Source organism: Patagioenas fasciata, unplaced genomic scaffold (assembly GCF_037038585.1).
Source record: "Patagioenas fasciata isolate bPatFas1 unplaced genomic scaffold, bPatFas1.hap1 Unplaced_1, whole genome shotgun sequence".
Lineage (NCBI taxonomy): Eukaryota > Metazoa > Chordata > Aves > Columbiformes > Columbidae > Patagioenas > Patagioenas fasciata.
In genome coordinates this window covers 2,633,599-2,690,018 of record NW_027288510.1, presented here as the reverse complement: position 1 = coordinate 2,690,018, position 56,420 = coordinate 2,633,599, and the positions used below count along the sequence as shown (strand labels likewise).

Genomic DNA, 56,420 nt, shown 5'->3' with positions numbered 1-56,420 from the left:
GAACTGGCACACGAGTGGCACCCGGTTCCCAGAACAACACCGAGATGCTGTTCTGAAGAACCGTCTCCTTTCCCGTTTCTAGAGGATGCTGCCGGGAAGCGCCTCCTCCGTCGAGCCAGGCTTCCTCCACATCGGTTACCTGCCCTGACTGTGACGCCGGAGCAGGGTCAGAAAGCCGAGGGGAGTGAGCCTCGCGCCAGGTGAGACACTCGCATAAACGGGTGAGCGTGGCCCCCTGCTCCGGTCTCTGTGGGAGCGAGACGTTTCTCCCGGAAACACCCCACGTGCGCTTTGCCCACGTCCCACTGACTCACGGTTTCTTGCTCATGGCAGTGTCTGCAGCTTCTTGGCAGACTCTGCTGGCACCACCATTTCTTTCTTCCCTTCCGATGTGCAGATCTCTTGAGTAGCCAAGTGCAAAGGCTCGTTCCAGGAGCAGAAGGTCATTTTGGCGTTCCCTTCAGGTTGAAATGAGCCTGGCCTTTCTGTTTGCTGAGAACAGAGTTCTGCAGTTAGTTACTGCAGAGGATTGCCCTGAGTAACCAGGAGCCTCTTCTGCGCTGACGCCTGTCTTACGGAGAGCTCAGTGGCAGGATGGCTTTTCCGTGGGGTCGTGTCCTCCCCCCTTTGACACTGTGTCCCCAGCGCCCAACCTGCCCGTACAGGGCGTAGCGCTATCTCCGGGCACAGGACCCTGTTCCTCTGGGTGCTCCAGCAAGAGAGGGCCGAGACCTGGGCATCCTGGGTTGCAGGGGGGCTGTTGGGCACATCCGAGGCTGACAGCTTGGGGTCTTCTCTGTGCCTGGGGACTTGATCACAAGGCTGTGAGCAGAGCCCGTTCTGCTGCAGAAGCAGGGGCGCCACCTGGAAGCACAGGATGCAGAACCAGCTCCTCCTGCGCTCCTGCCAACACGCCCTGTTGTGTCTTTGCAGGCAGCTACCGGTCATCCAGAGGAGCTGCTTGAAGGAAAAGGAGGAGAAAGGAAAGCTACCGCCTCTGGTTGCCCCCAGAGAAGTGGACTTCATAGCCAGAGCCATTGAGAGGAGAGAAAAGGTACCCGACACCGGATGCTGCAGGAGCACATCCTACTGGACTGTAGAGCAGCGTTGCTCCACACATGCCGGTGCTCACAAGATTCTTCACTGGGTGTTCACGGGACCACTGACCGGTTGCTTTGGTGTTTGCTTGGAGAGAGGCGGGTCACTGTCAGTTGAGAATATACTTGTCACTTCCAGCAGCCTGGAAACACCCCCAGAGCCCTCACGCGGGGCTGTTTCTGTCGGCCCGGTGACTGCAGGGCTGGTCTGGGCTCGCCAGCTGCCGGCTGGTTTGTAGCCCGGTGGTGGCTGATCTCCCTGGTTATCCCAGACGGGCTCCTCGGCGGAGCCTGCGGGAACCTGGAGCAAACCAGCGTGGACAGCGAGGCAGAAGAGAAGGGAGGGAAGGGAGGGAACAGCTCAGCCGTGGCAGGACAGACTGATGCTGCCTGCTATTGCATTTCATTTGGCCTCCAGAATAAACGGCAGAAGAAGAAAGAGGAGAAGCTTCCACAGTATATCCAGAAATTCCTGGAAGGAGAGGAAAAGAAGAAAAAAGAGGCGGCGGTAGGGGAAAAAAGTAAACGGCTGTCAGCCGGAGCAATGAAAGCAAAGGCCGAGGCAGAAAAGGAGACACCCGGTGTGGAAGGAGAGGCAGAAAACCCAGAGGAGATGCAGAGGAGCCAGGTACTTGGGATTCCTGCAGAAGAAGAGCACTTTCTCCCGCGGGGCGGCTGAGACCGCAAAGCACCTCTGGCACCCAAGCCGTCACAGCAGCGTTGCTGCAGCAGAGCCGGGCGGGTGATGCTGCCCTTCCTGAGCAAGAAGGGGGACACAGAGTTGCAGTGAAACCCTGGTGACACTCAGAGGTCACCCCAGGGCCTGCTGAGCTCCTTCTCCCGGTTCTCCCCGTCCCCTGTGGTCCATTCAGAAGTGTTCTGGGGTCTGCGTGCTGGGAAGCAGCACCCTCCGGGTGCGGGGCTGTTGTGTGAGAGTCTCCTCCTGTGCAGGAATCCAGCTCCCCCGAGTGCTCCTCAGACAGCTCCCCGAGCAGCGTGGAGTCAGACGAGTCCAGCTGGGACCTGCTGGAGATCAGGACCATTATGGAGGACTGGGAAGAGGCCGGAGAAGAGCCCCCCACAGTCCCTGAGGACAACAGCGTCCCCCCGAAGCGGTACGAGTGTGCCCGCTCCAGCCGAGCCCTGGGGCGGTGGGGGTGAGCCAGAGGTGGTGGGTACAGGGAGCCAACCCCCGAGCCACGGGGCTGCACAGGGCGCCCGGGGATTTCTGCAGCCACGGGAACGGGCTGGGTTAGACCCCACGGCAGGGGCCAGAGCAGGGGCTTGAAACCCCTCCTGCCTCCAGGGGGCTGTGGGGCAGAACGGGGCCGCATAGCTGTGGGGCTGAGTGTGGGAAGAGGCAGGACGGTCCCAGCTGCAGAGTCAGGGAGACTTTGTCCTTGCTGTTGCAGGAGCCTTTCCCCACGGACAGACCGGGCCCTGCGGGAGGTGGTGACCTGCATCCTGGGGCAGGTGGCCCGCAAGAGGAGAGGGGAGAGGGATGAGCAGCTGGATCTGCAGGACAAGCTCCAGTGGTAAATCTCTCCGGACACGGGCAGCGCTTCCTCTCCCGCAGTCCCTTCCTCCTGCTCCCCGCAGCCCCACGGGAGAGAGCCGCTTCTCCTGGCACCGGCCTCTCGGCAGAGCCGCTCCTGCGGCCGCGGCTGGCGCCCAGCTGGGAGCCCGGCTGGAGCGCGCTCCTGTGCTCACACCACCTCCTCCCGCTGTGTGTCTGCAGCGAGCTGGCCGTGCTGCGCTGGGAACGGTCGGGGAAAGAGGCAGGCAGCAGCCAACACCTGCGGGAAGCTGCACCCCAGGCTGCACCCCCTGCCAAGGCGGGGGAGAGGAGGGCAGGACCGGTACGTCCCCAAGGCTCGATGTGGTGGCGTTTGTAATGGCGACGGCGCAACGGTGCGGCCAGGCTGGTCTGGGACAGCAAGCAGCCGGGTTGCTTTCAGCCCCGCGCTCCCTTGGCTCAGGGGTCGTTGCAGAAAGGCTCTGCAGTCGGGACCGTGAGCAAAGCAGGGCTGATGGAGAGGCTGAAAAGAAGGGGCAGGAGGGAGGGGGGCGCTGAAATCCCCCCAGCCCCTGCCAGGGACACCAACACTGCCTGCTGCTGCATTGCCGTGGTCCTGCAGGCGCAGCCCCGCGTGTGCACGGAGGAGGAAACACGCAAGCTCTGGGAGTCCTTGTGCAGCAAGATAGAGCAGAAGCGCAGCAGTGGCACCGCCAAAGGCCTGGAAAAAAGAGCCAGAGCAATGGGAGGCCCAGGTACCGCAGGCCGTGAAAAACAACTGGGGAAAGAGCATTCCCAGTTGAGTGTTTGCCTTTTGGAGTGCTCGCCTCTGAAAAAGGGGCTGTGGGCCAGCTTCAGGCCAGAGCTGGGCAAAGAGGGTGTTTTCCTGACAGCCCTGGGGGCACGGAGAGCAGCAGGGTGGGACTGCACCCCAGGGACCTGGACCTGCTCTCTCCAGACAGCAGCAGATCCCACCACAGGTGTCCTGACCAGACTTGTTGCTCTGCACCTCTGTGCATACAAGACTGCAGAGCTTTGTACTCAACTCCGCAGCTCTGGAGAGCGGATCTGCTCCACGTCGGCCAGTGCCAGGAGACTGTCTCAGGCGCTGAGGCTCGCGAGAGAGACGTCCAGCAAGAGCCTTCTCCGGCATGACGAGCGCCAGTGCCGGCCAGGCTGCTGGCACCAGCTCTTGCCCCCATCAGTAAAGCCCCCCCTGCAAACCGCTGGGTCTCACGCTGTGGGTGTTTCCTTGGTGGCTGTGAGGCTGCGCTGGGCAGTGGGTGAGCGCTGGGGGGTCAGGGAAAGGCCTGCAGGGAGAGGGCTGGAGCTCCGGCCCTGCTCCAAGGGCAGCCCTCCCCAAGGCTCTGCTGGACCCGCTCGGCTGCGGCCCCGCTCTTGGTGCCCCTGCACCTTGTGGCCCTGGCACTGAGCCTGCTGCAGCTGCACATCCCGGACAGGAGCGGGAGGAGGAGGAGGAGGAGGATGTGAAAAATGCAGTTGTGATTTGTGCTAATGTCAGCAATCAGGACACAGAACCACGGGCACAGTTCCATGCGGTGCTTTATTCCAGCGCTGGGAAACCAGGGGTTCGCACCCAAAGCTTCCAACAGCTGATTCAGACCATACCTTATTATACAAGTCGGTCACATACACATTCATTACACCCCTGACAACCATTAGAATATTCCACACCTATAATAACACAAACTTTCTATCTAAAAGATGCTACAATTATCAGTTATTTTCTACGGTACCAACTTTAAAAGAATATATCGTAAATCTATGTCCACCTTAAGAATAAGGCTCGGTTACAGTTACCTGCCTTGTAAGAATATACCATAAATCTATGTCAGCTTTAAGAACAGAGTTTGGTTACTGATTACAAGAGTTCTATGGCTACAGGGCTGGTTGCCATCCTAATATTAATCCAACTGTAAGAGATCCAGCGATATTCAGGGAAGACCCATCCTGTCCTGTTCCATGGAACAAAACCTCTTGTCAGGTTGATTCCTCTCAGCCGCAGGCCCTGCCGGCCGCCCTCACGCATCCCGGGGGCGCCGGGGGCTCCCGCCCCGCGTTGCCCCGCACGCAGCGCTCCCGCAAGGCCCCGCACACCGAGGGAGCGGGGGGAGGAGGCGGCTGCGGGGGGATTCGAACTCGGCACCCAGAGCACGGGGGGGCGGGGGGGGAGGAGAGGGACGGAGCCCGCTCGGCTCCGGGGAGGCCGCGCGGTGCAGGGGCGGAGGGGGCGGGGCCAAGGAGAGGGGGGCGGGGTGATGGGGAGGGGGCGTGGCCACGCAGCGGGATCGCCCGGACGCCTGGGTCCTCTCTCCCGAACTCCTGGGTCCCTTGGGGCACTCCTGGGTCACCCCCCAACTACTGGGTCCTTAGGGGTACCCCTGCGTCCCCTTTCCCGAACTCCTGGGTCCCCTCTCCAGGACTCCTGGGTCCCTTTCCCAAATTCCTGGGTCCCTCCCCAACTCCTGGGTCCCTCCTGAACTAAATCCCCACCTGAACTCCTGGGTCCTCTCTCCCGAACTCCTGGGTCCCTTTCCCGAACTCCTGGGTCCCTCCTGACCTGAATCCCCGCCTGAACTCCTGGGTCCCTTTCCCGGACTCCTGGGTCCTCTCTCCCAAACTCCTGGGTCAGCATTCCTGAAAACCTGGGTCCCTCCTGAACTGAATCCCCGCCACTGGAGTGCAGCCATCAGACTCACAGAACAGTTTGGGTTGGAAGGGACCTTCACAGTTCATGCAGTCCAACCTCTGCCATGAGCAGGGACATCTTCACCCAGATCAGGTTGCAGCTGGTAGAAATGATGACCTTTCAGAGCGTGCTGGTGGTACTTTGTCCCTTGTGCCCTGCCCTGATGTGCAGAGGAGACAGAAGGGACACTGGGAAGCTTTGGGGAAGACCCTCCGTATGCTGAGGTGTTGCGTCTCCTTCCTCTTCAGCCTCTAAAAGGTATGTGGTAAAGAGCAGAGCTGGAACCGGGGGTTCCCATCATTTGGGATAAACCCTAAAAACTCATTAATCATTTTGGTTGGAAAAGACCCTCAAGATCATGGAACCCAACCATAACCCACCCCTGGCACTGACCCATATCCCTGAGACCCTTGTCTAAGGCTTGACAGGAGCTCCAGCGCAGTTGTCTGCAGCCAGTGCCGGCGAGAAACCTAAAATAGGACATGGGAGAATTTGCATGGGAGCGTTCACCACGCGGAAATATCTCTGCCTTGGGAGGGCTGAGACTGAGTGGGTTGGAGGTTCTTTTTGTTTTCAAGGATGTGATCAAAATCACATGAAATGACACACAACGAAGGGTAGGCACAGGCTGGGACTGACACCGGAGCCTCAGCACCGGGTTTTATCCTTCATGGAGAAAGGGAACCAGGCTAAATCAGCCAGTTGGAGGCCAAAACAAGCGGCTCCTTTGGCTGTTCTGGGACGGGAGATGCAGGCAGGGCCACCAGTGTGGGGTCTGTCCTGGAGCTGCAAGGGTGGGATGCGGGACGAGGCAGCCAGAGCTGCATCCACACAAGGAGGCACAAACATCTGCCATTTCCATGTTGGTTTTAGGAGGGTTAATATATGTGATGATGATTTTTGACCCACACATCGCCTGGGTTGGCATCACCAGCCACAGGTTGGGTTTTAGCATCGTTCTAAAATGCTGGAGGGAGCAGGGTGGGACTGAGGCAGCACTGGTGACAGAGGGACAGATCCCCTGGGGTCCATGTCTGTCTTGTGCCAGACAACCCAGAGTTGGACTCGGTTCTCTGGGGAGCCCCAGGAGAGCAGAGCAGAGGGGGAGCATCCCCTCCCTCCACCTGCTGGTGATGTGGCCCAGGAGACACTTGGCTTTCTGGGTGCGAGTGCACATTGCCAGCTTATGTCCCTTTTGTCACCCACCAGCCCTTCTCCACAGGGTTGCTATCCATCCATCCATCCATCCATCCATCCATCCATCCATCCATCCATCCATCCATCCTCCCCCAGTCTGTGCTGGTACTGGGTATTGCCCTGACCCAGGTGCAGGACCTTGCACTTGGCCTGGTTGAATTTCATGAGGTTCACATGGACCCCCCAGCCTGTCCAGGTCCCTCTGGATGCCACCCCTTCCCTCCAGCGCATCGACAACACCACTCAGCTTGGTGGAAAAGCAGAACTGAAGTGTCTTGGGTGATGCAGAGGCCAGGGAAATGTGCCTGGCTTTAGCTCTCTGCCAAGAACACCTGGGGAAACCCTTTGAAATGCTTCAGCCACTTTAGCAGAGAAAAATAACACCCCCACACAGTTGCCCGGCTTTCACTGCTCACGCAGGGACAAAGGACAGCGCGGGGACAGCACAGCGCTCACTCTGGAGCTCGCCGGCTCTGACACCCGTGCCTGTTTGGGAGAAATCTCAATAGGAAAGATTTTGTGCTCTGGGATTCAGGTCATCTGAAGAACACCAGCAAGGAGAACGACTGCCAAAACCTGCACAACGATGTGACCAGCTCCAGCTCCCCTGGGGAAGGAGGCGGCTGGTGCTTGTCCCAGCCCAGCCACGCCATGGGCGACCCAGAGCGGATGACAGCAAAGCCTCTTTCCAGGCTCTATTCGCTGTGAGACCGTGGGGCAGGGTCCCATCCAGGGGGAACACGGGGAGCACATCCTGCCCGAGCTCTCACAGGCCGCTCTGCTGCACGGGGAGCAGAGGAAGGGACAGAGGGGTCTGGGTGGCCCCAGAGGAGCTTGGAGCAGAGCAGGGGGCACAGAAACCCAGGGAGGGTCTTGGAGACAGGTCCAGAGAGGATCCAAGTGTATATGGGGAGGGGGAAAGGGATGGGACGGTGCAGGGGGTGTCACACAGGGTGGGAGTGAGCATGCACGGACCAGAGCCAAGCTGAAGGTGCTCGGTGGGGATAGTGGTGATTGAGCAGGGGACAGGAGCAAAGTCCTGCGGAGGGCAACGGAGCTGGAGGGGATTTGGAGGGGTAAAGAGGAATGGGGGAGACCCAGGAAAGAATCTGGGGCATGGGGGGTGTGAGGGGGAAACACAGGAGCTGTGATATTTGGGATCAGAGGAACTGGAGAGAGGATGCAGAGGGGAAGAGGGATGGGGAGAACCTAGAGTGCACAGAGAGGGGGGCAGAATGGGTGCCCCCGGGGTGGGGGGAAGGCTGGTTTGCCAGTCATTGCCCCCCAAATGAGCTAGGGCTGCAGGTGGTCCCAGCACCCCCACCCTGGGCAGCAAAGGGGGACCATGGCAGCAGCAGCAGGTCCCACTGCACATCCAGCATCCATCAGGGGGAAATAAAACACCTAAGTGGGGGCAGATAAAGCAGGAAACCCCCAAAGTGGGCACAGGGAACAGAGCTGAGCACAACACATCCCAGCACTGGGGCTGCTGGGCTTAAATTGGTGTCCAGGAGCATGGGGGTGCAGGTGAGGATGCTCAGGGTGATGAAGGCATCAGAGTGGGGATGCCTGTGGGAGGGGGTGGTGGGGGCTCTGAGGTGCTTGGGTATGTGTGTGTGTCCCCAGCCCTGCAGGGGACAGGGGGACAAGCACAGCCCTGTGACACACACGTAGTGGCTGCTGCTGAGTGTCACGGTGTGGGGACCCAGGATCACCCCAACATGCTGCCCTGGGCTGGGGCCAGGCGGGTGCTCCCCCAAACTGTCAGCACCCACTCCTGGGCACCCCCCACTGGCTGCAACCCCCTGGGCAGGCACAGCGGTGCTGGGCTGTACTGGGACCTGCTGGTTCACAGCAGGATTTGGGGGGGGCCCAGGAAGAGCAGTCGGGCACCCCACCCTGTGCTGAGCTGGATCCATCCACCAGCACCATGTGGAGGACATTGGGGTGCAGGGGGGTAGGGAGGGGGTATGCAGGGTGAAGGGGCAGTATAGTGGGGTACAGGACAGGACAGTGGGTGTGGCAGGGTGCAAACCCCCCTCTCTCCCCCTCCCTCCTTCATCATGGAAGGAGTAGACACATCTCCCTCTCTCTCTGCTACAGCTTCTTTTGTTTGGCCCCAGAGCCCCTGGCCAGGGCCGTTAGGAGAAGGGAGCGCCGAGGTGCCAGGGAGCCGCTGGGCGCCCGCAGCCAGTGTGGGGGATGTTTGGAGGCTTCAGGGGCACCCACAGCCAGAGTGGGGGTGCAGAGAAGCTTCTGGAATGCCCACAGTCAGATGTGATCAGCCAATAAAAAACGGGACTCTTGTCAAGACTCCGCCCATTTGTCGCGGGTCTCTCGCAGCACGAGCGAGATGCTGCCGCCGAGAGCCCCCCCGGGATGGAGACTCCGCTGCCTTGCCGCCGCGGGTGTGAGTGAAACTGCCCATCGCAGGATTGCGAGTGTATTATAAATTTAGCCTCGCAGAATCGCGAGTGTGCACTTTCCGTACTCACTACAGTACGTGTATCTCTTCAAAATAACCCCACACCGTGTTCAGGCAAGTGCAGACTCCTCCCGGACTCAGGGACGGCTCCGGCATTGTTTTGGTGAAGCCACGTGCATGCACTCTGTGCACCGCCTGTCGTATTGGTTGCTGCCCCTTCATCATTTTCCTCAACTGGTATCCGAACCTGTATTCAAGTCACTTTTGGATGCTAAAACCCTGTTTCTCACCGGTTTAACAGAAGTTGTTTTGGACCCTGTTGTCCCTTAAACGAACCTGGGGTGCCTCCGGGACACCCCCCTTTCCATATTGATCCCCATGAATGAGTCCCCCCTCAGTCTCCTCTTGTCCAGCTCCAGAGCCCCAGCTCCCTCAGCCTTTCCTCACACGGCAGATGCTCCACTCCCTTCAGCATCTTGGTGGCTGCGCTGGACTCTCTGCAGCAGTTCCCTGTCCTTCTGGAACTGAGGGGCCACAACTGGACACAATATTCCAGGTGTGGTCTCCCCAGGGCAGAGCAGAGGGGCAGGAGAACCTCTCTGACCTACTGACCACCCCCTTCTAACCCACCCCAGGTACCATTGGCCTTCCTGGCCACAAGGGCCCAGTGCTGGCTCATGGTCACCCTGCTGTCCCCAGGACCCCCAGGTCCCTTTCCCCTTCGCTGCTCTCCAACAGGTCCTTCCCCAGCTTAGACTGGAACCTGGGCTTGTTCCTGCCCAGGTGCAAGCGTCTACCAGTGCTGCCCAGCGCTGATGAAATAAAGAATGCCGCCGAACAGCGGCATTGCCTCTGCTGTTCACTCCACCTCTTCGCTGCCAGAGAGTTCCCGCTTTCTCCAGAGCCCAAGAGACGAGGCCGAGAGAGCCCGGGAAGAGCCGGAGCCACCCCCGCCTCCCCGAGCCGGCCACGCCAGCAATTCAGCCGCCCGAGCGCTCTCCCCGCCACGCCCCAAGCGGCTCCCGCTGCCCGCGCAGGGGAACCGGGGCTCCTCGGCCCGGGGCTCCTCGGCCCGGGACTCACCGGCCGTGCCGAACGCCCGCCCGCTCCGGACGCCGCTCAGCGCCGCGCTCGGCAGGGGCACCGCCATGCTGCGCGCCGCCCGCACTGGAAGGGCCCCGTTCCCATAGCGACGGGGGCCGCGCCGCGCGGAGTCCGGCCTGGAAGGCCCCGCAGCCGTAGCAACGGGTCTGTCTACCGCAGCGCCGGGCTGGGAATGCCCCCCTGCCCTAGCAACGGGGCTGTTTAGCGCGGAGCCTGCCTAGAAACGTCCCCGCAGCCCCGCGGGACGGGCTCTGCCCTCCCCGGGAACCCCTCCCCATCGCCGGCCTTGCTGCTCCGACCGGGCAGAGCCCGCGGAAGGACCGGAGAGGCCCCGCTGTCACCCCGGGGTACCCGGACGGGAGGTGAAGCCCAGCACAAGAGCCAGGGGTTTTTCAGAAATCGGCCCGAAAAGGAAAAGCTGCAGTTGCCTGTGGGCTGTGGAACATCCTGGAGGTGCTGGGGAACCGCAGTGCAGAGTCACAGAGCCACAGAATCCCAGCCTGGTGGGGCTGAAGGGGCCTCTGCAGACCCCCAGTCCAACCCCTGCTCACGGGGGGTCACAGAGCAGATCACACAGGGAAATGCGCGGGGAGGAAAACACAGCCTGGACCCTTCGCTTGGCATCGTTGTGTTCTGGAACATGGCCTTTAAAAACCAGAAGAACATCCCAGAGCAACCTCCAGACCTAAGGACCTGGGGCAACTGATTTTTGCCCTCAAATTCTGGCTTCGTCCTTCCAGGTCAAACTGGCAGTTTCTCCAACCACCGCGTGTGGTTTTTCGGCTCCAGAGAAGGACGAGGATTTCCTTCCCAGCTCCATCAGCAAAGCAGTGCCACACGCGGATTCGTGTGCACAAACTGCCACAGGAACGTTCTTGTCCCCAGGTTCCCTGTATCAGAGTCTCAGGCGTTTGCATTTTAAAAAGATACTTGAATTATAAGACAAAATACAACTTAAAAGGTACAGCAAAGAAAAGTCCAGACTGGGGGCCTCTCAGGGGGAGGGAACACAAGGCGAAAGAGACTTGGGCTTTTAAACCCAAAGCGGCCAGAGGAGGAGCAGGTCCCGCAGCAGCAGCAGGAGCAGCTGGAGCAGCAGCAGCAGCGTCTGCATCAGGGAGGTGTCTCCTCACCCTCCCCACTGGGCCTGGGGCCACAGTGCCCAAGCCCTGAAGCTTTTCTGACAGCTTCTCTCTCTCCCTTTCTCCCAGAGACCGCGCAGCAGCGGCTGAGCACGGCTCACCAGAGGAGACGGCGTGAACAGCCCCGCCAGGAGCTGCCCAACCACCCTGTGACACCGCTGACCGCAGCCCAGGACCTCGGTGCCCCGACCGAGGGTCTCTCCAGCACCCTGGGTGAGGCTTCCACGAGCTGCGGGTGGGAAGGGACTCGCCAGGGGAAACTGCGCTTGTACCAGTGTCTCCAGAGGCTTGGGATGCTCCTGGGGGCTGGTTTAGTGTTTCTGTATGTAAAACTCAGGTGTGAATTGGCCTCCGCGTCCTCTGCAGGGGCTCAGCGGAGCTCTCTGAGCCAGGGCAGTGCCTTGCTCGTCTCCCTGAGATCCCCAGGCAGAGCCCTCAGCCCTGCTGCGTGTGCAGAGGAGCTGCTCCTGGGCAGAGCTGTCTCTCTGCAGCGCTGCCGCTTGCCAGGAGCTCCCTCTGTCCCAGGAGCCCAGCCCAGCTCAGCAGCACAGGAGCAGCCCAAGGCGCTTTAATGACCCCTCTGGTGGGTTTGGTGCTGAGTCCATGGACCTCAAACCCTCAGGGGAACCTGATGAAACCTCTCAAGAAGTCAGATTCAAACTCCAAAGTTTCTTGCAATGTTAATGAGTCCCACTGAGGGACACTACTGAGGAACTGACCCCATGGTCCGGTTACAGAAGAAAACGGGATGCAGTGACAAGAGGTCAGGAAAAGCAAGGTGAAGTTCTCTTAGATGCTGAGTAAACCTGAATGTGTTTCATTAACCAAAGGGACAAGCCCTGACCCCCAGCCCTGGGAAGGCAGATCCTGTTCCTCCCACATTGCTCAGGGCCCTTCCTGGACAGTGTGATGTGGGGCTGTGCAAGGCCAAGGGCAGGACTATGGTCCCACACCTCCCAGGTTCCTGGCTGGGGACAAGGAGGCCATGAGGCCCCTGTGCTGGAAGGACAAGGTGTCTCCTCACAGGCATCAGAGGTGCAGACAACAGCCATAGCCAAGGGGAGAAGGAGCTCATGTCTGTTGGGGCTTTCAGCCTCTTCACATCCCTTGATCATCTCCACCACAGCCTGTCCTGTGCTGTGGCATCCCCTGCACCTCTTTCCCTGCAGGCTGCAGACATCCCCCCTGCTGCCCCACCTTGCTCTTGTCTGAGCATCTTCCTCCCTTTGCTGAGATCTCTGCATCCTCCCCAGCTGTTCCTTGAAGCACAAAGCCTTGGGCTGATGCAGACTCCCTCTGCTGACCTGCTCCACCACAGCACTGCCCTTCCAGTCACATTCCTTCCTGCTCATCTCCAGCCTGGACCTCCCCAGCTGCCCTTTGTGCCATTATTTTTTTCCCATGCTCTTTCCCAGTATGCAGAAAACCTCCACCACCTCTGAAACCACCCTTCAAGCACTCTCAGGCTACTCCTGCACTGCTGCAGCCTCCCCAGCGCTGCTGGGCCAAAGCAGCCCAGGTCCCTCAGCATCCCACACCATGTGCACAAGGTGCTGAACCTGCCTTGGCACAGCCCTGCACTCTCCAGTTCCTCCTTGCTTCTCCAAACTGGGAAGCCGCACACTGGCACACCCCCGTGTGTGTGGGGTCACACCAGTGCTGAACCGAATGGGATGAGAACTCCAGGTGTCTGGGTCCCCACGCTCCTCCTCATGCAGCCCCGTGTGCAGCTGCCTTGTTCATGGAGAGCGTGCACCACGGGCTGGTGTGGGGACCCTGGAGTGCCCAGGCCCTTCTCCTCAGGGTCACTGAGAACTCGTCGTTTCATCTCGTCAAAAATCAGAGATTTCTGATGGGTGAATACCAGGTATTCACAAGGTCTGAACTCTCCCTGGACTGTAGCTCCATTTGCTCAACTACTAAAGTTTGCATACAGTTGGCTTATCCTGATGAAGGTGTCTCTCCCAACATGAGGCATTACAGGACACTATAAATATTGTCTCCTGGGGAAATAGTGGGGTCTTGTGTGTCTGATACTAATAATGCCAGAGGTTTGGAGTCAAAGGAATAGTTTCCCTTCATGTGGGAGAGCAGCAGGAATGTGTGGAGCTCTGCCTGGGGAGGAACAATGTCAGCTGAACACTGAGGAGTCAGCATGAGAGGGCAGAACAACATGGGCAATGTTGTGGTCACTGGACATCAGCTGCTGAGACACTGATCAGGAAGAGGAACTAAATGAGGCCTCTTTCAGACAAATTAAAGAAGCCTCATGTTTCCAGCCAGTGTCCTCGTGACAGACCTGAGAAATCCCAATATCTGCAAGGAACCAGCCATCCAGGAGGGGTTGGAGCTCATTGACAACATCTTCCTGACACGGGTGACTGAGGAGTCAGTGAGGTGAGGTGCCCTGTGGGACTTCACACTTAAAACCACAAAGAGTTGGCCAGGATGGAACAGTCAGGGATGGGAAAGTGGAGCTGAGGCTCCTGGGAGATGATCACAAGGCCAAGAGCAGGATTTCAGGAGAGCAAGCTTTGCCCTGCTGAGGGACCTGCTTGGGTCCTATGGGATATGACCTTGGTGTCTGCAGTGCTTTTCTCTCACATCTCCTCCCTCCTCTCTCCCACCTGCTGTTGTGCAGCATTTTTTACCCTTTCTCAAATACAATATCCCAGAGGTGCTGCCAGCATCACTGAGTGGGTCAGATTTGGCCATGTTTGGGTCCATCTTGGAGCCAGCTGAAATGGACGCTGTCTGATGTTGATCAAACTCCTGTTGTCTTCTCAGAGAGGTGACAACTGTAGCACAGCCACACTCACCTCCAGTTCCAAGACTTGTCATATAAACCAGCACAGGGTGACAGTGCTTTGGGTGTTATAAAATGCTGGATTATGGAGAAGTAGTGGAAAATATCTTCTGTCAGCAACCTGAAGAAGTCACCATTTGACGAGCAGTTTCCTATCGGGAACTGTAATTGACTGACATTCAGTGGCCTGGCAAAGTGGCAGGTGCCAGCAGTCCAGAGGATCTTGGGCCAACTGCTTAACATGTCCGCTTGGTGGGCAACAAGGGTGATTCTCACCTGGATCTGGAACTGGAAAACAAAAAGAGCTGGTGAGGGATGTGAACATCAGTGTCCACCTTGGCTGTTGTGACCTGGAAGCAGTGGGGTCCCAGGCAGCAGAGGGGAGGGAGGAAGGCCAGCAGCAGAGCACAGGCTGGTGGGCTCCAGAGGAGAAGACTTTGACATACTGGGGGCTGGTGGGCGACGTGGTGACATGGAAGTAGGTCTGGGTAGGATGAAGGAGCTCAGGAAATCTGATCAGTCTTACAAGACAGCCTGCTCCAAGCACAAAATGTTGTCTCTAAGTACCATGTAAAGAAGTGTTTGTCTTATGAGGCTGCTCGTCTGAACTGACATAGCTCCAGGGCAAAAAGGCAGCACACAGGAGGTGGAAGCAGGGGAAGCTGCAAAGGAGGAATTTAGAAACCTTGTCCACGGATGTGGGGATGATGCCAAAGCTGCCCTGACCTTGATACCTGCAGGGGAGTGTAAGGGCAGCAAGATGAACTGATTCATCTTCCTTACAGCAGAAGAATAGACAAGGGTAACATGGGCCTGCTGCTGAATTCATAAGAGTAGAATCAGACAGGACTGAGGTTCTTCATGGCTTCTTTGCCTCCATCTTCACCAGCAAGGTCTCCTGGGACTTTGTTCCTGAAGGCAGGAGTCTGGAGAACACCCAGCAGTGGATGGGGCTCAAGTCAGGGGTGACCTGAGCAAACTCAGACACCATTACAGAACAGGAGATGGGTCACTTGACCAGCTCCCTGAACACAAGTGTCACTGTGCACAACACCTGAGATTCCCAGGTACAACCACCTCTTGGCCCAGAGGAGTGTGATTCCTCTTAAGGTGTCCTGGTCTGTCTCCTCACTCACATGGTGATTTAGGCACCCACTTTTCTGATATATTCTCTCTTTTTCATGAGATGCACCACATCAATATGAACTGGAGGCTGCTGATACCACCTGTTCTGGAAAGGGAAGGAAGGGCGAGCAGGGAAGGAAATAGAAGAAATTTGGCTTCGTTGCTGTTTATTATGGAAATGCTTTTTGTTTGACTATTCCTGAAACCTCCCTAATCATCCACACCAGACTTGAAGCGTTTAGGAAAATGATGCACAGAGCCTTGGCTTGCAAGAGCATTTTCGATGTTAATGAGCCCTCTGCTGCCATGATCCTGAACTGCAGCTACTGAAACAACGAACAAACCTCTCATGAAGTGAAAGGCAAAAGCAAACCCCAAGTTTCTGAGGGTGTGTGGGACACCATCAAGGGCCATCACTGACACAGCTGTGAAGGAAACAACCAGTGCAGGTCCCTGTCCCTGGAGGCTGGTCAAGGAAAGACTTGGACACACTGGTTACAGGTGGTGAGGGCCATGTGGAGGTGGCTCTGATGCCATGTCAGCCCTTGATGCTTGTTCATCACCAGAATGGTTGAGCCCTGATCCCTGGGACCTGGTAGACTTTTCTCCAACGTTTTCAAGGCTTTTCCTGTGGTCAGTGTGAGTCTTTTGTTTTTTGGGGGTGGGTTTTATGTCAAGTGCTGTTGCTTTAACTGCAAGGGTCTGTTTTCTGTGGAGTTGGAAATGTCTGTGAGTTCCTCACAGCTCATCCAGCTTCTTTCATTCACCTGGCAATGGTCACCAATCACCTCAATGTCCCAGTCCCAAATTTGCTTGTGAGGCGCAGAATGACCTTACAACCCTTGAGGTTATAAAGAGGGTATGCATTTATTTACGACGCTGGACTCACGGGGAATCATTTCACCTAATGCGTGTGTAAAATTACAGTAGCTGTGAACTTGGTTAAATGGAACACCTATACATATTCATAACCTGTCCCCAAGAGGGCGGTTCTTATTACAATGAGTTCAGGAGACCATTTCCAGAGTCTCCACCTCCGGCTCCTCCTGGTTGCAGCTGTGCAGTGATCGTGAACCCGGGTCCTCTTTCTCTGTACACGGTCAACTTTGTTCCAGTGTGATGAGTTGGTTGGGTCTCAGACTGCTGAGTCAGTTAAAACTGGCGTATCTCCTGTCCTGTGCCCAAGACTCTGTAATCTGGGTCACCCAAGGATGCACCAAGGACTATTATCTTTGTGAGGCGTCAGTGAACTCCTGTTTTTCGTACAATAAGTTACACAGAGTTAAGCAAGGCTGGGCAAGAGTGATGTGGGTTAAAGGGTCAGCTCTCTAAGTGTCTTTAGTGATGTGGGGTAGGGTTAGTTCCTCAAGTGTCAAGTGTTAGTTTTTAAGTGTTAATTAGTTAATTGTCAATTTCCTGCATCACTACAAGGATGTCATGAAGCTGTTCATGAAGAAATCAGAAAGGCTAAAGCCCAACTGGAGCTGAATCTGAGCAGTGCCATCGAAAGGAAATAAACAAACTATAAATACTTCAGAAAAAAAAAAAAAAAAGGATGCACAAGGAAATATATTGACAAAAGAACAGGGAAAGGTTGAGGTACTAGAAGCCTCCTTTGACTCAGTCTTTAATAGTCAGAACAGTTGTGCTCCAGGTATCCAGCCCCCTGAGACAGAAGACAGGGATGAGGAGCAGAATGAAGTCCAAACAATCCAAGGGGAAATGGTTGGTGACCTGCTACACCACTTGGACACCCACAGGTCTGTGTGGCCAGATACACCCACGGGTGCTGAGGGAGCAGGCAGAGGTGATCCCTGAGCCTCTTTCCATTATCTACCAGCAATCATGGCTAAGTGGGGTGGTTCCAGTTGACTGAAAGTTGGTGAATGTGACACCCATCTACAAGACGGGACATAAGAAGGATCTAGGGAACTACAGTCCTGTCAGCCTGACCTCAGTCCCAGGGAATAGTATGGATCATATCATCCTGAGTGCCATCATGTGGCAGACACAGGACAACCAGGTGATCAGTCCTAGGCAGCATGGGTTTAAGAAAGGCAGGTCCTGCTTGACAAACCTGATCTCCTCCATGACAAGGCACCCTGTATAGGGGATGAGGGAAGCTTTAGTAAGACTTTGACACTGTTTCCCACAGCATCTCCTGGAGAAGCTGCAGCTCATGGCCTGGATGGTGTATCTGCGATGGATAAAGAACTGGCTGGAGGGTCGGGCCCAAGGAGTTGTGGTGAATGGAGCCAAATCCAGTTGGTGGCCGGTCATGAGTGGTGTCCCCAGGGCTCAGTATTGGTGCCAGTTCTGTTTAATCTCTTTATCAAGGATTTAGACAAGGGGATCACGTGCACCCTCAATAAGTTTGCAGATGACACCAAGTTTGTTGGGAGTGTTGACCTGCTAGAGGGTAGGAAGTCTCTACACAGAGATCTGGATCAGGTGGATCGATGGGCTGAGGCCAATTGTATGAGGTTCAACACGGCCAAATGCTGGGTCCTGCACTTGGGTCACAACAACCCCAGGCAGTGCTACAGGCTGAGGGAAGAACGGCTAGAAATTTGTTGAGGACGGAAAGGACCTGGGGCTGTTGTTGACAGTGGTTGAACCTAAGCCAGCATGTGCCCAGGTGGCCAAATAGTGCCAGTGGTATCCTGGTTGGATCAGCAATAGTGTGGCCAGCAGGACTAGGGCAGTGATTGTTCTCATGTAGTGAGGACTGCTGAGTCTGCACCTCGAGTCCTGGGGTCAGCTTTGAGCCCCTTATGACAAAAAAGACCTTGAAGTTCTGGAGCAAGTTCAGAGAAGGGAACGGAGTTGGTGAGGGGCTGACGAGCAAGTGTGATGAGGAGCAGTTGAGGGAACTGGAGATGTTTAACCTGGAGAACAGGAGGCTGAGGGGAGACCTTATCGCTGTCCACAACTACCTGAAAAGAGGTTGGAACATGGAGGATGTTGATCTCTTCTCCCAGGTACCGAGGGATAGGACAAGACGGAATGGCCTTAAGTTGTGCCAGGGGAGGTTTAGATTGGACATAAGGAAACGCTTCTTCATGGAAAAGGTTGTGAAGCAGTGACCAGGGTTCCCAGGGAAGTGGTTGAGTCATCATTCCTGGGGGTGTCTAAAAGATGTATAGAGAAGGTTCTCTGGGAAATGGTTTAGTGCTAGAGTTAGGTTATGGTTGGACTCCATGGTCTCCTCTAAATCAAATGATTTTCTGGTTCTAGGATCCTGTGTTTCTATGCTTGAAGGGTTATTTCCCAGATGGTGGAGCTTTCCTTGGAGATAGGAATCATACAAGCATAGAGAGTGTTGGAAGAGAGCTTCAAAGGTCATCTAGTCCGACTCCCCTGCCATGACCAGGGACATCTTCAAGCAGATCAGGCTGCTCAGAGTCCCATCCAGCCTGGCCTGGGAATTCTTCAGGGATGGGGCATCCACCACCTCTCTGGGCAACCAGTGGTTGTGTTTCATCACCCGCATTGTGAAAAATGTCTTCCACATGTCTGGCCTCAGTCTCCCCTCTTCTAGTTCAAAACCATCACCCCTTGTCCTATCACAACAAGCCCCGCTAAAAAGTCTGTCCCCATCATTCTTATCAACATGTTTTAAGTACAGAAACATGGGAATAAGGTCTCGCAGGAGCCTTCTCTTTTCCAGGCTTAACAACCCCAACTCTCCCAGCCTGTCCTGCCAGCAGAGCTGTTCCATCCCTCTGATCATCTTGGTGACCCTGCTCTGGACCCTCTCCAACACATCCATGTCTTTCCTGTACTGAGGGCTCCAGAGCTGGATGCAGGACTCCAGGTGGGGTCTCACCAGAGTGGAGCAGAATCCCCTCCCTTGTCCTGCTGGTCATGCTTCTTTGGATGCCGCCCAAGATACATTTGACCTTCTGGGCTGCAAGCACACATTGATGGCTCCAGTCCAGTCTTTCACCCACCAATTTCCCCAAGTCTTTCTTGTCAAGGCTGCTCTCCATCCCTTCATCCCCAGCCTGTACTGATACCCAGGGTTGCCCCAGGAGATGCAGGACCTTGCGTTTGGTCTTGCTGAAGCTCAGGAGACTCACATGAACCCACTTCTCTGGCTTATCCAGGTCCCTCTGAATGCCCTACTGTCCCTCAGGTGTATCAGCAACGCCACTCTGTTTGGTGTCATCTGCAAACTTGCTGAGGATGCACTTGATCCCACTATGCCACTGATGAAGATAATAAATGGTACTGATCCCAGTATGGACCCCTGAAGGACACCACTTGTCACCAGTGTCCATCCAGACATTGTGCCATTGACCACCACTCTCTGGGTGTGACCACTGAGACAGTTCCTCATCCACAGAACAGTCCAGTCATCAAATCCATATCTCTGCAATGCAGAGAGAAGGATGTTGTGAGGGACCATGTCAAAGGCTTTACAGAAGTCCAGATAGATGACATCCATAGCCCGCCCTTTGTCCACTGATGTAGTTACTCCATCGGAGAAGGCCACTGGGTTAGTCAGGCAGGACTTGCCCTTGGTGGAGCCGTGCTGCCTGTCTCAAATCACCTCCCTGTCTTCCCTGTGCCTTAGCACAGCTTCTAGGAGGATCTGTGCCATGATCTTCCCAGGCACAGGTAAGAGGCTGACAGGTCAGTACTTTTCAGGGTCCTCCTTTCTACAGCAGAGAAACACTGCCACACAGCACAGCTTGGAACATGGAGACTGGACATGAGGAGGGAGAAATGTGACTCAAAGGGTAGTACTGTGGCACAAGAAATCATCCAGAAGGAGCATGACATCAGTCCATGTCCTTGTGTTTCAAGGAACAGAGCATGAGAGTGCAGACACATCAGTCAACGTATGGAAATACCAGGGTGAGAGCAAGGGGAGGAAGCGAGATGGGTGTCTACAGCCTGCAGGGAAACAGAAGCAGCTGCGGGACAGTGTAGGACAACCTGTGGTGGAGATGGCAAAGGGCACTGGCAAGGCTGGATGTCAGCAAGAGAACCCAAGTCTTTGTCCGCTTGGCTACGGCCATCGCCTCTGCCACCAATGCCCATGAGGAGACATGTTGTCCTGAGGCACTGGGGCACCTCATGTCCTCCTTGCACACCCCCGGTAAGGCTGGGAACTGTCACACCATTGTCCTTCACTCAGCATCACACAGCCCACATCCCCCTGGCCCAGGAAGAGCCCTGAGCAATGTGTGAGGGACAGGATCTGCCTTCCCAGGGGCTGGGGGTCAGGCCTTGGCCTCTCTGCTTCACCCAACAAAACCAGGCTTTTCTCAGCACCTCAGCTGCCTGCACATTTCCCTTTGTTTATCTGCCACCATGGCCTCCAATCCTCTGCTCTAACGAGTCCCTGGGGAGGCTCTGCTGGTACTTGCCCTCAGTGGAACTCATTAATACTTCAAGGTACTTAGTACTTTTTTCTTCTGACTTTGACTTCTGGAAAGGTTTGTGCAATTTCCTCTCAGCACCTGAGTAATGTTCAAGGACTCAGCACCAAATGCACCATGGGGCTCATTACACTGAAGAAAGCTCTAACAAACCATGTCTCTTCTTGTAATTGTCTTCCAATCTTGTCTAGTTAATTAGAGAGTTTTCTTGGTGTAATTATGGAGAAAGATTTCAAAAAGCTTCTGACAACAATGTCTTTCTATTGTAAAGAGTGTATTTTATTACTTATCAGTGTGGTGAAGAGCTGATTGCAGCATTGTCTGATGTGGATCCAGGGTCTCTCCTAAGCAGGTCTGGACTGGCTGGAGAAGCTGTCCCATGAGGTCTCACACTGTGTGCACAACCTTGCTCCTCACCTCCCCAGCCCCATCATTTCTCTCATGGCCCCCTGGGCCTTGCATCCCTTTTCCTTACACCAGACTTCTCCACTGCAGTCTGCAGCTGGATGTGCCGGCTCCTTTGCACCAGCTCCCACCTGCTCTCCTTGGAGACCTGGCTGCACACAGCAAACAGGGGCTTTGCTTTACCTTTGAACAAACAAAATACAACTGATGAGAGTCATGATTAAAAGAAAACACACTCCTCAACTGTACGCCAAGGACAAACTGCCACCACTGAGGTTCACCTTCTCCAAGGCAGAGCCATGCAAGAAATGTTGTAGAGAGAAAGGAAATTGTGAAATAAACACAAAAAAAGAGTTGGCTAAAGGCAGAATTAGACAGACTACTGAAAGACAAGGAAGCTTTTAACTCCTTGAAGGTGAAAGCAGCAACTGGGTTGTTGACAAGTGTCTGAGTGATCAAACAGTAAGAGGAAGGGAAAACCAGAGAGCAATCGCAAGTGCTTGTGTGCAGATAACAGAGAGAGTACAGAGAAGGGAAATGTTGTCGAAGATCAGAACTTCTCATCTTGTTCTTAATGCACATCCTGAAAAGTCTGTTTTCTCTCTTTTGAAAACACTCGTATTTAAAGTATTCAAAACAAAGAAAGGAGTATTAAAACACCAACAACGTTTGATACTTCATGTTCCAAGAAGACATTCCCTTCACTCTACATCTTTCATTTGGTTTGTTTTTCTTTCATTTTTTTTTTAATGTTCTCTAGATTTCTCTCCTACCAAAGCCTCCAGCAATAAGAAAGATAATCCTTGTGTCTTGCACAGAGTCGAAGGCACCAAACAATCCACTGCCATGGCCTGTCAGTGCCACTTTTTACCCTTGGCACAGAGTGAGTCCTGCTGGAAGCTGTTGGCCACTCTTGCCTGATGGAGGAAAGAAGGAGAAAAAGGTTAAATGAACTGTTCTCTGTTTAGATGGCCATGTTGACAGTGATCTCCAGAGATCTGTGTTATCTGTCTTTCTATGTGATCATAAGGAAAAAGAAGTATATATATGTGTTGGTAAATATATAGGAAAATACATAATTGTGTCCAGTTACTCAGCAAAATACATTTCCTACCAGCACTCTCCAAGGAAGAATCTTTCTTCTGAGAAATTGCTATCCCCCAATCCTCTGTGACCTGCGACAGGAATTTGGAGAACAACCAGCAGTGGATGGGGATCAAGTCAGGGGTCACTGGAACTACCACAATCCTTTCCAGTCTATGGGACAGCAGGGGCAGCATCCCAGGAGCTGAGACAGCAGGACGGTGTCACAGTGAGGCCACTCTCCACCATCTTGGAAAGCTCATGGAGACTGGGGGGACTCCCTGACCACTGGCAGCTCTCACACAGTGTGTGCACTTTTCAAAATGGCCAATGGGTGAGCAGGGGAACTAAGGGCTGTGCCCCAGAACATGTCCACTGGGACCCCATTTCTGGGTGTCTGGAAGAGAAGGTGACGGGGTCTACCCAGGGCAGGTTGTGCCTGTCCATCCTCTTTGCTTTCTGTGAGGAAAGGACAGGGTTGTGGATGTGGGCAGAGCAGCGGTGGTCTGTTACCTGGAAGTCAGCAAGGCATTCAGTGTTATCCCCTGTAGTATTCTTCTGTCCAAGGTAGGATATTATGGTCTGTGTCAGTGTGCAAGTAGATGGGTGAAATGCAATCTGGATGGTTGGGCTTGGTAAGGTGCTGCAGAAAGCAAGAAACTTTCCAGTCATGAGGACAGTCAAGCACTGGAAGCTGTTTCCCAAGAGTGCACACTCACTCTGTCCCAGAAAGTGACCAAGATGTGTTTGGATAAAGCCCCTCACTAATCTGGTCTGACCCTGCTTTGAGCAGGAGGTTGGTCAAGATACCTCCTGAGGTCCCATGCAGCCTGAATGATGCTGTCCTTTCATCCCCTTCATGTTTTCCATTTAGAGACAGCTCTCAGGTTCTCTATGACCACAGGAATAACTCACATCACGTGCAGAGCTGCTTTTCAAGTAACAGTAAACAGGCTTGACCACAACTTTTGCATCCCTTTTCATTTGCCCCAATCCAGGGTCTTTTTTGCTGTCCTAATACCCTTCCAAATAGAACTGCCCATATTGCTAATCCTTTCAGGGCAGGTTGTTCAAGAGGTGTCAGCATCCATGTACAGAGTCTGCACATCAGCCAGGCAGCAAAGCCACCATTACAGACATGGTCATGAGGCACTTGATCATCTCCTTGAACCCAGATATCAGCGTGACAGGTCTGCTGAGATTACAGTGAACACCTAAACTGTAATTGCAGAGCGTGTGAGTCCTGGTTGGGGATCCTGGCTTGTCTCCTGACCAGTGTGGTTCTCCAGGTTGTGAAGAGATTCAAAACCAACTTCTTGACTGGGGTAGTTCCATTTTACGCGTGTCACACAGGGCAGATGAAAGGAGCTCAGAACTCCAGACTCTGCTGCACGGTTGGGTCTTCAGAGACAGGAAATGCAGGTGACAGTGTGTGTCAGTGCACACCACATAAAGATTCTGGCTTCCTTGGTGCCTTTGCACTGACCTGGGATCTGTTCCTTGGCTTTCTTTGCCTAAAAAGGAAGGAACTCCCCTATGTCACCTGCTCCTCACACCAGAAAAAGGAAGGAGAAAATGTATGGAACAGGGATGATATGGGAGCAATTCTGTCCAAGAGTTGTATTCTTTCAATGATAAAAAAGGTAGAAGTGAGAGAAAACACTGTTTTAAGAACTTCATAGAAGAAGATAACTACTGAGATGTAGCATCTGTTCTGAGAATTGCGAATGACTGTTGGGAAGGACAATTAAAGAGCTTTAGTTCATTAGCATAACGATGAATAAGGAATTCTCTGTTACTGTTATCAGTGATAGTAACACCATTCAAAAAACATCTTTGAGACCAACTCTGTTGTCCCTTGGCTCCAAAGCTCAGCCTGCTCAGAGTTTGACAGGATTGCTTCAAACCCCTGTGACCCAAATCTCTACAACTGTCTCTCCTCAACAGCCTTTTACCCCAGGAAGGGAAAAACTCCCAATGCAGACACCAAACCTGTGCCCACCCTGCCTGGAGAGCCAGGACAGTTGTGCCACACAACCACCGCCCTTGAAGAAAGCTGCAGGTAGTGGGAATTGAAATGGTTTCAAACCAAATCATGAACTCATAACATCATAGAATCATTTAGTTTGGAAAAGGGTGGTCTAGGAAAAGTCACCCTTTTTGTCCCCAGGTGCATGGACACTGCTCATGTGCCTCTGCAGAGAGTGGCAGGAGCTGGATCCCCTTCTCGGGACAGACTCCTTCCAAGAGAGGCACAGACACAGGGGTAACTCATCAGGTCTTGACGGTATTTCACTCGGCATCAGTTTTGACACATTGGGTGCTGTCCTGTGACTGCCCTTTCTGCACAAATGATCATACAAAGACAACCATTCAGTAAGACATGGTCATAAAGGGGCTGTTATGGACAAGGAAGCTCACCGTGAACTCTGGAGAGAGCGAGGAAGTTTATAACAAGCACCAGGAAGAACCAAGAAGCTCAAGGCCTCTTCTGAAGAGCGGGAGGCCCTGAGCAGCCATGATTGGCCATGTGTAGGTGTGGGAGAGGGTCAGGGCATGTCAGGGAGAAGCAATGAGATGGCTGATGGCTTCAGTGAACCCTTCCAGCCATGTCTGAGCCCAGAAATGGAAAGCAGTTGATGTCTGCAGGTGGAGGAGGAACAGGAGGAAGAATTTCCTGGGAATATGGAAGGAAGAAAGGCCTCTCTTGGGCTGATCATGTATGGCAGTGACATTTCCATCCTGTGGCATGGCTGTGTCTGGGAGATGGGGAATGGCTGCTGCTGGGGTGGCTGTGCTCAGCCATGGCCCATGAGCTGACCCTGCTCTGCTCCTCTCTCACACTGCCCACACTTGAATGGTCCCCAGGAATCATCCATGAGCCTGGTGGATGAATGAACCTCCGGGAGTGATGGGTATGGAACCAAACAGAGGATTCAAGCAAGTGTGCGACTGGGACATTGAGGTGATTGGTGACCATTGCCAGGTGTGTGAAAGAAGCTGGATGAGTTGTGAGGAACTCACAGGCATTTCCAGCTCCACAGAAAACCAGACCCTTGCAATTAAAGCAACAACACTTGACATAAAACCCACCCCAAAACACAAAACACTCACAGTGACCACAGGCAGAGCCTGAGAAACATTTGACTGAAAGTGTCTCCTTTGTCTGGTCCTGGGGTCAGGGTTTGGCCATTCTGATGATGAACCAACATCAACAGCTCACGGGGCACCAGAGCCACCTCCACATTGCCTTTACCACCTCTGACCATTGTCTCCAGGGACAGGGACTGCTTGTGTCAGCAATGGCCCTTTGTGGGGTCCCAGACACCCTCAGAAACTTGGGGTTTGTTTCTGCCCTTCAGTTCATGACAGGTTTGTTCATTCTTTCAGTACCTGCAGTTCAGGATCGCGGCAGCAGAGGGCTCAGTAACATCCAAAATGCCTCTACAAGACAAGGCTCTGTGCAGCCCTTTCCTAAAGACTTGAACTCTGGTGTGGATGATTTCAGAGATTTCAGAATTGTAGTCAAACAATGAGCATTTCCATAATAAACAGTAATAAAGCCAAATCTCTAATATTTCCGTCCCCCTCCCAAAACCCTCATTTCCAGAACAGCTGGTATCAACAATCTCCAATAAATATGGATCTAGAGAATCTCCTGATAACGACTGAATGTGTCAGAGAAGTGGGTGCCTAAAGCATCACTTGACGGATGAGACAGGCCAGGACACCTCAAGAGGAATCACACAACTCTGGACCAAGAGGTGGGTGTTCCTGGGAATCTCAGGTGCCACAGCACAGTGATACTTGTGTTCAGGGAGCTGGTCAAGTGACCCATCTCCTGTTCTGTAATGGTGTCTGAGTTTGCTCAGGTCACCCCTGACTTGAGCCCCATCCACTGCTGGGTGTTCTTCAGACTCCTGCTTTCAGGAACAAAGTCCCAGGAGACCTTGGTGGCAAAGATGGAGGCAAAGAAGCCATGAAGAACAGGCAAAGAAGCCATGAAGAACCTCAGTCCTGTCTGATTCTACTCTTACGAAGTTCAGCAGCAGTTCCACATTCACCCTGTCTGTTCTTTTACTGGAAATGAAGCAGTGTCAGTTCATCTTGCTGCCCTCAGACTCCCCTCCAGGTATCAAGTCCAGGGCAGCTTTGGCATCATCCCCACATCCATGGACAAGGTTTCTAAATTCCTCCATTACAGCTTCCCCTGCTTCCACCTCCTGTGTGCTGCCTTTGTGCCCTGGAGCTCCATCAGTTCAGAGGAGCAGCCTCACGAGATAAATGCTTCTTTTCATGGGTACATGGAGAGATCATTCTTGTGCTTGGAGCAGGCTGTCCTGTAACCCTGATCAGATTTTCTGAGCTCCTTCACCCTTATGAACTGCTGCCCATAGCACCACCTGTATCAGACACCCAGTTATGTCAAAGTCTTCTCATCTGGAGCCCACCAGCCTGTGCTCTGCTGCTGGCCTTCCTCCCTCCCCTCTGCTGCCTGGGACCCCACTGTTTCCTGGTCACAACACCCAAGGTGGACACTGATGTTCACATCCCTCACCAGCTTTTCCTTGTATCCCAGTTCCAGATCCAGGTGAGCATCACCCTTGTTAGCCCATCAGGCAGCCGTGTTAAGCAGTTGGCCCAAGATCCTTTGGATTGTTGGCACCTGCAGCTTTGCCTGGCCACTGAATGTCAGGGCAATTACAGTTCCCCATAGGAACCTGCTCATTGACTGGAGACTTCAAAAGGTTGCTGACAGAAGATCTTTTCCATGATCCAGTAGTTTGCAAAACCCAAAGCGCTGTCACCCTGTGCTGGTTTATATGGCAAAGTCCTGGAACTGGGGGTGGCGGTGGGTGTGCTACAGTTGTCACCTCTCTGAGAAGACAACAGGAATCTAAGCAATGTCAGACAGAGCCCATTTCAGCTGGCTCCAAGATGGACCCACTCCTTGCCAAATCTGAGCCACTCACTTACGTTCGCAGCACCTCTGGGATATTGTATTTTAGAAAGGGTAAAAAACGCTGCACAACAGCAGGTGGGAGAGAGGAGGGACGAGATGTGCGAGAAAAGCACTGCAGACACCAAGGTCATATCCCAGAGGACCCAAGCAGGTCCCTCAGCAGGCCAAAGCTTGCTCTCCTGAAATCCTGCTCTTGGCCTTGTGATCATCTCCCAGGAGCCTCAGCTCCACTTTCCCATCCCTGACTGTTCCATCCTGACCAACTCTTTGCGGTTTGTAAGTGTGAAGTCCCACAGGGCACCTCATCCCACTGACTCCTCAGTCACCCGTGTCAGGAAGATGTTGTCAATGAGCTCCAACCCCTCCTGGATGGCTGGTACCTGGCAGATATTGGGATACCTTACATCTGCCTGAATGGTATGGCATGCAAACATGACACTTATTTCATTTGTCTGAAGGAGGCCTCATCTAATTCCTCTTCCTCATCAGTGAGCCAGTGGTGTCCACTCACAACATTGCCCATGTTGTTCTGCCCTCTCATGCTCACTCAACCTTAAGCTGATATTGTCTGTCCCCAGGCAGAGCTCCATGCAGTCCTACTGCTCTCCCACACAAAGGGAAACTTGAGAAACTCCAGACCACTGGCATTATGAGTACCAGACCTCCAAGACCCCACAGTTTCTCCAGGAGATGGTGTTTATACTGTCCCCTAACACCTCATCAGGATAAGCCAGCTACGTGCAAACATTAACAGCTGATCAAATGGAGCTTCAGTCAATGGAGAGTCCAGACCTGGAAAAACTTTTGGGGTCACCCCTCAGAAAGCTCTGAGAGACCTGGAGGTTTGGGCCCCTTATATTTTGTGGCACGAGGGACTCCCAAAGCGAGCGCTCTCTACCCTGGTAACAAGTGGAGGGGCTGTGGCACGAGCACACAAGGGTGGGCCCAGACCTTGAGAAAATTCGGGGTTCGATCATTGGAAAGCTCTGAAGTTTCACAAGATGAAGTGTCCATTTTTTTATCAGGGCAGGAAAACAACGTCCTGCACCAGGACAGAGCAGGACCTGACACGCTGAGCAGTGACCCTGAGGAGAAGGGCCTGGGCACTCCAGGGTCCCCACACCAGCCCGTGGTGCACGCTCTCCATGAACAAGGCAGCTGCACACGGGGCTGCATGAGGAGGAGCGTGGGGACCCAGACACCTGGAGTTCTCATCCCATTCGGTTCAGCACTGGTGTGACCCCACACACACGGGGGTGTGCCAGTGTGCAGCTTCCCAGTTTGGAGAAGCAAGGAGGAACTGGAGAGTGCAGGGCTGTGCCAAGGCAGGTTCAGCACCTTGTGCACATGGTGTGGGATGCTGAGGGACCTGGGCTGCTTTGGCCCAGCAGCGCTGGGGAGGCTGCAGCAGTGCAGGAGTAGCCTGAGAGTGCTTGAAGGGTGGTTTCAGAGGTGGTGGAGGTTTTCTGCATACTGGGAAAGAGCATGGGAAAAAAATAATGGCACAAAGGGCAGCTGGGGAGGTCCAGGCTGGAGATGAGCAGGAAGGAATGTGACTGGAAGGGCAGTGCTGTGGTGGAGCAGGTCAGCAGAGGGAGTCTGCATCAGCCCAAGGCTTTGTGCTTCAAGGAACAGCTGGGGAGGATGCAGAGATCTCAGCAAAGGGAGGAAGATGCTCAGACAAGAGCAAGGTGGGGCAGCAGGGGGGATGTCTGCAGCCTGCAGGGAAAGAGGTGCAGGGGATGCCACAGCACAGGACAGGCTGTGGTGGAGATGATCAAGGGATGTGAAGAGGCTGAAAGCCCCACCAGACATGAGCTCCTTCTCCCCTTGGCTATGGCTGTTGTCTGCACCTCTGATGCCTGTGAGGAGACACCTTGTCCTTCCAGCACAGGGGCCTCATGGCCTCCTTGTCCCCAGCCAGGAACCTGGGAGGTGTGGGACCATAGTCCTGCCCTTGGCCTTGCACAGCCCCACATCACACTGTCCAGGAAGGGCCCTGAGCAATGTGGGAGGAACAGGATCTGCCTTCCCAGGGCTGGGGGTCAGGGCTTGTCCCTTTGGTTAATGAAACACATTCAGGTTTACTCAGCATCTAAGAGAACTTCACCTTGCTTTTCCTGACCTCTTGTCACTGCATCCCGTTTTCTTCTCTAACCGGACCATGGGGTCAGTTCCTCAGTAGTGTCCCTCAGTGGGACTCATCAACATTGCAAGAAACTTTGGAGTTTGAATCTGACTTCTTGAGAGGTTTCATCAGGTTCCCCTGAGGGTTTGAGGTCCATGGACTCAGCACCAAACCCACCAGAGGGGTCATTAAAGCGCCTTGGGCTGCTCCTGTGCTGCTGAGCTGGGCTGGGCTCCTGGGACAGAGGGAGCTCCTGGCAAGCGGCAGCGCTGCAGAGAGACAGCTCTGCCCAGGAGCAGCTCCTCTGCACACGCAGCAGGGCTGAGGGCTCTGCCTGGGGATCTCAGGGAGACGAGCAAGGCACTGCCCTGGCTCAGAGAGCTCCGCTGAGCCCCTGCAGAGGACGCGGAGGCCAATTCACACCTGAGTTTTACATACAGAAACACTAAACCAGCCCCCAGGAGCATCCCAAGCCTCTGGAGATACTGGTACAAGCGCAGTTTCCCCTGTCGAGTCCCTTCCCACCCGCAGCTCGTGGAAGCCTCACCCAGGGTGCTGGAGAGACCCTCGGTCGGGGCACCGAGGTCCTGGGCTGCGGTCAGCGGTGTCACAGGGTGGTTGGGCAGCTCCTGGCGGGGCTGTTCACGCCGTCTCCTCTGGTGAGCCGTGCTCAGCCGCTGCTGCGCGGTCTCTGGGAGAAAGGCAGAGAGAGAAGCTGTCAGAAAAGCTTCAGGGCTTGGGCACTGTGGCCCCAGGCCCAGTGGGGAGGGTGAGGAGACACCTCCCTGATGCAGACGCTGCTGCTGCTGCTCCAGCTGCTCCTGCTGCTGCTGCGGGACCTGCTCCTCCTCTGGCCGCTTTGGGTTTAAAAGCCCAAGTCTCTTTCGCCTTGTGTTCCCTCCCCCTGAGAGGCCCCCAGTCTGGACTTTTCTTTGCTGTACCTTTTAAGTTGTATTTTGTCTTATAATTCAAGTATCTTTTTAAAATGCAAACGCCTGAGACTCTGATACAGGGAACCTGGGGACAAGAACGTTCCTGTGGCAGTTTGTGCACACGAATCCGCGTGTGGCACTGCTTTGCTGATGGAGCTGGGAAGGAAATCCTCGTCCTTCTCTGGAGCCGAAAAACCACACGCGGTGGTTGGAGAAACTGCCAGTTTGACCTGGAAGGACGAAGCCAGAATTTGAGGGCAGAAATCAGTTGCCCCAGGTCCTTAGGTCTGGAGGTTGCTCTGGGATGTTCTTCTGGTTTTTAAAGGCCATGTTCCAGAACACAACGATGCCAAGCGAAGGGTCCAGGCTGTGTTTTCCTCCCCGCGCATTTCCCTGTGTGATCTGCTCTGTGACCCCCCGTGAGCAGGGGTTGGACTGGGGGTCTGCAGAGGCCCCTTCAGCCCCACCAGGCTGGGATTCTGTGGCTCTGTGACTCTGCACTGCGGTTCCCCAGCACCCCCAGGATGTTCCACAGCCCACAGGCAACTGCAGCTTTTCCTTTTCGGGCCGATTTCTGAAAAACCCCTGGTTCTTGTGCTGGGCTTCACCTCCCGTCCGGGTACCCCGGGGTGACAGCGGGGCCTCTCCGGTGCCTTCCGCGGGCTCTGCCCGGTCGGAGCAGCAAGGCCGGCGATGGGGAGGGGTTCCCGGGGAGGGCAGAGCCCGTCCCGCGGGGCTGCGGGGACGTTTCTAGGCAGGCTCCGCGCTAAACAGCCCCGTTGCTAGGGCAGGGGGGCATTCCCAGCCCGGCGCTGCGGTAGACAGACCCGTTGCTACGGCTGCGGGGCCTTCCAGGCCGGACTCCGCGCGGCGCGGCCCCCGTCGCTATGGGAACGGGGCCCTTCCAGTGCGGGCGGCGCGCAGCATGGCGGTGCCCCTGCCGAGCGCGGCGCTGAGCGGCGTCCGGAGCGGGCGGGCGTTCGGCACGGCCGGTGAGTCCCGGGCCGAGGAGCCCCGGGCCGAGGAGCCCCGGTTCCCCTGCGCGGGCAGCGGGAGCCGCTTGGGGCGTGGCGGGGAGAGCGCTCGGGCGGCTGAATTCCTGGCGTGGCCGGCTCGGGGAGGCGGGGGTGGCTCCGGCTCTTCCCGGGCTCTCTCGGCCTCGTCTCTTGGGCTCTGGAGAAAGCGGGAACTCTCTGGCAGCGAAGAGGTGGAGTGAACAGCAGAGGCAATGCCGCTGTTCGGCGGCATTCTTTATTTCATCAGCGCTGGGCAGCACTGGTAGACGCTTGCACCTGGGCAGGAACAAGCCCAGGTTCCAGTCTAAGCTGGGGAAGGACCTGTTGGAGAGCAGCGAAGGGGAAAGGGACCTGGGGGTCCTGGGGACAGCAGGGTGACCATGAGCCAGCACTGGGCCCTTGTGGCCAGGAAGGCCAATGGTACCCGGGGTGGGTTAGAAGGGGGTGGTCAGTAGGTCAGAGAGGTTCTCCTGCCCCTCTGCTCTGCCCTGGGGAGACCACACCTGGAATATTGTGTCCAGTTGTGGCCCCTCAGTTCCAGAAGGACAGGGAACTGCTGGAGAGAGTCCAGCACAGGCACCAAGATGCTGGAGGGAGTGGAGCATCTCCCGTGTGAGGAAAGGCTGAGGGAGCTGGGGCTCTGGAGCTGGAGAAGAGGAGACTGAGGGGGGACTCATTCCTGGGGATCAATATGGAAAGGGGGGTGTCCCGGAGGCACCCCAGGTTCGTTTAAGGGACAACAGGGTCCAAAACAACTTCTGTTAAACCGGTGAGAAACAGGGTTTTAGCATCCAAAAGTGACTCGAATACAGGTTCGGATACCAGTTGAGGAAAATTATGAAGGGGCAGCAACCAATACGACAGGCGGTGCACAGAGTGCATGCACGTGGCTTCACCAAAACAATGCCGGAGCCGTCCCTGAGTCCGGGAGGAGTCCGCACTTGCCTGAACACGGTGTGGGGTTATTTTGAAGAGATACACGTACTGTAGTGAGTACGGAAAGTGCACACTCGCGATTCTGCGAGGGTAAATTTATAATACACTCGCAATCCTGCGATGGGCAGTTTCACTCACACCCGTAGCGGCAAGGCAGCGGAGTCTCCATCCCGGTGGGGCTCTCAGCGGCAGCATCTCGCTCGTGCTGCGAGAGACCCGCGACAAATGGGCGGAGTCTTGACGAGAGTCCCGTTTTTTATTGGCTGATCACATCTGACTGTGGGCATTCCAGAAGCTTCTCTGCACCCCCACTCTGGCTGTGGGTGCCCCTGAAGCCTCCAAACATCCCCCACACTGGCTGCGGGCGCCCAGCGGCTCCCTGGCACCTCGGCGCTCCCTTCTCCTAACGGCCCTGGCCAGGGGCTCTGGGGCCAAACAAAAGAAGCTGTAGCAGAGAGAGAGGGAGATGTGTCTACTCCTTCCATGATGAAGGAGGGAGGGGGAGAGAGGGGAGTTTGCACCCTGCCACACCCACTGTCCTGTCCTGTACCCCACTATACTGCCCCTTCACCCTGCATACCCCCTCCCTACCCCCCTGCAGATCCCCCAGGATCTGCCTTCCCAGGGCTGGGGGTCAGGGCTTGGCCCTTTGGTTAATGAAACACATCCAGGTTTACTCAGCATCAGAGAGACCTTTACTTTGCTTTTCCAGAACTGTCATCACTGCCTCCGGTTTTCTACTCTAACCAGATCCTGGAGACCGTTGCTCAGTAGTGTCCCTCAGTGAGACCCATTAGCAATACCATAAACTATGGAGTTTGAATCTGACTTTGATTTCTTGAGAAGTTTCTTCTTCTTCCCCTCAAGGTCTGATGTTCATGGACTCAGCACCAAAGCCACCAGAGGGGTCATTAAAGCGCCTTGGGCTGCTCCTGTGCTGCTGAGCTGGGCTGGGCTCCTGGTTCAGAGGGAGCTCCTGGCAAGCGGCAGCGCTGCAGAGAGACAGCTCTGCCCAGGAGCAGCTCCTCTGCACACGCAGCAGGGCTGAGGGCTCTGCATGGGGATCTCAGGGAGACGAGCAAGGCAGAGAGAGATTAAAGGTGGTCAGGATTGGGAGGATGACTGAGAGCTCACTGGAGGAGAAACCTTTGCAGCCCTTGCCATGGTAAGTCTCTGGGTGCAGGGCAATGCAGCTGTAGCTCCTGGAGGCATCTCCTAAAACTGGCACAGGCACAGCTGGTGGGATCTGTAAGGAGGGGGCTCTTGCACCTCAATTTTGAACAGCTGTGAAGCCGGGTGAGCACCCAGGGGTGCCCAGGGCTGTCCTGCAGAGCAGGGTCCCTGCACCCCAGGGCTGTGCCAGGGCAGGGACTCTGCCGCCTGCCAGGGTCAGCGCTCAGCCTGCCCACGGAGATCCCATGGCAGCAGCTGTGGGGGGAAGGAGAGACCCCCGGCAGGGCAGGCAGGGAGCTTGTGGGGTTGGAGGGTGCTGTGTGGGTCAGGGCTGCTCAGAGCTCCAGATCAACTCCACAGACATGGCAGAGGGTCCTTCTGAACAACGACATCAAGACAGGAACAGCTGCAAGGGAAGGAGTCTGTGCTTTCAGTTTTCCACTCTTGGTTGTCTGGGTGTGCAGTGGGAGATGGGGATTTATTTCTCTATTTGGAGAAGACACTGAGACCCCAGTTCTCGTTAGGACTTGTCTGAGCTGCTCCTGAGCCCCTGCACACACAGAGCTGCCCCTGGGCAGTGCCAGGAGGTGTGAGCAGGACAGCGCTGAGGACACAGCGGGTGGGACGGGGTCTGTGACACGGACAGGGAGCAGACCCAGGGACAGAGACACAACTACAGGCCACATAGACATGGGCAGGAGGAGTTAACTGCTACCAGAAATGCTGGGGATGGGATTTCGGAACCTCTCTCAAATCCTCTGCAGCAAAGACACATTTCCCAGTGCAACCCCTGGTCTCCTCTCCTCCCCAGCAGAGCCTCTGCCCCGAAGCCATGGGGTCCAGGTCCTGAGTCTCCACCTCAGCAGCTGGATCTCCAGGGGAAGGGTTCCTGGAACGTGGAACACAAAAGAGGTGCTAAAAGTACTTGCTCTACAGTGTCATTAAGTGAGTGGCAGCAGCACAGTCGGGTAAGGAGAAGGTTCCACAGCATGCCCGTCTGCCTTTCTGTCCTTGCTTTATTTCTCAGAAGCACTGCAGTGTTCTTCCCTGTTTCTCCACCTGTTCCTGGAGCTCTTGCTCTCTGGGGTTGGGGTGGGACATGCAGCTGAAATATTCCCATGGTATGCATGGTCTTAGGAGCAAAGCACCGTGACTCAGCCTAAGTAGATCTGCCGCTTATTCTTTTGTACTGCCAGCAGATTGTGGAAGTAGAGTATAAAACCCATCCTTATGGAGAGATCTTTGCATTTTAGGCTTAGTCTAAGTAAGTGGGACCGGCGGGCAAGGACTGAACCGGAACGGCGGGGCGGTTGGTCCTACGCAGGGACAGGATCTGGACGCGACCGAGCGAGCCTCTCGCGGGTGGCTGCGGGACAGTGTACGCGACTCTACGAGTCGAGCTTTTCGACCCTCGCGATCCGTGCACACGCTCGGCGAGTCCGTGTCTGGAGTTTCGGGGCTCGCGCGTGGCGTGGGGATGCGGGTTTCGTGGCAGTGGTTTTTTTTTTTTTTGGTGGGGGTTTATTTCGGCAGGGGCGGCGGGGTCGTGGTGGTGTCGTCGTGCCCCCCACCCGCACCTGCCGCCGCCGCCGTATAATTTCACTTCGTGTTCCGGCTCAGACTGCACGGCGAGCACAAACACCCCCCCCCCCCCGCCCGCACCCCAAAGCGCGGTCTCTCCCGCCCTCGCCTTGCCCCCCGCCCCCTCCGGCCCACTCGCGGGAAGGGCCGGAGGGGGTCGGCAACTGCGCGCGCCGCGCATGCGCGCTCTCCCCGCCGCCCGGCAACCGGCCCCCTGCCCCCCGCCAGGTGCCCAACGGTCAGTCGCTCGGAGTCAAGCCCGTCGGGCGGGCGGTCGCGGGGAGGCCAGCGCGGGAGCGTCTTGCCGATCGGCCGAGGAACCCCGCGCGCGGGTAGGCAGGGAGGCAGGCGGGCCGGGACGGGGAGACGGGGACGGGGACGCGGTGTCTCTATGCCTCCCCGGGGGGAGGCAAAGCCGCTGGCGGGGTCGGTTTCTTCTTCAGCCCGCGGCCGGGGCGGGCAGCGGGCCGAGGGACCGAGCGAGCGAGCCACCGAGGAAGAAGCGCGGGAGGCGGCAGCACGGGCAGGTGAGGGGGTTAGGCCTCCGACAGCGGGGCTGAGAAACCGCGGGACGCCCGCGTGCCCCCCCCGCCCCCGTCCACCCCCCCCCGCCGTCCACCCCCGTCCACCCCGGGCACGGAGCCGGCAGGGACGCCCCGGCTTCCCGGGGGGGAGGCGAACTCGCTGGCGAAAGGCCGGGGCGGGGGGTGGGGAGGAACTCTGGGCGGGGATGGGCGGCCGGGCTCGCTGCGGCGGACTGGGGCGGGCAGGCGGTGGTTGGGGCCGGGGAAGGCCGCCGCCTGTGCTCTCATTGCCCCTCCTGGTACAGTGTTATTTGGAGCACAGAGTTTAGGGGATGGACAGTGAGCAATGAACGGTTATAGAGTTGAAAAGAAAAATGACCCTATCTAAAGGACAGTCTCTCCCAGGATGTGAGTCTCTGCAGTGCAACCCTTTGCTAATTGCAAGACAGAGAGCAGATGATTCAGTAAGTGGGGTTTATGGATCACAAATAGACATTAGTAGAAAAGATGCCCTGGGAAGGTTCAAAATATATGGAGGTACAAATGCCTGGGTAGAATGGATCAAATCTATGGTGCAAAGCCTAAACGAGCAATTGCTATGCCTGTGCGGCAGGAAGGCCTGTGGCCCAAGTGGTACCCTTCCCTCTGGGGTGGAGCGAAGATTGACAGGGGATGGAGTGCGTCTTAGCCTTATGCCAAGACTCTACGGCATGGAGAAATAAGTCGTGTCATACTCTCTCCCTACTGTTTCCAGCTTTGCAGGGAAAAATATCAAAATCCCCCTGGCATTTTCAGGAATAATTGAAAATCATACTGCCTGTCTCTCACGACGCGGCAGGAATGATACCAAGTTCCTAGGAACATGAGTAGGTGTGCAGAGACACGGGAAGTTGGTCCTCATATGTCCTCAAATGCTTCTTGAGTGGATCTTTGGTGGTACTGTGGGAAGATGACACTTCATTCCATTTTATCCCCCACTGGGAAGGTACCTGTGACGCCGTACAATTGGAAATTCCTTTTACCCTGGCATTTGAACACTGTGATCCATCAGGGCAACAGAAAAAGGAGTTGAGGGCTTTCCTCTGATGACAGGGTTTATTTCAATTAGATTGGGGTCCCCAGAGGAGTCCCCAAGGAACACAAAGCAAGAAGTCAAGTTAGCTGCGGGTTCTGAGTCCTTTTTGTTTTGGTAGGTAACTACAAACAAGAATGTAGACGGGATAAATAACATTTATTTATAAGTTATACTAGACAAGCAGTTAAATGAATCACCAAGCAATTAGATGCTACTAGTAGAATGGCATGGGAAAATAACATGGTCCCAGATACGATGTTGGCAGAAAAAGGTGATATATGTCTAACCACAGCTTCAGCAGAAGAATTGGCTGAGAATTCAGGTGTAGATAGTCCACTCACGGGATTGTTAGAATCTTGGTTTGGAATATTGAGAGAGATTACTTCTTTAATCGAAGTAACAGAAGCACTGATTTCTATAGCGTGCTACATCATTGCGTGTCTGCGAGGACTTGTTCAACACCTTATTGGACAGCTCTATCAAAGCAAGTGCCTTTAGGGCCACTGCCATGCTCAGATAAAATGATCCTGCCAAAAGAACAAGAAGAAAGAAAGAACAGCAAATGCATAACTCCAGAAGAAAAACGTGAAATCGTGTTGTCTAGGCTTGAAGCCACCTATACAACTGTATCATAAGAAAATGCAAAACCTCCTCCATTTCAGTCCTGCAGCTCAGCACTGGTTTTTCCTCTTCCCTCCCTTTGTCCTGCTCCCTTTGCTTTCTCCCTTTGTTCCATATCCTTCTGCACAAAACCACCGTGACTCAGCCTAAGTAGATCTGCCGCTTATTCTTTTGTACTGCCAGCAGATTGTGGAAGTAGAGTATAAAAACCATCCTTATGGAGAGATCTTTGCATTTTAGGCTTAGTCTAAGTGTCTCAAGTAGCCGGGGTTTTTGATTGGGCCTAATCCATCAGGTCTGATGGCTTTCCTCCTCGTCTCCAGATGAATGTGGTAGAAAATATCAAGCAAGGAAACGTCCTTTGTTGTATTTTGCCTTGCCTTATTTCCTTCTCATCCTGTTCTCTGTGCCAGCCTCTCTCACTAACCCCTCGTCTGGCTGCATGTCTCTTCTTTCCTCTCTCCTTTTCTCAAACTCTCCTGCTTCCTGGCTTTTGTCTTTCCATTCCTCCATTTCAGTCCTGCAGCCCGGCACTAGATTTTCCTCTTCCCTCCCTTTGGCTTGCTCCCTTCGCTTTCTCCCTTTGTTCCATATCCTTCTTTCCGACTTGTCTCTTGGAGACTTTTGGCCACGCTGGACCCAAGTCTGGGGATGTTTTGGAAACTTTTCCGAGGCCTCGCTGCTGACAGGGGGGACAGCAGGCAGTGAGAGGCCCGGGGCTGACAGGCTCCCCCTCCCCTAGGGGGCGCTCGGCTGCCACACCCAGCTGACATAGAACCTTTGTCACAATGCCCGCTACCGTGGGGAGGATGCGGGCACTCTGCGGGTGACAGGGACACAGCAGGACTTGGTGTCAGCTCAGCAATTGCTCAGTTCCCCAAAGAAGCTGAATGAGGTGTGTTTAATACAGTAAGGTGTTACGTATTCATAATGACCCCAGGAACGCCTCTACATATTCATAACCTTTCCCGCTTCTTCTTAAAATGAGTCCCAGGTGATCATTTCCGTAGTCTCCTCCTTGACCCCTCCCTGTTGCACCTGCGCAGTGCCATCTGGTGGTCTTGAGGAGGGTCTTTGGATGAAGGCTCCTTCAGCCTCGTCACAGTGACCTCTTTACCTTTGGCTCATTATGTTGAGTGGACTGGAACCCAAGCTGCCAAGTCGATTGAAATCAGACTGGTTCCCCCTTTTGCTGTAAATCTTCGTTATCTCGTCTTCTCAAGTTTTCATCTAGGTGCTGTAAAACCTCTTACCTTGGCATTCGACGAGGTTCTGTTTTTTCTTAACATAATGGGTTAGTTAGTTAGTTAGTTCCCTCTGTCAGTTCCCCCCTTTTCGGGAAGGTTAGTAAATTCTTGTACTAACATGATGATTCCCTATTTAACCTTTTCTCGGACCACAAGTAAGAAGGCTGCTTCGACAGGAGAAGACTTATCTTTCTCCCTCAAAGAACAAACAAATTCTCATGTTGAACAAAACATTCGTGTTGCTCTTCTGGGGCAGCTGATGACCGGGTGGCTGGTGCCCCGGCAGCAATGGCATCTGTTGGGCTGCAGCGGGAGCTCGCGCTCTTTGGCGTGGTGACCCCGCTCACTGCACTTCCTAGCGCTTTCCTTTTGGGTTTCTTCTTCCCAGTGCGATGGCCAGGTCCAGTTTGGTGTTATCTTTTAAAATCATTAGTTTATACCCCGTTCCTTTTGCTGCCATTTCAGGATCTATAGGCGTGCCTGAGATTTGCATGGCTTGGACTACTGAATGTATTAACCGAACAAAGCGCGGGGTCATACGTGGCACAAACAGTAAACCCAGAAATGCACATACTATCATGAAGCCTATTTTCTTCTACCAGGCTCCCCCAAATAAGTTACCCCACCAATGGCTAGTAAGTATAGAATTCCATTTCTGTACTGGTACATGTGCAACGCGTTTTATCTCCTCTGCTATTTTCATTATGGCTTCCCCATCGTTATCTCTTTCCAAACAACACTCCGAAGTATTCAGTTTCCCACAGACGCCCCCCTCTCTTCAGCTGAAAGCCAATCTCCCGCTCCCTGATTTTGGTACACTGCAGCTCTGGTCTGAGACAATTGTCTCGCTATGAGATTCGGTGCCTCAGCCGTCTGGTTGCTTATTATTTCAACCACTGCTTGCAACCGAATAATTTGGTTTAGCATATATATAGGGGTACGGGATCCCCAGTTTCCATCTTGGGCCCATGTGGCTGGATCATAGTATTCAGATATTCTTTGTGCAGGCCATTCACCATCTTTCCAAGTTTGCATTCCTCCTATGGGGCATTTATTAAACTCCTCTCTGTTTCAAGTTTTGTCTTGCACTCCCCCTCCATCTGAATAGCCCCTCCTACCAGCTTGTGTAAAACAGATGCTCTGTTGTCCCCTAGGGCAGGAGGCAGAGCCTACAGCGAGTCCACCTTTCTCTAGGTTAGTTGCTACCCATAATTTCTGCCCTTGGATTTCACACTTCTCCAATTTTGTTCTATCATAACATCCAGAATTAATACGAGTGTGATAATGTAGAACATACTGGGTTAGTCTTCCTATTCTCACACGCTCGTAGCACTTGGTACAGTGAGAGAGTGAGAGAAAATGGAATGCTCTTATTGTGGAAATGTGGGATATTTACCCCGAGGACGGCAACTGTTAGAAATGACTAAAGGAGGAAAACTCAATACACTTTGGAAAATCAGAGGGGCTGAAAATATTTGTGGTGTTTCTTTTTTGTGGGGCAACTTGTTTAAATCGCAAAGGGGCATGTAATTGGTAAAGTAGGAGGTAATGAGGTCTAGTTTTTAGTAAAAACAGAAGCTACCCTATCCCTTCTAAATTCTACCCTAAAAAGATCTAAAACTGAAGAAAGAGTTGTAATAAATGGGGTAGCAGGGAGGAAGGAGAGACAATTATGAATAAATTCCTATCTGTGATAATAAGAATTAAAAGTGTATGGGGAAGGAATATATTAGTGGAAGATTCCCCAGCTTATTTATTAGAGACAAACGTTTTACAGGCTCTGGGTGTGGAAGCACAGTTACTGCCTGGGGGGGTGATAAGGAGAAAATTTGAGAGCTGTTCTATTACCTGGAAGTTTGTGTTGGTTTTGGCCAGGGTGGAGTTAATGTTCTTTGTGGTACCTAGTATGGGACTATGTTTTTTGATTCGTGCTAAAAGCAGTGTTGATAATACAGAGATGTTTTTGGTACTGTTGAGCAATGCTTGCACAGGGTGGCCTGTTCTGCCTCCCACACTGCTCCACCAGCAAGTGGGCTGGGGGGAAGCGACAGCCAGTGGCACACTTATCTAAGCTCTTAGAGCCAGTGCCTTGAGTGTGTGCAAACTGCAGCAGTCACCGCTCTTCTGGTGAAAGAAAGCAGGAAATTAAACCCTGCTGCTTTCCTGTGGAGAGATGACAATGGGCTGCACCTCCTCATAGATGGGACTTCAGGGATAATTCAGGGGAAAAGACACAATGGGTGTGCCATCGTTGAAGGTGTGAGTGGTGAAATAAGAAACGGGCAGGTTACCTAATAACTGGTCAGCTCAAACATGCCAGCTATACGCTGTCAATCAGGCACTGCAGATGTTAGATGGAAAAGAAGGTACCATCTGTAACGGTTCTAGATGTGCATTTGGAGTAGTGCACACCTTTGGGAAAATCTGGGAAGAATGGGGTCTAATTAATAGCAAAGGGAAAGAATTGGTTTGTGAAGAACCAGTTGGACAAGTGTTACATAATCTGATGTCACCAATAGAAGTGGCTGTAGTACATGATGTCCATTGGGACATCAGAGGGGAAACTCCTTATGTGTCAGGGGAGATTGGTTATCAGATGAAATGGCCTGAGAAGCAGCCTTAAAACCTGAAGTGATAACTGTAAGTTATCTCACGCTTGAGGTCCTGGCCTCACAGGAAATTCCAGTTTTTGATGAAAAATAAGAAGAAGTCCTCCAAGAATTAGGAGCCAGGGAACAGAGTGGGAAATGGGTACTCCCAGATGGTAGAGAAATGTTAAATAAGCAAACCATGAGGGAGGTATTAGCGATTCTACATCAGGAGAGTTATTGGGGAACACAAGCAATGTGTGACGTAATACGGGAATTTATAGTATAGCCAAGCAAATTTGTGAAAGATGGGTGGTTTGTAAAAGAAGAAATAAAAAGGCACTTAAAAAGCAGCCTGCAGGAGGGCAGGGTCCAAGTTTACAACTCTCTCAAAATATTCAAGGTGATTTGCCTGTAGCTGGTCGAATTAAATACATACTAGTGTTGGTTGATCACCTTGCCAGCTGGGGAGAAGCTTTCCTCCTGAGCACTGCCGCAGCAGCAGTGGTAGCAAAAGTTTAATAACAGGTGGACCTCCACAGTTTGAAACTAAGGATTTATTTCTCAAAAACTGTATACTCGGGTTGTCTTGCCTATCTTCTCTCAGGCACAAGGCCTTCTGGCACAAACTCTGCCTTTAGAGTTTGCAGCTCACAAGTTTCAGCCTGAAAACTGGGTCCTGGTCAAATCCTGGAAAGAAACGGAAGCTTCAGCCAGGTTGGGAAGGAGCATTTCAAGTTCTGCTGCTCACCGAGACAGTGGTACGACCAGCTGAGAAAGGGTGGACTCATTAGACACGGATTAAAGAGCCAATCGAACCTCCAAAGGACAATGACGAGTGGCAAGTATTGACAACTGATGACCCCCTTCGACTAAAGATACAGAGATGAAAATGAAATGAAACCTTTGGGGATTGTTAATCCTGTGTATGTAGAATTTACAAATGGGTTACTTAACAAACGTCACTGAAACTGAAGGTTCCCTAACAATTTGAGTAGATGATTGCCACATCCTTAACTGTGGGGATGTACAGAGCTAAAGAGAATGGAGTTATGAAAAGAAACGTGTCCAAGGGGCCTGAGTCTAAGGATGATTTAAAGAAGTGCACAGTTTTTGTTGCTGTCTCTCATTGCCCCTCCTGGTACAGTGTTATTTGGAGCACAGAGTTTAGGGGATGGACAGTGAGCAATGAACGGTTATAGAGTTGCAAAGAAAAATGACCCTATCTAAAGGACAGTCTCTCCCAGGATGTGAGTCTCTGCAGTGCAACCCTTTGCTAATTGCAAGACAGAGAGCAGATGATTCAGTAAGTGGGGTTTATGGATCACAAATAGACATTAGTAGAAAAGATGCCCTGGGAAGGTTCAAAATATATGGAGGTACAAATGCCTGGGTAGAATGGATCAAATATATGGTGCAAAGCCTAAACGAGCAATTGCTATGCCTGTGCGGCAGGAAGGCCTGTGGCCCAAGTGGTACCCTTCCCTCTGGGGTGGAGCGAAGATTGACAGGGGATGGAGTGCGTCTTAGCCTTATGCCAAGACTCTACGGCATGGAGAAATAAGTCGTGTCATACTCTCTCCCTCCTGTTTCCAGCTTTGCAGGGAAAAATATCAAAATCCCCCTGGCATTTTCAGGAATAATTGAAAATCATACTGCCTGTCTCTCACGACGCGGCAGGAATGATACCAAGTTCCTAGGAACATGAGTAGGTGTGCAGAGACACGGGAAGTTGGTCCTCATATGTCCTCAAATGCTTCTTGAGTGGATCTTTGGTGGTACTGTGGGAAGATGACACTTCATTCCATTTTATCCCCCACTGGGAAGGTACCTGTGACGCCGTACAATTGGAAATTCCTTTTACCCTGGCATTTGAACACTGTGATCCATCAGGGCAACAGAAAAAGGAGTTGAGGGCTTTCCTCTGATGACAGGGTTTATTTCAATTAGATTGGGGTCCCCAGAGGAGTCCCCAAGGAACACAAAGCAAGAAGTCAAGGTAGCTGCGGGTTCTGAGTCCTTTTTGTTTTGGTAGGTAACTACAAACAAGAATGTAGACGGGATAAATAACATTTATTTATAAGTTATACTAGACAAGCAGTTAAATGAATCACCAAACAATTAGATGCTACTAGTAGAATGGCATGGGAAAATAACATGGTCCCAGATACGATGTTGGCAGAAAAAGGTGATATATGTCTAACCACAGCTTCAGCAGAAGAATTGGCTGAGAATTCAGGTGTAGATAGTCCACTCACGGGATTGTTAGAATCTTGGTTTGGAATATTGAGAGAAATTACTTCTTTAATCGAAGTAACAGAAGCACTGATTTCTATAGCGTGCTACATCATTGCGTGTCTGCGAGGACTTGTTCAACACCTTATTGGACAGCTCTATCAAAGCAAGTGCCTTTAGGGCCACTGCCATGCTCAGATAAAATGATCCTGCTAAAAGAACAAGAAGAAAGAAAGAACAGCAAATGCATAACTCCAGAAGAAAAACGTGAAATCGTGTTGTCTAGGCTTGAAGCCACCTATACAACTGTATCATAAGAAAATGCAAAACCTCCTCCATTTCAGTCCTGCAGCTCAGCACTAGTTTTTCCTCTTCCCTCCCTTTGTCCTGCTCCCTTTGCTTTCTCCCTTTGTTCCATATCCTTCTGCACAAAACCACCGTGACTCAGCCTAAGTAGATCTGCCGCTTATTCTTTTGTACTGCCAGCAGATTGTGGAAGTAGAGTATAAAACCCATCCTTATGGAGAGATCTTTGCATTTTAGGCTTAGTCTAAGTGTCTCAAGTAGCCGGGGTTTTTGTTTGGGCCTAATCCATCAGGTCTGATGGCTTCCCTGCTCGTCTCCAGATGTATGTGGTAGAAAATATAAAGCAAGGAAACGTCCTTTGGCCCAGCCTTGCCTTGCCTTATTTCCTTCTCATCCTGTTCTCTGTGCCAGCCTCTCTCACTAAGCCCTCGTCTGGCTGCATGTCTCTTCTTTCCTCTCTCCTTTTCTCAAACTCTCCTGCTTCCTGGCTTTTGTCTTTCCATTCCTCCATTTCAGTCCTGCAGCCCGGCACTAGATTTTCCTCTTCCCTCCCTTTGGCTTGCTCCCTTCGCTTTCTCCCTTTGTTCCATATCCTTCTTTCCGACTTGTCTCTTGGAGACTTTTGGCCACGCTGGACCCAAGTCTGGGCATGTTTTGGAAACTTTTCCGAGGCCTCGCTGGTGACAGGGGGGACAGCAGGCAGTGACAGGCCCGGGGCTGACAGGCTCCCCCTCCCCTAGGGGGCGCTCGGCTGCCACACCCAGCTGACATAGAACCTTTGTCACAATGCCCGCTACCGTGGGGAGGATGCGGGCACTCTGCGGGTGACAGGGACACAGCAGGACTTGGTGTCAGCTCAGCAATTTCTGAGTTCCCCAAAGAAGCTGAATGAGGTGTGTTTAAATACAGTAAGGTGTTACGTATTCATAATGACCCCAGGAACGCCTCTACATATTCATAACCTTTCCCGCTTCTTCTTAAAATGAGTCCCAGGTGATCATTTCCATAGTCTCCTCCTTGACCCCTCCCTGTTGCACCTGCGCAGTGCCATCTGGTGGTCTTGAGGAGGGTCTTTGGATGAAGGCTCCTTCAGCCTCGTCACAGTGACCTCTTTACCTTTGGCTCATTATGTTGAGTGGACTGGAACCCAAGCTGCCAAGTCGATTGAAATCAGACTGGTTCCCCCCTTTTGCTGTAAATCTTCGTTATCTCGTCTTCTCAAGTTTACATCTAGGTGCTGTAAAACCTCTTACCTTGGCATTCAACGAGGTTCTGTTTTTTCTTAACGTAATGGGTTAGTTAGTTAGTTAGTTAGTTCCCTCTGTCAGTTCCCCCCTTTTCGGGAAGGTTAGTAAATTCTTGTACTAACATGATGATTCCCTATTTAACCTTTTCTCAGACCACAAGTAAGAAGGCTGCTTCGACAGGAGAAGACTTATCTTTCTCCCTCAAAGAACAAACAAATTCTCATGTTGAACAAAACATTCGTGTTGCTCTTCTGGGGCAGCTGATGACCGGGCGGCTGGTGCCCCGGCAGCAATGGCATCTGTTGGGCTGCAGCGGGAGCTCGCGCTCTTTGGTGTGGTGACCCCGCTCACTGCACTTCCTAGCGCTTTCCTTTTGGGTTTCTTCTTCCCAGTGCGATGGCCAGGTCCAGTTTGGTGTTATCTTTTAAAATCATTAGTTTATACCCCGTTCCTTTTGCTGCCATTTCAGGATCTATAGGCGTGCCTGAGATTTGCATGGCTTGGACTACTGAATGTATTAACCGAACAAAGCGCGGGGTCATACGTGGCACAAACAGTAAACCCAGAAATGCACATACTATCATGAAGCCTATTTTCTTCCACCAGGCTCCCCCAAATAAGTTACCCCACCAATGGCTAGTAAGTATAGAATTCCATTTCTGTACTGGTACATGTGCAACGCGTTTTATCTCCTCTGCTATTTTCATTATGGCTTCCCCATCGTTATCTCTTTCCAAACAACACTCCGAAGTATTCAGTTTCCCACAGACGCCCCCCTCTCTTCAGCTGAAAGCCAATCTCCCGCTCCCTGATTTTGGTACACTGCAGCTCTGGTCTGAGACAATTGTCTCGCTATGAGATTCGGTGCCTCAGCCGTCTGGTTGCTTATTATTTCAACCACTGCTTGCAACCGAATAATTTGGTTTAGCATATATATAGGGGTACGGGATCCCCAGTTTCCATCTTGGGCCCATGTGGCTGGATCATAGTATTCAGATATTCTTTGTGCAGGCCATTCACCATCTTTCCAAGTTTGCATTCCTCCTATGGGGCATTTATTAAACTCCTCTCTGTTTCAAGTTTTGTCTTGCACTCCCCCTCCATCTGAATAGCCCCTCCTACCAGCTTGTGTAAAACAGATCCTCTGTTGTCCCCTAGGGCAGGAGGCAGAGCCTACAGCGAGTCCACCTTTCTCTAGGTTAGTTGCTACCCATAATTTCTGCCCTTGGATTTCACACTTCTCCAATTTTGTTCTATCATAACATCCAGAATTAATAGGAGCGTGATAATGTAGAACATGTTGGGTTAGTCTTCCTATTCTCACACGCTCGTAGCATTTGGTACAGTGAGAGAGTGAGAGAAAATGGAATGCTCTTATTGTGGAAATGTGGGATATTTACCCCGAGGACGGCAACTGTTAGAAATGACTAAAGGAGGAAAACTCAATACACTTTGGAAAATCAGAGGGGCTGAAAATATTTGTGGTGTTTCTTTTTTGTGGGGCAACTTGTTTAAATCGCAAAGGGGCATGTAATTGGTAAAGTAGGAGGTAATGAGGTCTAGTTTTTAGTAAAAACAGAAGCTACCCTATCCCTTCTAAATTCTACCCTAAAAAGATCTAAAACTGAAGAAAGAGTTGTAATAAATGGGGTAGCAGGGAGGAAGGAGAGACAATTATGAATAAATTCCTATCTGTGATAATAAGAATTAAAAGTGTATGGGGAAGGAATATATTAGTGGAAGATTCCCCAGCTTATTTATTAGAGACAAACGTTTTACAGGCTCTGGGTGTGGAAGCACAGTTACTGCCTGGGGGGGTGATAAGGAGAAAATTTGAGAGCTATTCTATTACCTGGAAGTTTGTGTTGGTTTTGGCCAGGGTGGAGTTAATGTTCTTTGTGGTACCTAGTATGGGACTATGTTTTCTGATTCGTGCTAAAAGCAGTGTTGATAATACAGAGATGTTTTTGGTACTGTTGAGCAATGCTTGCACAGGGTGGCCTGTTCTGCCTCCCACACTGCTCCACCAGCAAGTGGGCTGGGGGGAAGCGACAGCCAGTGGCACACTTATCTAAGCTCTTAGAGCCAGTGTCTTGAGTGTGTGCAAACTGCAGCAGTCACCGCTCTTCTGGTGAAAGAAAGCAGGACATTAAACCCTGCTGCTTTCCTGAGGAGAGATGACAATGGGCTGCACCTCCTCATAGATGGGACTTCAGGGATAATTCAGGGGAAAAGACACAATGGGTGTGCCATCGTTGAAGGTGTGAGTGGTGAAATAAGAAACGGGCAGGTTACCTAATAACTGGTCAGCTCAAACATGCCAGCTATACGCTGTCAATCAGGCACTGCAAATGTTAGATGGAAAAGAAGGTACCATCTGTAACGGTTCTAGATGTGCATTTGGAGTAGTGCGCACCTTTGGGAAAATCTGGGAAGAATGGGGTCTAATTAATAGCAAAGGGAAAGAATTGGTTTGTGAAGAACCAGTTGGACAAGTGTTACATAATCTGATGTCACCAATAGAAGTGGCTGTAGTACATGATGTCCATTGGGACATCAGAGGGGAAACTCCTTTTGTGTCAGGGGAGATTGGTTATCAGATGAAATGGCCTGAGAAGTAGCCTTAAAACCTGAAGTGATAACTGTAAGTTATCTCACGCTTGAGGTCCTGGCCTCACAGGAAATTCCAGTTTTTGATGAAAAATAAGAAGTCCTCCAAGAATTAGGAGCCAGGGAACAGAGTGGGAAATGGGTACTCCCAGATGGTAGAGAAATGTTAAATAAGCAAACCATGAGGGAGGTGTTAGCGATTCTACATCAGGAGAGTTATTGGGGAACACAAGCAATGTGTGACGTAATACGGGAATTTATAGTATAGCCAAGCAAATTTGTGAAAGATGGGTGGTTTGTAAAAGAAGAAATAAAAAGGCACTTAAAAAGCAGCCTGCAGGAGGGCAGGGTCCAAGTTTACAACTCTCTCAAAATATTCAAGGTGATTTGCCTGTAGCTGGTGGAATTAAATACATACTAGTGTTGGTTGATCACCTTGCCAGCTGGGGAGAAGCTTTCCTCCTGAGCACTGCCGCAGCAGCAGTGGTAGCAAAAGTTTAATAACAGGTGGACCTCCACAGTTTGAAACTAAGGATTTATTTCTCAAAAACTGTATACTCGGGTTGTCTTGCCTATCTTCTCTCAGGCACAAGGCCGTCTGGCACAAACTCTGCCTTTAGAGTTTGCAGCTCACAAGTTTCAGCCTGAAAACTGGGTCCTGGTCAAATCCTGGAGAGAAACGGAAGCTTCAGCCAGGTTGGGAAGGAGCATTTCAAGTTCTGCTGCTCACCGAGACAGTGGTACGACCAGCTGAGAAAGGGTGGACTCATTAGACACGGATTAAAGAGCCAATCGAACCTCCAAAGGACAATGACGAGTGGCAAGTATTGACAACTGATGACCCCCTTCGACTAAAGATACAGAGATGAAAATGAAATGAAACCTTTGGGGATTGTTAATCCTGTGTATGTAGAATTTACAAATGGGTTACTTAACAAACGTCACTGAAACTGAAGGTTCCCTAACAATTTGAGTAGATGATTGCCACATCCTTAACTGTGGGGATGTACAGAGCTAAAGAGAATGGAGTTATGAAAAGAAACGTGTCCAAGGGGCCTGAGTCTAAGGATGATTTAAATAAGTGCACAGTTTTTGTTACTGTCTCTCATTGCCCCTCCTGGTACAGTGTTATTTGGAGCACAGAGTTTAGGGGATGGACAGTGAGCAATGAACGGTTATAGAGTTGCAAAGAAAAATGACCCTATCTAAAGGACAGTCTCTCCCAGGATGTGAGTCTCTGCAGTGCAACCCTTTGCTAATTGCAAGACAGAGAGCAGATGATTCAGTAAGTGGGGTTTATGGATCACAAATAGACATTAGTAGAAAAGATGCCCTGGGAAGGTTCAAAATATATGGAGGTACAAATGCCTGGGTAGAATGGATCAAATATATGGTGCAAAGCCTAAACGAGCAATTGCTATGCCTGTGCGGCAGGAAGGCCTGTGGCCCAAGTGGTACCCTTCCCTCTGGGGTGGAGCGAAGATTGACAGGGGATGGAGTGCGTCTTAACCTTATGCCAAGACTCTACGGCATGGAGAAATAAGTCGTGTCATACTCTCTCCCTCCTGTTTCCAGCTTTGCAGGGAAAAATATCAAAATCCCCCTGGCATTTTCAGGAATAATTGAAAATCATACTGCCTGTCTCTCACGACGCGGCAGGAATGATACCAAGTTCCTAGGAACACGAGTAGGTGTGCAGAGACACGGGAAGTTGGTCCTCATATGTCCTCAAATGCTTCTTGAGTGGATCTTTGGTGGTACTGTGGGAAGATGACACTTCATTCCATTTTATCCCCCACTGGGAAGGTACCTGTGACGTCGTACAATTGGAAATTCCTTTTACCCTGGCATTTGAACACTGTGATCCATCAGGGCAACAGAAAAAGGAGTTGAGGGCTTTCCTCTGATGACAGGGTTTATTTCAATTAGATTGGGGTCCCCAGAGGAGTCCCCAAGGAACACAAAGCAAGAAGTCAAGTTAGCTGCGGGTTCTGAGTCCTTTTTGTTTTGGTAGGTAACTACAAACAAGAATGTAGACGGGATAAATAACATTTATTTATAAGTTATACTAGACAAGCAGTTAAAGGAATCACCAAACAATTAGATGCTACTAGTAGAATGGCATGGGAAAATAACATGGTCCCAGATACGATGTTGGCAGAAAAAGGTGATATATGTCTAACCACAGCTTCAGCAGAAGAATTGGCTGAGAATTCAGGTGTAGATAGTCCACTCATGGGATTGTTAGAATCTTGGTTTGGAATATTGAGAGAAATTACTTCTTTAATCGAAGTAACAGAAGCACTGATTTCTATAGCGTGCTACATCATTGCGTGTCTGCGAGGACTTGTTCAACACCTTATTGGACAGCTCTATCAAAGCAAGTGCCTTTAGGGCCACTGCCATGCTCAGATAAAATGATCCTGCCAAAAGAACAAGAAGAAAGAAAGAACAGCAAATGCATAACTCCAGAAGAAAAACGTGAAATCGTGTTGTCTAGGCTTGAAGCCACCTATACAACTGTATCATAAGAAAATGCAAAACCTCCTCCATTTCAGTCCTGCAGCTCAGCACTAGATTTTCCTCTTCCCTCCCTTTGGCTTGCTCCCTTCGCTTTCTCCCTTTGTTCCATATCCTTCTTTCCGACTTGTCTCTTGGAGACTTTTGGCCACGCTGGACCCAAGTCTGGGCATGTTTTGGAAACTTTTCCGAGGCCTCGCTGCTGACAGGGGGGACAGCAGGCAGTGACAGGCCCGGGGCTGACAGGCTCCCCCTCCCCTCGGGGGCGCTCGGCTGCCACACCCAGCTGACATAGAACCTTTGTCACAATGCCCGCTACCGTGGGGAGGATGCGGGCACTCTGCGGGTGACAGGGACACAGCAGGACTTGGTGTCAGCTCAGCAAGTTCTCAGTTCCCCAAAGAAGCTGAATGAGGTGTGTTTAATACAGTAAGGTGTTACGTATTCATAATGACCCCAGGAACGCCTCTACATATTCATAACCTTTCCCGCTTCTTCTTAAAATGAGTCCCAGGTGATCATTTCCGTAGTCTCCTCCTTGACCCCTCCCTGTTGCACCTGCGCAGTGCCATCTGGTGGTCTTGAGGAGGGTCTTTGGATGAAGGCTCCTTCAGCCTCGTCACAGTGACCTCTTTACCTTTGGCTCATTATGTTGAATGGACTGGAACCCAAGCTGCCAAGTCGATTGAAATCAGACTGGTTCCCCCCTTTTGCTGTAAATCTTCGTTATCTCGTCTTCTCAAGTTTACATCTAGGTGCTGTAAAACCTCTTACCTTGGCATTCGACGAGGTTCTGTTTTTTCTTAACATAATGGGTTAGTTAGTTAGTTAGTTCCCTCTGTCAGTTCCCCCCTTTTCGGGAAGGTTAGTAAATTCTTGTACTAACGTGATGATTCCCTATTTAACCTTTTCTCGGACCACAAGTAAGAAGGCTGCTTCGACAGGAGAAGACTTATCTTTCTCCCTCAAAGAACAAACAAATTCTCATGTTGAACAAAACATTCGTGTTGCTCTTCTGGGGCAGCTGATGACCGGGTGGCTGGTGCCCCGGCAGCAATGGCATCTGTTGGGCTGCAGCGGGAGCTCGCGCTCTTTGGCGTGGTGACCCCGCTCACTGCAGTTCCTAGCGCTTTCCTTTTGGGTTTCTTCTTCCCAGTGCGATGGCCAGGTCCAGTTTGGTGTTATCTTTTAAAATCATTAGTTTATACCCCGTTCCTTTTGCTGCCATTTCAGGATCTGTAGGCGTGCCTGAGATTTGCATGGCTTGGACTACTGAATGTATTAACCGAACAAAGCAGGGGGTCATACGTGGCACAAACAGTAAACCCAGAAATGCACATACTATCATGAAGCCTATTTTCTTCCACCAGGCTCCCCCAAATAAGTTACCCCACCAATGGCTAGTAAGTATAGAATTCCATTTCTGTACTGGTACATGTGCAACGCGTTTTATCTCCTCTGCTATTTTCATTATGGCTTCCCCATCGTTATCTCTTTCCAAACAACACTCCGAAGTATTCAGTTTCCCACAGACGCCCCCCTCTCTTCAGCTGAAAGCCAATCTCACGCTCCCTGATTTTGGTACACTGCAGCTCTGGTCTGAGACAATTGTCTCGCTATGAGATTCGGTGCCTCAGCCGTCTGGTTGCTTATTATTTCAACCACTGCTTGCAACCGAATAATTTGGTTTAGCATATATATAGGGGTACGGGATCCCCAGTTTCCATCTTGGGCCCATGTGGCTGGATCATAGTATTCAGATATTCTTTGTGCAGGCCATTCACCATCTTTCCAAGTTTGCATTCCTCCTATGGGGCATTTATTAAACTCCTCTCTGTTTCAAGTTTTGTCTTGCACTCCCCCTCCATCTGAATAGCCCCTCCTACCAGCTTGTGTAAAACAGATCCTCTGTTCTCCCCTAGGGCAGGAGGCAGAGCCTACAGCGAGTCCACCTTTCTCTAGGTTAGTTGCTACCCATAATTTCTGCCCTTGGATTTCACACTTCTCCAATTTTGTTCTATCATAACATCCAGAATTAATAGGAGCGTGATAATGTAGAACATACTGGGTTAGTCTTCCTATTCTCACACGCTCGTAGCATTTGGTACAGTGAGAGAGTGAGAGAAAATGGAATGCTATTATTGTGGAAATGTGGGATATTTACCCCGAGGACGGCAACTGTTAGAAATGACTGAAGGAGGAAAACTCAATACACTTTGGAAAATCAGAGGGGCTGAAAATATTTGTGGTGTTTCTTTTTTGTGGGGCAACTTGTTTAAATGGCAAAGGGGCATGTAATTGGTAAAGTAGGAGGTAATGAGGTCTAGTTTTTAGTAAAAACAGAAGCTACCCTATCCCTTCTAAATTCTACCCTAAAAAGATCTAAAACTGAAGAAAGAGTTGTAATAAATGGGGTAGCAGGGAGGAAGGAGAGACAATTATGAATAAATTCCTATCTGTGATAATAAGAATTAAAAGTGTGTGGGGAAGGAATATATTAGTGGAAGATTCCCCAGCTTATTTATTAGAGACAAACGTTTTACAGGCTCTGGGTGTGGAAGCACAGTTACTGCCTGGGGGGGTGATAAGGAGAAAATTTGAGAGCTATTCTATTACCTGGAAGTTTGTGTTGGTTTTGGCCAGGGTGGAGTTAATGTTCTTTGTGGTACCTAGTATGGGACTATGTTTTCTGATTCGTGCTAAAAGCAGTGTTGATAATACAGAGATGTTTTTGGTACTGTTGAGCAATGCTTGCACAGGGTGGCCTGTTCTGCCTCCCACACTGCTCCACCAGCAAGTGGGCTGGGGGGAAGCGACAGCCAGTGGCACACTTATCTAAGCTCTTAGAGCCAGTGTCTTGAGTGTGTGCAAACTGCAGCAGTCACCGCTCTTCTGGTGAAAGAAAGCAGGAAATTAAACCCTGCTGCTTTCCTGAGGAGAGATGACAATGGGCTGCACCTCCTCATAGATGGGACTTCAGGGATAATTCAGGGGAAAAGACACAATGGGTGTGCCATCGTTGAAGGTGTGAGTGGTGAAATAAGAAACGGGCAGGTTACCTAATAACTGGTCAGCTCAAACATGCCAGCTATACGCTGTCAATCAGGCACTGCAAATGTTAGATGGAAAAGAAGGTACCATCTGTAACGGTTCTAGATATGCATTTGGAGTAGTGCACACCTTTGGGAAAATCTGGGAAGAATGGGGTCTAATTAATAGCAAAGGGAAAGAATTGGTTTGTGAAGAACCAGTTGGACAAGTGTTACATAATCTGATGTCACCAATAGAAGTGGCTGTAGTACATGATGTCCATTGGGACATCAGAGGGGAAACTCCTTTTGTGTCAGGGGAGATTGGTTATCAGATGAAATGGCCTGAGAAGCAGCCTTAAAACCTGAAGTGATAACTGTAAGTTATCTCGCGCTTGAGGTCCTGGCCTCACAGGAAATTCCAGTTTTTGATGAAAAATAAGAAGAAGTCCTCCAAGAATTAGGAGCCAGGGAACAGAGTGGGAAATGGGTACTCCCAGATGGTAGAGAAATGTTAAATAAGCAAATCATGAGGGAGGTATTAGCGATTCTACATCAGGAGAGTTATTGGGGAACACCAGCAATGTGTGACGTAATACGGGAATTTATAGTATAGCCAAGCAAATTTGTGAAAGATGGGTGGTTTGTAAAAGAATAAATAAAAAGGCACTTAAAAAGCAGCCTGCAGGAGGGCAGGGTCCAAGTTTACAACTCTCTCAAAATATTCAAGGTGATTTGCCTGTAGCTGGTGGAATTAAATACATACTAGTGTTGGTTGATCACCTTGCCAGCTGGGGAGAAGCTTTCCTCCTGAGCACTGCCGCAGCAGCAGTGGTAGCAAAAGTTTAATAACAGGTGGACCTCCACAGTTTGAAACTAAGGATTTATTTCTCAAAAACTGTATACTCGGGTTGTCTTGCCTATCTTCTCTCAGGCACAAGGCCTTCTGGCACAAACTCTGCCTTTAGAGTTTGCAGCTCACAAGTTTCAGCCTGAAAACTGGGTCCTGGTCAAATCCTGGAAAGAAACGGAAGCTTCAGCCAGATTGGGAAGGAGCATTTCAAGTTCTGCTGCTCACCGAGACAGTGGTACGACCAGCTGAGAAAGGGTGGACTCATTAGACACGGATTAAAGAGCCAATCGAACCTCCAAAGGACAATGACGAGTGGCAAGTATTGACAACTGATGACCCCCTTCGACTAAAGATACAGAGATGAAAATGAAATGAAACCTTTGGGGATTGTTAATCCTGTGTATGTAGAATTTACAAATGGGTTACTTAACAAACGTCACTGAAACTGAAGGTTCCCTAACAATTTGAGTAGATGATTGCCACATCCTTAACTGTGGGGATGTACAGAGCTAAGGAGAATTGAGTTATGAAAAGAAACGTGTCCAAGGGGACTGAGTCTAAGGATGATTTAAATAAGTGCACAGTTTTTGTTACTGTCTCTCATTGCCCCTCCTGGTACAGTGTTATTTGGAGCACAGAGTTTAGGGGATGGACAGTGAGCAATGAACGGTTATAGAGTTGCAAAGAAAAATGACCCTATCTAAAGGACAGTCTCTCCCAGGATGTGAGTCTCTGCAGTGCAACCCTTTGCTAATTGCAAGACAGAGAGCAGATGATTCAGTAAGTGGGGTTTATGGATCACAAATAGACATTAGTAGAAAAGATGCCCTGGGAAGGTTCAAAATATATGGAGGTACAAATGCCTGGGTAGAATGGATCAAATATATGGTGCAAAGCCTAAACGAGCAATTGCTATGCCTGTGCGGCAGGAAGGCCTGTGGCCCAAGTGGTACCCTTCCCTCTGGGGTGGAGCGAAGATTGACAGGGGATGGAGTGCGTCTTAGCCTTATGCCAAGACTCTACGGCATGGAGAAATAAGTCGTGTCGTACTCTCTCCCTACTGTTTCCAGCTTTGCAGGGAAAAATATCAAAATTCCCCTGGCATTTTCAGGAATAATTGGAAATCATACTGCCTGTCTCTCACGACGCGGCAGGAATGATACCAAGTTCCTAGGAACATGAGTAGGTGTGCAGAGACACGGGAAGTTGGTCCTCATATGTCCTCAAATGCTTCTTGAGTGGATCTTTGGTGGTGCTGTGGGAAGATGACACTTCATTCCATTTTATCCCCCACTGGGAAGGTACCTGTGACGTCGTACAATTGGAAATTCCTTTTACCCTGGCATTTGAACCCTGTGATCCATCAGGGCAACAGAAAAAGGAGTTGAGGGCTTTCCTCTGATGACAGGGTTTATTTCAATTAGATTGGGGTCCCCAGAGGAGTCCCCAAGGAACACAAAGCAAGAAGTCAAGTTAGCTGCGGGTTCTGAGTCCTTTTTGTTTTGGTAGGTAACTACAAACAAGAATGTAGACGGGATAAATAACATTTATTTATAAGTTATACTAGACAAGCAGTTAAATGAATCACCAAGCAATTAGATGCTACTAGTAGAATGGCATGGGAAAATAACATGGTCCCAGATAGGATGTTGGCAGAAAAAGGTGATATATGTCTAACCACAGCTTCAGCAGAAGAATTGGCTGAGAATTCAGGTGTAGATAGTCCACTCATGGGATTGTTAGAATCTTGGTTTGGAATATTGAGAGAAATTACTTCTTTAATCGAAGTAACAGAAGCACTGATTTCTATAGCGTGCTACATCATTGCGTGTCTGCGAGGACTTGTTCAACACCTTATTGGACAGCTCTATCAAAGCAAGTGCCTTTAGGGCCACTGCCATGCTCAGATAAAATGATCCTGCTAAAAGAACAAGAAGAAAGAAAGAACAGCAAATGCATAACTCCAGAAGAAAAACGTGAAATCGTGTTGTCTAGGCTTGAAGCCACCTATACAACTGTATCATAAGAAAATGCAAAACCTCCTCCATTTCAGTCCTGCAGCTCAGCACTAGTTTTTCCTCTTCCCTCCCTTTGTCCTGCTCCCTTTGCTTTCTCCCTTTGTTCCATATCCTTCTGCACAAAACCACCGTGACTCAGCCTAAGTAGATCTGCCGCTTATTCTTTTGTACTGCCAGCAGATTGTGGAAGTAGAGTATAAAACCCATCCTTATGGAGAGATCTTTGCATTTTAGGCTTAGTCTAAGTGTCTCAAGTAGCCGGGGTTTTTGTTTGGGCCTAATCCATCAGGTCTGATGGCTTCCCTGCTCGTCTCCAGATGTATGTGGTAGAAAATATAAAGCAAGGAAACGTCCTTTGGCCCAGCCTTGCCTTATTTCCTTCTCATCCTGTTCTCTGTGCCAGCCTCTCTCACTAACCCCTCGTCTGGCTGCATGTCTCTTCTTTCCTCTCTCCTTTTCTCAAACTCTCCTGCTTCCTGGCTTTTGTCTTTCCATTCCTCCATTTCAGTCCTGCAGCCCGGCACTAGATTTTCCTCTTCCCTCCCTTTGGCTTGCTCCCTTTGCTTTCTCCCTTTGTTCCATATCCTTCTTTCCGACTTGTCTCTTGGAGACTTTTGGCCACGCTGGACCCAAGTCTGGGGATGTTTTGGAAACTTTTCCGAGGCCTCGCTGCTGACAGGGGGGACAGCAGGCAGTGACAGGCCCGGGGCTGACAGGCTCCCCCTCCCCTAGGGGGCGCTCGGCTGCCACACCCAGCTGACATAGAACCTTTGTCACAATGCCCGCTACCGTGGGGAGGATGCGGGCACTCTGCGGGT

General features: G+C 51.8%; 2 long non-coding RNA genes across 2 annotated transcripts; both read right to left on the bottom strand.

The window, feature by feature from the left end:
* Positions 1-4,159: 4,159 nt before the first annotated feature.
* On the bottom strand, positions 4,160-10,144 carry LOC139826723 (uncharacterized). Its single transcript, XR_011736867.1, has 3 exons — positions 10,029-10,144; positions 5,334-5,574; positions 4,160-4,589 (listed from the first exon to the last, which is right to left on the bottom strand). It is a non-coding gene; the product is annotated as an uncharacterized lncRNA (long non-coding RNA).
* A 10,625-nt stretch (positions 10,145-20,769) lies between these two features.
* Positions 20,770-30,366, bottom strand: LOC139826724 (uncharacterized). Its single transcript, XR_011736868.1, has 2 exons — positions 29,639-30,366; positions 20,770-21,100 (listed from the first exon to the last, which is right to left on the bottom strand). It is a non-coding gene; the product is annotated as an uncharacterized lncRNA (long non-coding RNA).
* Between the last annotated feature and the right edge of the window lie 26,054 nt (positions 30,367-56,420).